We start from the raw sequence: 72,089 nt of genomic DNA on the forward strand, positions 1-72,089 counted from the left end.
TGTCAATATTTTATTCTGAGCTAATATGGCATTCAGAGTATCAATCTCAAGAACTCCTTTCTTCTGAGCTATCCCATTATTCACAGGATTCCTTTCAAAAGTGTACATGAATTGGTTATTTGCAACCATTTTAATGAGTTCTTGAGCTTCTGCAGGCGTCTTCTTCAGATGAAGAGATCCTCCAGCAGAGCTATCCAATGACATCTTGGATAGTTCAGACAGACCATCATAGAAAATACCTATGATGCTCCATTCAGAAAGCATGTCTGAAAGAACTGAAGATTGATAGTTTAGAAGTTATAGTAAATACTCGTTGCAAGTATAGTTACTAAACCAAGCAATCAACCTTTCTTGCAAACGTTTTGGTTGTCACAAGTAACAAACCCCTTTAAAATTGATAACCGAAGTATTCAAACCTCGGGTCATCTTCTCAAGGAATTGCAGGGAGGTGTTCTTATTATTGGTTATGAGTTGTAAATTGGGGTTTTGGATCAAGGTAAAAAGTATGTTGAATGACAAGTAAAATAAAATAATAATAACTGTAAAATAAACTCTTGGCAAGGTATAAGAACTGGAAGTCCTATCCTGGTTATCCTTATCAATTGTGATGAGAATGGATTTTTCTCCCACTTTGTTAACCTCTAACTATGAAAGTAAGTTAAGTGGACGAATTAATTCGAATCCTCAAGTCCTAGTCTTTCCTTGGAAAAAGTTAGAGTTATTGGATCTCGAAGTAATTCTTGAAAAATTCCAATTTTCAATCAACAATGAGTTTGATAACTCAAGAGTTACCAATGACTCAACCAAAGCCAAAAGGGAAAAATCCAAATTATTTATATAAATAAAAGAAAGCAATCATAAGTCTGAAATACCTCAAAATATATTAAATAGAAAATCAATCTAAACATAGAGAGTCATAAACAAAATTGAGAAAAGAAATAAAAGAATATTGAACCTGGGATTGAGAGTCATTCCTAAAACTAAGAGAAGTCCTAAATCCTAATCCTAAGAGAGAGGAGAGAACCTCTCTCTCTAAAAACTACATCTACTCCTAAAATTGTGAATGTGAAAGCTTGATTATGAATGGATGCATTTTCCCACTTTATATCCTCTAATCTGTGTTTTCTGGGCCGCAAACTGGGTCGGAAACAGCCCAGAAATTGCTGGAGAAGAAATCTGCCACGCTGGTTTTTCGTCACTGCGATGCATCCGTGTGGATCACGCGTTCGCGTCACCTAGCGTCAGAGAAACTATGGCATATTATATATCAAATCGAAGCCCCAGATGTTAGCTTTTCAACGCAACTGGAACCGCGTCGTTTGGACCTCTATAGCTAAAGTTACAGCCATTTGAGTGCGAGAGGGTCAGGCTGACAGCTTTGCAGTTCCTTCAACTTCTTGTATTCCTTCCACTTTTGCATGCTTCATTTCCATCCTCTGAGCCATTCCTGCCCTGTAATCTATGAAAACACTTAACACACATATCAAGGCATCTAATGGTAATAAGAGAGGATTAATATTAGAAAAGATAAGTCCAAAGAAATATGTTTTCAATTAAAGCACATAATTAGGAAGGCAAATGTAAAACCATGCAAATAGTATGAATAAGTGGGTAAAGAGTAGATAAAAACTACTCAATTGAGCATAAGATAAACCAAGTGGTTTATCAACCTCCCCACACTTAAACATTAGCATGTCCTCATGCTAAGCTCAAGAGAAGCTATAAAGATGAAGAGGAATGGTAGAATGTATGAAATGCAACCTATCTATATGAATGCAACTACATGCAGAATGTTTCTACCTACTTAGTTAAAAGTAAACAAACCCTTCAATAAGAAATATGAACTGGATTTCACTAATTCAAATCATGAAAATGAAGTACAAATAGACTTGCAAGAAGAAAATAGGTCATGAAAGCAGGGAACAAGGAATTGAGCATCGAACCCTCACTGGTAGTGTATACACTCTAATCACTCAAGTGTTTTAGGTTCGATTCTCTCAATTCTCCACTAACCTTTCTTTCTAAGGCTTGCTCTTCATCTAACAATCAACATAAATTTAATGCACAGATACACATATCAAGAGGTCTTTTAAGGGTTGTAATGGGGTTAGGGTCAAGGTAGGATTGTATTTGGCCAAGTGTACTAAAATCTGAATCCTTAATTAACTTAAACTTTCCACCTAACTTTAGACAATCCATGTAATTATAATACAATATCTAACCATCTATTAACCATGTTTTCCACATATTCATGCATTCTAATTTCAAGTACAGTACATATGCATTGTTTTCAACATTTACTTTGGGGCATTTTGTCCCCTTTTTCTTATTTGCTCTTTTTCCTTTTTTTTTTATATACATATTTTTTTCTTTTATTTTTCTCAATGCATATGATTAAATTATTGGATGCATGAATCATGTCCTAAACTATTTTTTTTCACATTTTCAGAAAAATCTAACATACTGAATTCTCAAACCAAATGTTTCCAAATTCACTTCCCCACACTTAATTTACGAGTACTCTCACTAGTCTAAGCTAACTAAGGATTCAAATTAAGGACATTATTGTTTTCCGTTTAGAGTTAATGATGTGCTAAAGTAAGGAACAAAGGGGTATAATAGACTCAACATTGGTTTGCAAAGAATAATGAAAAGGTAAGGCCATATGGGTATGTAAGCTCAGTGAAACAAAGGCCTCAATCATGTAAGTGTATGCATACATCAAACCATGGAAATATAGAATCAAGTAAGACAAAGATCACAATTTTAAAGAGAAAAACACACATCAAAAATAAATTATTGGTTGATAAAATGTAACCAATCAATTAGGCTCAAAAATCTCACGGGTTTCGTGTGTTCGAGCTCTAGACCATGTTCCAATATAATATTTCTTCAAACAAGTGTAACAAGAAATTTTATTAGTGAAATTCTCTTAAAAAAGTTTCTTGAAAAAGAAAATATTACTTCAACCAAGTGGTAAAATATACAAAAAAAAAAAAATCAAACAAACATGCAAATGCAACAACTAATCTACAAAAAAATTTAAACATTGGTGTTGAGACAAGAAAGTACTAACCCATGGAGATCGGTATCGACCTCCCCACACTTAAAGATTGCACCGTCCTCGGTGCATGTTGAGATTTGTAGGTGGACGGGTTGTTTCAACTGTTGCTTTTCTCGAAGGATTGTGCAGATGGACTTGTCTGTCTCCCCATGTAAACGTCTTCCGCTTCCCCCGGGTGGCCATCCTGAAAGAAAAAGGGAAGAAAGGTAACCCAGTAATAGAGATAAGAAAATAAATGAGGTATGGGTGGGTTAATGCCAAATGAAAAGGGTCTCATTTACATGGAAGCTTCAACATGTACGTGAGAAAATAATAGAAGTTATGGCATACCAGTGGTATAAAGTTTGCAACAATGGGGAAGAGAGTGGGTAATGAAAGACAATGTAAGTTCATGTCAATGCAAAAGGAATATCGGTATTATAAAAAGTAGCATTGATTTAAATAATATTCCCAATCTGAATAAAAGAAGTCATGAAGCACCAGGATAATTCAAGAGAAGATGCAACAGTTGAATAGGAAAATTTTAACACCAATGGTAAAACAATAAATTTAGAAAAGAAAAATAAAAATATGCACAAAATTAAAATGCAATGAATGAAATATGCAAATAAAATAAGTAAAATAAAATAAAAGATAAGAAGAATGAGAAGGGAAAGAAGGGAAGAAGAAGTAAGTAAGAAATGAGGGAGGAAAAATTACTATTGGGGGAGAAAAGATAAGATATTTGGTAAATTAGGATAAGCTGTGCGGCGCAAGCGACGCGGTCACGCAGCTAGCGCTTAAACTGATTGACGCGGTCGCGTCGGTCACGCGGTCGCGTGACACAGTTTATGCTACTGGCACGAGGGCAGCCTCGCGCCCGCACAACTCTCTGTTCAAAATCATATTAGTGCCAAATTTTAAGTGACGCGATCGCATGGGGCATGCGATCGCGTGAGTGGGCTTTAAAGGAATATGATGCGGTCGGGTGGGTCACACGGCCGCGCGGGAAGGATTATGCGTTCAGCACCAATCCAGCACCACTCTCGCATAACTTTCGGGTGTGCACCACTTTGACGTCGAAATCTTGGTCACGCGTCCGCGTGGGGCACGCGGTCGTGTGGGAGGCCATTATTCCCATATGACGCGGTCGCATCAGCGATGCGGTCGCGTGGGATGATTTGTGCCATTGGCACGCCTCCAGCCACGCTCTCGCATGACTTTCTGTTTGTTTTCTTTTCTTCCCATTGCACTGGTGACGCGGATGCGTCAGCGACGCTGCCGCGTCGCGTGCGTGCTTTTTTTTTAATGCAATATGCAGAATGCAATACTTAATGTGAATGCTATGAAAACTTCCAGGTTCAATGAAAATTAAAATAAAATAAAAACAAACAATATGAAATAAAATTGAAAAAGAAACGATCATACCATGGTGGGTTGTCTCCCACCTAGCACTTTTAGTTAGAGTCCTTAAATTGGACATTTGGTGAGCTCCCTGTTATAGTGGCTTATGCTTGTATTCATCCAGGAATCTCCACCAATGTTTGTGATTCCAATGGCCTCCGGGGTCCCAAACTAGGCGCAGAAAGCCTTCAAGTAAGTTAAAGCAAGTGACAAGGCCCCAAGAGTGTTGATTGTTAGAATGAATTCTGGGGTCCCAAATCTTGCTTTTGCACCCGTCTTCAAGTTGATTATCATGATTCCATCCGGGTGGTTCAGCTTTAGAATTCGCACTGAAGCGTCCAAACAACTTCCTAGACCCATTCAATTGAGCTTTACACCAACCTTTGTGTTTAAACTTTAAGCTTCCAACCATAATGAACCTTGCAGGATAGTTCTTACCACTGACCATCTTCCTCTTACTCTTAATGTTACAAAGAGCTCTAAGTTGACCATCCGTCTCCAGTAGCCCATATTCAAGTGGGATTAGAAATCTAAGGGGTATGAATTTTACCCACTTGAATGTTGTGAAGGATGATGGCAACTTAGGGGAGGGGTCTCCAATAACTTTGGCAGGGTGATTCCAAACTCCACTCCCTTGTGCTCTTTGACGACTTCCACCTCTTTGCAAGCTTCTTTAATTTAACCTCTTTCTCTTGGTAGCTTTCTTCCAATTCAATCTCTTCTTCATTACTTACCAAGGGCATGGGAGGCTGTGCTTCTTCTTCTTTAATCTCCATCTCTTGATCGACCTCTTCCAAGTTCTTAATCATGATATGCCTTGGAGGTTGTGCACCCTCCTCAACATCAATTTCAATCGCCTTGGAAGGAGGTTCATCATCTCCTAAGTCTGCAACCACTTCTTCTTCTTCGATAATTACAGCTTCCTCTACTTGTTCCAGTACAAAGTCATGCTCCGTACTGTCCACTGGAGTTTCTATATCTCCTTCATGCTACGTTCTTCATTAGATTGCCCACATGAAGTCATGGGAGCACTTTGAGTGTCCGAGCGTCGGGAACCTAATTGACTTATCGCTTGATTTAGTTGATATAGAGTTGCATGAAATTGATCCGCTGCTTCCTTGAGATGATCCCTTGATTCTTCCTTCACTAATTCTTCAACCACTCCTTCGACTCCAAGGGTTTTTACTACCTTCACCTTTAGGGCCTCCTCTAGCTCCTTATGAAGTATGGATTCGCGAAGATGATCCCTTCTCTCTTGTTCCATGTCAATAGCATCATTGAGATCATGTTGCTCTTGGATTGATGGATGTGGGTGCTCTTCCATGGATGGTGGTGATGGGATAGAGAGATCATTCTGTGGTTGACAAGGAAGTGCACTAGAGCTTGAGGGTTGATTGTTGAAGGTATTTGGTGGTCCGATTTGGGTGAAGAGAGCTTGTATAGTAGAGTTTAGATCGGCAAGTGCTTTCTCCATGGAGGTTTGGGGTGGATAGGAGGGTTCATTTGGTTCATAGGGTGGTTGGTATGGTGGATACGGGTTAGGGTCATATGGAGGTGAATGGTTGTAGGTGGCTTGTGAGTATGGTGGTTCAAAGCTGTGTTGAGGAGAGGGTTTATAGGCATATGGTGGTGGTTGTTGATAGTCCATTGGAGGTGGTTGTTGCCAAGAGGGTTGATCAAATCCTTGTGGCTCCTCCCATCTTTGATTGTTCCAACCTTGATGCCTGTTCTTATTGTAATTTCTTCTTCCTACAACATAATTGTAACCAGACTCATAGCCAAAGGGGTGAGAGTTCATAGTATCAAATAAAAATTAAAAATGAAAATAAAAACAATTTTAAATTTTTGAAATTTGAAATTTGAATTTTGAGATTTGAAATTTGAATTTTGAAATTTGATTTTTAAATTTTGAATTTTTTGAATTTAATAAGGAAAGAGAAAAACAATAAAATGACACCAAACTGAAAATTTTTAGATCAAAGCGAAGAAAACAACTAAGAACAACTTGAAGATCAAGATGAACACCAATAATAAATTTTTGAAAAAAATTTTAATAACTAAATGAAAACCAATAACCTCTTAATTTATGAAAAAGCAAAAAATAAAAAATAAAAACAAAAATAAAAATAAATAAACAAGAAAAAAGAAAATATTTACAATAACCAATAATAAGGTACACGTTTGCAATTCCCCGGCAACGGCGCCATTTTGAAAGAACTGAAGATTGATGGTTTAGAAGTTATAGTAAATATTCGTTGCAAGTATAGTTACTAAACCAAGCAATAAACCTTTCTTGCAAACGTTTTGGTTGTCACAAGTAACAAACCCCTTTAAAATTGATAACCGAAGTATTCAAACCTCGGGTCGTCTTCTCAAGGAATTGCAGGGAGGTGTTCTTATTATTGGTTATGAGTTGTAAATTGGGGTTTTGGATCAAGGTAAAAAGTATGTTGAATGACAAGTAAAATAAAATAATAATAACTGTAAAATAAACTCTTGGCAAGGTATAAGAACTGGAAGTCCTATCGTGGTTATCCTTATCAATTGTGATGAGAATGGATTTTTCTCCCACTTTGTTAACCTCTAACTATGAAGGTAAGTTAAGTGGACGAATTAATTCGAATCCTCAAGTCCCAGTCTTTCCTTGGGAAAAGTTAGAGTTATTGGATCTCGAAGTAATTCTTGAAGAATTCCAATTTTCAATCAACAATGAGTTTGATAACTCAAGAGTTACCAATGACTCAACCAAAGCCAAAAGGGAAAATCCAAATTATTTATATAAATAAAAGAAAGCAATCATAAGTCTGAAATACCTCAAAATATATTAAATAGAAAATCAATCTAAACATAGAGAGTCATAAACAAAATTGAGAAAAGAAATAAAAGAACATTGAACCTGGGATTGAGAGTCACTCCTAAAACTAAGAGAAGTCCTAAATCCTAATCCTAAGAGAGAGGAGAGAACCTCTCTCTCTAAAAACTACATCTACTCCTAAAATTGTGAATGTGAAAGCTTGATTATGAATAGATGTATTTCCCCACTTTATAGCCTCTAATCTATGTTTTCTGGGCCGCAAACTGGGTCGGAAATAGCCCAGAAATCGCTGGAGGAGAAATCTACCACGCTGGTTTTTCGTCACTGCGACGCGTCTGCGTGGATCACACGTTCGCGTCACCTAGCTTCATGGCAACTATGGCATATTATATATCAAATCGAAGCCCCGGACGTTAGCTTTCCAACGCAACTAAAACCGTGTCGTTTGGATCTCTGTAGCTAAAGTTACAGTCGTTTGAGTGCGAGAGGGTCAGGCTGATAGCTTTGCAGTTCCTTCAACTTCTTGTATTCCTTCCACTTTTGCATGCTTCCTTTCCATCCTCTGAGCCATTCCTGCCCTGTAATCTCTGAAAGAACTTAACACACATATCAAGGCATCTATTGGTAATAACAGAGGATTAATATTAGCAAAGATAAGTCCAAAGAAACATGTTTTCAATTAAAGCACATAATTAGGAAGGCAAATGTCAAACCATGCAAATAGTATGAATAAGTGGGTAAAGAGTAGATAAATTCTCACCATCTACTCTAACTTCTGATTGATTCATTCCATGGCAGGCTGTATATGATTAACGCCGGGTCAGTGGTCATCCAATCTGAACGGGGTTGAAGCTCTAGTAGTCCATTCTCTTGGTGATCCTACTCAAAGCGCCATAGACAAGGTCGGATCTTCCGGATCAGAGAACGCTGCTTCAATGGTTCTAGCCTATACCATAAAGGCCCTAATCGCCCCGCACATCGGCTGAACTAATGTCTCGAGAAGTCCCCAATGAAGCCGTGGATTAGCCGTCTATGAGATGTATAATCAAGCTTGTGGTTCAGTACTCTCCCGTCAAGGACTTGCAAGAATCCATGTGAATAGGAATGACGGTCAAGTTACACTCCCAATCCATTAGGACGAAGAACGAAGATACATCTTATAATAGAATCAAGCATAGATCAAAATAGAATAGTGATATTATTAATCCATAAGAATCAGCAGAGCTCCTAACCTTAACATAGGAGGTTAGTGACTCATACTATACAATAATGTTCGGAAGTAAAAGTGGCGGAAGAAGAAGATCCAAAGTTCGGGTAATCTCCTCCTATAAATACTAATCTGCTAACTAAGAGTTATAAAAATAAGATAAACTAGTCTTGTAGTACAAAAATGTACTTTTCGAGCCCACTTGGTGAGTGTTTGGGCTCAGCCAAAGGTGTCTCCACGTGCTAGGACCCCTTAGGGGCATTGAACGCTGGCTTGGGACTCCCTTTTGGGCGTTGGACGCCAGCTGCTCCCTTTTGGGCGTCCAACGCCAGGAATAGGGTAGGTGGCTGGTGTTGAACTCTAGTTTTGGGCATTCATTTCCAAAGCAAAGTATAAATTATTATCTATTTCTGGAAAGCCCTGGATGTTAGCTTTCCATATCCGTTGAGAGCGTGCCATTTGGACTTCTATAGCTGTAGAAATGCTCCTTCGAGTGCACGGAGGTCATATCCTGACAGCATCTGCAGTCCTTTCTCTGTCTCTGAATCAGACTTTGCCAAAACTCTCAATTTCAGCTAGAAAATACCTGAAATCACCATAAAACACAAAAACTCAAAGTAGAATCCAAAAATATGAATTTTGCACTAAAACCTAGGAAAACATAATAAAACTTAAATAAAACATAACAAAAACTAGATGAAAATGATGCCAAAAGCGTATAAAATATCCGCTCATCACTTCGCTTTCCATTGAGCATTCATAGATGAACTTGCGAATTTTGGTCGGTGTTCTTTTATTGAATTGGTTTTTCACTACCCCATGAGCTGCATTCTTGTCATCAAAATCGGGGAAGTCGTCGCCTATAACATGCAGGTTTGTCAGCTCAGAAATATGGGTACATTGGTAGGTGAAATACATATAATTATCAATAGGATAGAAATATGAAAATCAAACAAATTGGCAGAAAGAAGGCTACTTAATGTAAAAAGTAAAGACAAGCCGAAAAACAGATGAAAAGTGGGAACGCGTTTTTGTTTGTTGGGGGAGGGGGTGCTGGGGTGGGGGGGGAAAGGAAACGGGAAGGAGGGAGGTAAGGAGGCCACCGCCGATCTACCCAGCCCACCGGTGGCCCTACTTCGGCCTCTGCATCTGCCGTTGCCGTGGTGTGCGTCGCCGGGAAGGGGAGCTTGAGCTGCCGATCTACCCAGCCATGGAGTGAGTCGCCACCGTTCATGCATGCTCCTGCCACCGCCGATCTACCCAGCCGCTGTTCCTCACCGCCTCGCCGCCTCACCGCTGTTTTTGCTTCTTCTACTTTCTGCTTCTGTGCTTCTGCTTCTGCATCGTTTGCTTCTGCATCTTCTGCTTCGTCTTCTACTTTTTGCCTCTGCTTCTACTTGAGTGCTTCTGCTTCTACTTCTAATTTAATTTTAATTTGTTATTTACTGATTTTATCATTGTTGTATGTTGATTTATTGAATCTGAATTTGATTTATTGAATCTGATATTGATTTGTTGAATCTGGATTGGAATAATGGATTTGTTCATCATAATCCCTAATTTTTATTGTTGGTTTTGTTCTTGTTTTGATTTCTGAATTGCTGTTACTTTTTTTTTGTTTTTAGATTCATTATTTATTTATTTTTGGATTTCCTGAATTTCTGATTTTGAGTTGTGTGTTTTTTTGTTGAATCTGTATTTTTAATTTGTTAATGGAAGAAGAATTTGTTCTTCTAGAAGAAGAAGAATTTGTTTTTGGATTTCTTGAATTTCTGATTTTGAGTTGTGTGTTTTTTTTTTTTGTTGAATCTGTATTTTTAATTTGTTAATGAAAGAAGAATTTGTTCTTCTGGAAGAAGAACCAGAAGAAGAAGAACAAGAAGAATTAAATGGTGAAAAAAGGGTATTTTTGTCATTTAGAAAAAAATTTATTAAAAAGGAAGATTTTAAAATAAAATGTAACATTAAGGACGATTTTAAATCAAAAATTATATCAGGGACGGTTTCGATTCTGACCTTCAACGTTAGGGACCAAAACAATACTTATCCCTTAAAAATACTATTGTAAAATCAAAATCATAGAACAACAGAAGCAGAAGCACAACAAAATAAAATAATAGAAAAACAAAGGAAGAAGAACTAAAAAATAAAATCACTAACAGAAACATAAAGCAAAATTAAAAATAAAAAATATAAACACAGAATTATAAAAAATATATGCAGAAGCACAACAAAATAAAATCACTAACAGAATCATAAAAACAGAAATTGAATAACTAACTCGGAGGCTCCATTCTTGAGGACAACGCGTGGATGACAACGGCGCCTACTTGTGCGTGGAGGAGACGACGGCTACTGTGCGTGCAGGACGACGACGAACGAAGGGAGAAAAAGGGCCGCACCGAGGAGAGGGAAGCGCGATGAGGAAGAGATGGAGAGAAAGAAAGGACTACACCGAGAAGAGGGAAGCACAACAAGGAAGGGCCGCTGCGAGGGTGCTATCCGGCGAATCAGGGGCTGAAAATATTTTGACTTTGTGGAAGGTGGGAGGAGGAGATTTTAGCATTGTGGAGTATGGAGTGGTTGAGTACTCTAGTGTGGAGAATGGAGAGTGGAGAGAGTTAGGGAATAAGGACTTAGCGTTTTGAGTGGCGGCTAGGTAATCTACTAGGGGGTTTGTTCATTTATATTAAGTTCGGTTCGGTTAGGATTTTCACTAGCAGAACCAAAAGGTAAATCAAACCACAGAAAAATAGAAAAATATCATTTTTTATTTTTTCAGTTTTCGGTTTTTCGACTCAATTGGTTGATTTTGTTCGGTTGAATCGACTTTGAACTCCCTTATGATGCAGTACTTTTTTGCCCATATTGTTAGGTGTTACAACAGCACAACACATAGTGGGGTTATAATATGTAAACATCTGATAATCCATAAGAGAACATCCTACATTCTATTTAAGAAAGAAATCGAAAAATGAAAACCAAAGACCTATAGTATAACTGAAAGAGATATCCAAAATACAAACAAAAGAAACATCTAGAAGTATAATTAAAGAAACATCCAAACTCTAACGAAAGATCCACTCATACCAAAATAGAAACATCCACTAACTCACAAAAGAAACCTCCATTTATTGATAAAGAAACATTTACATGCTTAAAAAGAAAATCCAATAAATAAAAAAACATCTGATATGATATGCCTTTAAAATGCATCCATTTAAGAAATATCCACTAACACAAAAACAAACATCTAAAAACTATTTTAAATGTATACACAAACATCTATCATGCTTTAAAAGAAACATCTAGCAATTCAAGGAAAGAGAAAAACATCTCATATAAAGATTTCTACTTAGTTTTTGAATCCTGAAACAGAGAAGAAACATCCACTGAATTGGAAAAGAAACATCCACTAACCTTTGGAGTGGCAACATGGAGAAGATGCGGTTCGACGAGGCAACGGAGGTTATGGAGGAGGCACGGCTTGACGGAGGAAGAGGAAACGTGATGACGTAGCATGATGGTGGAGAAGGATGAGACGCGGCGCGATAGAAGAGATGGACGAGGTGACGCAATGTCCCAAGTCGCGACAGAAGAGGAGGCCGCGCGCCACAGCGGAGGAGGTGTATGGCTCTGCCTGACTTGTGTGTGCCATCTCTCGGCTAACAACGTTGCTATGGTGAACGGCATGCTCACGGCGGATGAAAGACGGTGCGAAGGCTCTTCCATGACAGCACTAAAGGAAGTGGTGGCGACACTGACGTGCTGTGGTACGGAGGCTGAAGGCGAGGAAGATGGCATGGTAGAGTAGGAGAGTGAGGCGACTGCGATGTTTCTTTTTTTGTTTTTTTACTTTAGTGTCAATTAGGGAATGCTGTATATCTATTTCTACTAAGTTATAAAAGTTTTCTTATATTTTTTTTTTAACCTCAATGTGTTGAATCCTCTTATTTGTAACCCATTCTTTTGTTCGAGTATGGCTTTATCCACACGCACATGCACACTAATAATTTGTGTACGATAATTTATACAAAATGTGTCTTCAAATATGTTCATAAAACAACTGAATTTAATTTGCATATGATGTTTATACCAAATACGTAAAAAATCGACTAACAAAAGAAGACCTTCAAATCACTAAGATGAATTGGATCCAAAACACAAATAACTTAGTGAAAACCCACCACATCGAAGTTAGCAATAATAGCTGGATCTCATCCCCTCATCCCTTGGTTACTTCCGATGATTTCAATCCAAGTAGCATAGGAAAAATAATTGTATCTCATCTATTCATTGAAAATATTTGCACCATATTTGTTTGTTCCACCAAAATCAAGTGTAATAACATCATAAAGTAAGAAAAAATTTTGCATTCACAATAAGTACCAAAATTAAATTCACACCATACCTTTCATATAGGATATTGTCGAAGAAACGATCCGTGAGAGACTAAGAGTTGAAAGGAGTTTTTGATTTCAATGGGACTATTACCAGGCGACATAAGCATGCTCTATCATATGATTTGCTCGTACATTCTTCATCAAAATAAGGTTTAGATGCTTCCATTGTTGGGTTCCTTAGCTTCAAGACAAACTATAATAATTCATCCCTGCTTCACCCATTTCTCTGAGATAGATTCCAAATTTGTGATTTGGGAGAGTACCCCTTTCGAAGGTTAGGGATAGTGCAATGGAAATGTTAGAGTTCAACCCAAAAGCAATTAAATTGGGGCTAAGTGAATTTTCAGGTTGTCTCTTTTAATTTAACAAATATAAAATAACACCTTTTCAACAACACAGAGACTATTTTTAAAAGGTTTATGATGCCAAGTCTAAGCATAATAATTCACCTGACCTTATAGCTAAATATCTAACTATTAACTAACACAACAAGAAATTATCAGAATAGTGACCGATTTAGCGACCGATTCTGGTGGTCGCTAAAACCTTGGTTGCTAATAAAAAAATAGTGACCAACTTCGATCACTAACCATTAGCGACCGATTTTTTAGCAAGGCCACCAAGCCATCACCAAAGAGTATCGGTCTCTAAATCGGTTACTAACATAACCGGTCGCTAACTGGTGACCTAATTTTTCGTCGCTAAATCGGTCGCTGAGTAAATCGGTCTCTAAATGGTGACCAAATTTTCTGTCGCTAAATTGGTTGCCATGAAATCGATCGCTAAATCGGTCGCCATTGCCTGATTTGAAAATCTAAAATTGGTCACTAAATTTGTCGCTAATTCCTGAACTAAAAATCTAAATCGGTCGTTGTTCTTGATTTTAATTATAGATTTTTACTAATTTTACATTTACCACCGTTAAAACTTAATTTTCAGATTTGTTTATGTGCATAATAACATAATAAAGTAATTTTCTAATTAGGAGTAGAACCATCTTGAAATGTAAGGGAAACTCGATCTGTCACTCCAATAAAAATAATATATCAACCAAACATTGGAAATACAAAAATTAATTTATCCAAACAAAATAGCACTAAATTGGTATGCCCATCATGTTCGAAGCTTGAAACTCATGTTTGTGAAATGTACGATCAGAATACAAGTATAATACTATAATATAACTTTGTTCATAATGTTGATGCCTTTGATTTGCTTAGGATGTAGGTATGATGTCCTTGTGAGCATGGCAATCTACTTGATCAAATTCATACTGAAATCCTAGAGTTTCTTAACCAAATTAGCATCAGTTCCATGGGAGGTTATTTTGGACAGATTGCTATCAGATAAGTATTTGCCACTAACTCCCTTCACTTGTGGGTGCAACGCTACATAGCATGTTGTTGTTGCTCCCTACATAGCAGGCAAAATCTCATATTCAACATAATGAATGTTTCAACTATCTTGTATGCTAAATAACCATATATATATGATGTTATGTGTTATACCTGTTGGACATTTTTAAGCATAAGTCTCCCAATTGCATTAACTATACTTGCATGAACAAAAAAATTGGATGGAAAATGAACCAAAAGCATACTTTATGAGTTCATAAAATAGTAGAATGTGGTAGTAGTTACCATATGCCACATCCATATGACGGAAAAGGTTGGTGGCAATGGTTTCCGGATGAAGAGAATTCGCAGTAATATCAGTCCCGTCTTCCTAATCATGATTTAGGAAGCTAAGAATTAACATTATGGAGTGATGGCATAAGAGAGTAAAAAAGCAACTAACTTTCCATCCAATTAAGTTTTAATGGTGATAAATGAATCCACTATGACAAAATATTCATAATCACTTTTCTAATAAATAGCCAAAATTGTATCATTCGGCTGCAAATTAACAACAAATTCAGCACACAACATTTTCACACATGGAAAATCTTAGCTAACATGAAAGTTTCTCAGCAAAGGAAATAAATTTTTCTACCTTTTTTGAAAATTCTCTAGTTAAACCCAAGAGAGGAAGAATTAATACTTTTCAGTTCCATGGATACCAATCTGCACTCTCAGTATATCATCTTCTTGAAACTCACTTAACCAAGCATAAGACAATATTCAAATACAAATAGATTCATAAGTATACAAAGAACTATTATTAAACAATAAGAAAAAAATGCAATAGGGAGAATAAGTTTTTACCTCTTGAGTCCAAATTACAATGTAACCCTTCTTAGATTTTCTATTACACTGTTCTTCCTGTTTCTTCATGTCTTTGATTTGTGTTTCAAAGGTATTTTTCTATTGAGGTGGCCCTCTTACTTGCATGTTAAAACCAAATACTCCATCTCTGTAAAATAATATAAAAGTTATTTTGGTTTGGGGATGAAAAAAATGAAAAAGGGAGAAAAAAAAGGAGGTAAAACCACTTCTTCTTTCTCTTTCATTGCCTCGGATACTAACTTTTCAAACACCCTCCTTTTGATCTCAGTCTCTATATTCTACAATGAGTTTATTGTTATTACTGCTACTACTAACTTTCTGTCACAGACAGACAGCATTCACAGTACATATTAATTAATTATTAATAGCGACCAAAATTAATTTTAGTCATCAATTAGGTTTAATAATTTTAGGTACAAATTAAATTTCACAGCATACACATTTATTCATGCCAGTCCATCCGGAAAATACAAAATCTCACTTGCAGATAGAAAGATAATAATAAACTCTCATAATAAGAGCATAGGTAGGTATTCATTTTGATTATTTTCTCCGACACATCTATTCAATAATGATACACATGATCTAATAAACTTGTTGAAAAAAAATTATGCTTAATAGCAGAAGAAAATGATGAAAAAAGAAGGCATATATAATTTCCAATGTTTATTTCTCTATATTTATATTTATAGTAGAGAATTAGATATGATATTTTGAATTGCAAACATTGTTTAGACACTAAATTATAGTTGATTACATGCTTTTATACCATATAAAGTTATAAACATTTAAATCTAAAAATGCGAGTTAACGAGTATAAAGCAAAGTATATTTGAAAACAACGACCTAATTATTTATTAATATATGGTACAAACATATATGTAGTAAAGAATTTGAGCAAGATAACATATTAAAATAAACAGAATTTTTAGCTCAAAGCTAAGTACTATATTCAACTAGTTTAATATACTGCAAAATCTTGATGGAAGCTAGTCATGAAGAGGAGTAATTTAGAAGTTGGTTAATGAAAATTTCGAAAGAGTTCCGATCTTTCACTCTCCTGAATGTGTTTAGGGAGACCTGACATGAAATGAAATTAGCCTCTTAACATTATATTTTCAAGTGAAAGACCTGTGAAACTAGCCTCATTAGAATTTCTGCATTTGCAGTTCTAGTTTCGTGAGCTCTATGCAAACTGTATATATACGTGGATAGAAGAAACATGCAAATCCTGAAATTACTAGTTGATACTTTTTCAATTGGTTATCTAGTGAATCCTTATGTCCAACATCAATCGTTATACTAAATCCACTCACTACACTAACCAAGTAAACTCGATCACATAACCACATAAGAGGAAAATCTCATTTGCAATGTAATCTCATCAAATCAAGATCTATTGGCTGGTGTTTGTAACATCATCAAATCCATCTTTGGATGGAAGAGCTCATAATCCTTTATGACTTGGAATAAGGGATGGAAAATTAGAAACTTAATTTAAAAAAAAACAGCATTGATATACAATTAAATTATTTTTTTAACTCTGACAACCCAAAACTCTAAACTTTTCTTTGAAAGATCAATATTACTACTTTGTTTTATTATGGAAAGGTGAAATTTTATAGATATTTCCAAGCAATCACAAGTTGAGAAACAGAATTTGAAAAGCTAAGTACTATATTAAAATAGACAGAATTTGAAAACAATGTTCTATAGCACATAAACTTAAGCCTAAAAAACAGTAAGAGCATATTCCATATACAGATTGTTCGACATAACCAGCTGTAATGAGATTTCAGGCGAACCAAATCGTCCTGCAAAATGAATGCAACAACAAAATACCTTCCTAAAGTTAAAAAATTTAAAATAAATAAATCTGATGCAGGCTATATATAGCCCTTGTATGAAAACTAGAAGTAAGCTTAGTTATGAAAAAAATTTACTGAATGCTGCAAAGCAATGGCTTCAGACTTAAGCAAGAACAGGCACAAGCACAGGATTCAAAAATGCTTAAGTTGTGAAACCTTACTAATCTAAGATTAGGTTTCCTTTCAATCTGAAATGAGTTTTACAACTTGATCTGGCGGGAACGAGAGAGAGGTAGGTAAGAGAAGAAGGGAAGAGGTAAACGAGAATGTGAGCGGCAACAAGAACCACTTCAAGGCTCTCACAAGCTTCATGAATTCACTTGTCATAACAAGAACAAAATCCATCACAAAATTTGGAGATCTGGCAAATTCAACGAAGCTTATCGCTAAAACCCCTAACCAGAGGGGAAAAAACTAAACCTAACAGAATGGATCAGAATCGGCAATTAGGAGGTTACCTGCTTGAAGACGACGAAGATGGCGCCAAGATCTCAACGACGAAGGCAACGACACCGAGACTGCAGAAGATGATGGTAACGAGACCTCAAGAGACGACGCTGAGACTGCAGAAGACGACGCCGACGGGACCTCAGGAGACAGCGGCGAGATACAGAAGACGACAGCGAAGAAGACGACAATGGCGTCGGAGATGTCAATGGTATCTGATTGGAGAAGATGAGAATGGTGTGGGTGAGTTAGGGTTATTATGGGTAATTCAGATAATATATTTTTTTTAATTAGTGACTGCTTTTGCGACCGATTAGTTTATAAAATCGGACCACAACTTTAGCGACCGAATTAGCAACCAATAATATTTTATTTTATTTACTTATCTATAGGTTGCAAAATCGTTCGCTAAATTAAAAAATAGCGACCAATTTTGTGACTAAGAGTCCCAAGGATATTTCTTCCTTTGTTTTGGTTGCTAATTCGGTCGCTAAATTAAAAAATAGCGACCGATTTTAGTGACCAAATTTATTCTGGTTTTATAAAATTTATTGGCCGCTAATTTGGTTGCTATTAGTGACCGATTCTGTTGGTCGCTAAAATCAGTCACTATCTTAACAATTAGCAACCGATTTAGCGACTAGTATCTTAGCGACCGATTTAGCAATCAAATAGTTGTTCACTCTTTCACTATCTTAACGTTACTTTGGTTTTCGTTGCTAATTCGGTCGCTAAATTAAAAGATAGCGACCGATTTTATTTTAGTTGTATTTAAAACTTATCGGTCGTTAATTCGGTTGCTATTAGCGACCAAATTTTAGTCGCTAAAATGGGTTGCTGAATATAATTGAGCGACTGATTTAGCGATCAACATTTTTTTAGTTCTAAAAATTTTATATCAGTCACTATAAACAACCAATTTTTTCGGTCACTAAAATCGATCGCTATACCATTATTATATGCGTAAGTTTTTTTTAATAAAAAGTTATTCTTGTCAAATTGAAAAGGCACTTCACACACAAACTTCTTGTACAAAACCAAATAGATAAATGCCATTATTATATAATAGATTTTTTCTAAGTTTTTTTGGTCAAATTGAAGAGGCATTTCACCCACACATTCTTGTACAAAATCAAGTAGATAAATACCATTATCATATAAGGAAGCTTTTTTTCTTAATAATTATTTTTTTGTCAAATTCAAGAGGCAATCTAATTAACTAAACAGAAATGATAAATCAAGTTTTAAAATATCTCTTTGCTTTATTTATATTGATTATTAACAACTCTTGGTATAAAAAAAGGACACAAACTAAGATCGAAACATTCTAGCTGTAGAGTCATTTTGAATATAATAATATTAAGCCGCATTTTGATCCTATATATATGTTGAGCTATCATAAACCTGGAACTGCAAGAGAGAAAAAAAAAATTAATATGGTTATTAGAAATGGTGTGAAGAAGGCATTAGTAGTGTTGATGATTGGAATATTTACTTATTCTGCCATTGCTGAATTTCGGACTCCATCTTATTGTATTTCAGCTAATGATGAGATAAAACTACAAGAATGTATAAAGAGATGTCAGAGAAGGTGGTATAAACGTGACTTCTTGGAGATGGTGGCATGCATGGGGGTATGTTGGCATGGCATGGATCCATGGCGTACGCGTGGTGATCCATATGGATGAAAAGTATTTCTTCCGCTATAGTACTACTTTAGTAATGGTAAGTTTTTGAATGACTTTGAGTTTTTGAGGGTGATACCAAGTTTATATAAAAAATGTTTGAGAAATGAGAGAATATTACATTTTGTATTTTTTAATTTTTACTGATAAATAAATTATTGTATACACAAAATAAAATTTAAATTCTAATACTTATTTAAAAAGATAAATGAGTTGATCACTTAACTAATTTAAATTAATTATTAAATTAAATATGATAATTTTAGATTATTATCTCCCATAATGGAATTTATATTATATCTTATTGAATGTTTGATGTAATAAATTCATCACTTTGTTTTGTGAATGTCGAAATATCAATGAGTCACTGAAAAATATATAAAGCACTCACTAATACGACATAAAAATTTAAAACCATAGTAGTTTAAGTAATATCCTTATAATACATGTGATAAATATATCAAAAAGTTTATTTTAGTTTCAAGTTTTATAGCACTAGATCTTATATTATGTTTCTATAGCCTAGTTATATATATATATATAATTCGAGCTTGAATTGCTAAGCTTTTACTATAACTAGTGTTAGCGATTATATTATTAACTTCGATTATATGGTTAAATTACAATAACTAGGGAGCTGATTTGTTTCTCCCACACTAGTTTGTGAGGAGCATATATATTCCAACAATTATTTTTTTTTTTAAAAAAGACAATATATTATATGCATTAGATTAATCAAACAGTTAAACTTAATTATTGATCTTTTAACATAATTATTTACTTATATTTTTTAATTCGATATATTTCCTTAAATGACCCTATTATTATTATTATTATTATTATTGTTGTTGTTATTGTTGTTATTATTGTTATTGTTGTTACCTGAAACGATGATTTGAACCTGAATGTGAGGTTCAGACTCCATATGAGACAGCGTCCGACTTGTTCTGGTATCGGAGGTGTCGACGTCCGAGTTTTTCGTGAGAAGGTGGAGGTGGTACCTGCAAGAGACTTCGATGCTTAGGTTAGCAAGGGTTTAAGGAAGAATATATGACGGGAGGGTGGAAGTCGGCCAATTTAAGAAATTATAATATAGGAACAGCGTTGCGAGTATAGCTCTCAACCAGCTGAAATCCGCTCCATCAATTTAGAAAGGTTGTCACAAAATTTTAGAATAAAAATACTGGGAGTATGAGTCCCAGGTCGTCTCCCAACGAGTTGACAAAGAGGTGCTAATTTATTAATCAGGAGTTTTCTGGGTAATTTTGAGTTTGGACAATGAGCAAATAAATAATTGTAAATTTAAGCAATGAAAATTAAAAGAGATTTATAATATTCTAAATAAAGGGCCTTGACTGAGGGAATAATTAATCGGAAGTTCTATCCTTGTTGGAATTCTCTCAAGTGTAGTGTAAAGAGGTTGTTATTTTCACTTAGTTAACCCTTACTAAATAAAGGAAAGTCAAGTGATTGAGCTAACTCTTATTCGCAAATCCTAGTCCTCTCCCTTGGGAAGGTCTAGCGTTAGTAAATACAGAATTAGCCAACAACTTCCAATTTAACTAATCACTTGAGCATTCCAACTCAAGTGTCTCCTTTTAATCAACCCCCATGTCAAGTTGAAAATCTACTATATTGACATGAGAAGTACTTGCACAGAATTAAAAAGGGAATAAAAGAAAGACATGATAGACAATAACTGCAATTTAATTAAAAATAAAAGTAATCCTTTGCATTAACAATCCATGAAAATAATCCAATTGTAACTCTAAACAAGAATTAAGAATATGAAATAAATAAAAGAGTAAGGAAACAAACTAGAATAGTATCTTCAACGGAGGTGATGACTCTTCAATATCCAAAAGCAAAAGCAATAAACTATAAAACTATGAATGTAAAAGAAAATTTAGAGGAAGAGTAATTTTCTCTCTAGATTCAGATCTAAAAACTAAAACTATGCTAATGAGAATCTGTGTTGAGTCTCTGCATGTTTCCTTGCTCTAGTCTGTGTTTCTGGGCTGAAAACTGGGTCAAAACTCGGCCCGAAATTGCCCCCAGCATTTTCTGTTATTTCTGCAGATCGCGCATGTCATGCATGCACGTCGCTGGTTGTTTTGGCGTGTCATGCGTACGGGTCAGTCACGCGTGCGCGTCTTTGTGCAAACTCCAATCCACGCGTACGCGTCAAGCACGCGCATGCGTCGCTGCAAATTTCTCCATATCGCGCGCTCGCGTGAGCCATGCGTGCGCGTCGATGCTCGCTGGTTATCTCCTTGGTTTCTTGTGTTCCTTCCATTTTTGCTAGCTTCCTCTCCATTCTCTAAGCCATTCCTGCCCTATAAAGCCTGAAACACTTAACACACGAATCACGGCATCGAATGTTTCCTTATTCGGATTCTAAGTGTCATGAATCCTACGTCCAATCTCCACCACAATCATGGTGGAATTTTCACTATAATCAACTGATTATATTCACCAAAACTATTGCATTACAACCTAATTCAACTAGTATCTACCACTAAGCTTTTTTCACCAAAGCTCAGCTTCCCAAGTACTGTCCCAACTTGGAAAGGGAACCTTAACAGATTTAAATTCACCACCAAGTGCTCTCCCAACTTGGCAAGGAGAACTAATCCTAGTTCAATAAATCAATTACTCAGAATTTTCGTGGCTCTTTCATGCATCACTCTTGCCTTTTTCAACTCACATATTCAACCTTTTCTCAATACAAAAGATGACACAAGATAGCCATAACAAAGAAAATCAGAAATTAAGCTCTAGTAGAAGAAAAAGAATTTAGCTCAAGTGTTGAGATGATGTTCTTGAATGTGCTCTCTTTTTCTTCCTTCAAATGTTGAAGTGAGGCCTCTCTTATAATATCAGCTTGCTCTTCTCATTTGCTCTTCATTGCCTCTTTTAATTCCATTCTACCAGCTACCCGTTGGAACTGTCTCTGCTGGCATGCAGTCATTTTTCATCTTGCTTCATTCTGCTCCACTATCATTGCTTGTCGAGGAACCATTTCACCACCTCTGTTGTCCTTGGAGTTGCTTTATTCTTTAGCATGTATTTCTTTCTCCCTCTGCTCCATTACCTTTGCTGTCCGAGGAACTGCACCACTACTTCTGCTCTCTTGCAAGTTTGTGTTTTGCTCTCCCATGTTCAGAGTTGTGCTTTACTGATGTCCTTGTAATGAGAGTGACCCCAACTGTCCTTGTTCTTGTCATGGTGTTACAGTTGTCCCATATTGTTAACAGATGTCCTTCTCTTTCTTTCTTTTGTTCGGTGCTTTCTTCTCTTGGCTCATGGGGATTGATTTGTTGTTCATTAGCACGTAATGGGCTAGAGTGTTGGAGTTGTAACAATTTGAGATGCTGAAGCAATACTAGAATGCGCCGAAGCAACATATAAATGGGCCTGCATCACTTAGCACACACATTAGACCAACTTTAGACTTTCACCCAAATAATGATTGTCATCATATATTAGCCCAAAATCAAACTAAGTTTAACACACCTTTTGGTGTAGTTCCACCTTTTTTGGTAATCCCTTTATCTTGAAAATTTGTTAGTATCTATCCTTTAGTGGAGATAGAGATAATAAGAGAGATTTGGAAAAATAATTACTTATTTAAATAATTAAAAATATATATTTTTTTGTCGTGTCCGACCTCTTAATTAAGAGGTCGGATAAATTAGGAGGACGGTCTTTTTGGATAGACCTTTTATCCTTTTTGAATCTGACTTTATTTTTTTACCACAGTATGAACAATTATTATTATTATTATTATTATTATTATTAAATCCTTATTGCGGCAACACAAGTAAAGCTAAAACAATAATAATAATAATAATTAAAAGAAATATTATTATTATTATTATTATTATTATTATTATTATTATTATTATTAAATCCTTATTGCGGCAACACAAGTAAAGCTAAAAGAATAATAATAATAATAATTAAAAGAAATATAAGTAAATAACTATTTTAAAAAGTTAAAATTAATTTTTTACTGTCTGATTAATCTAACACATATTATGTATTATATTATTTTTTTAATTAGGTGTAGGAGCATGTTACTCCCAAACTAGCGTGGGAGTAACAATAGAGGAACACACTATGAAGTATGAAATATAGAGAAATACACTCTTACGATGAATTCGCTAATGACTCAGATCTTGGATATAAAATATAGAGCAAACAATGAAATATAACTTTAAAAATTGATTTATAGAAAGGTAAATCGTGATTCCTCCATTATTAGTTGGGTTTGACTTCAACACCCTTAATTAAATTAATTAATTATTCTCACATTATATATATATATTGCGCTTTTGGGTTTTAAACTAACTAATTAATGCCTCACAAGAGTTGCAGAAATTATTTTTAATATGGAAAGAGAGATGGTGTTTTGGTTGAATATTGATATTTGAAGTGTATTACAGTAGTATGGAAATCATTCAACACGTCCCCCACGTGTTGCAACACGCCCCCCACGTGTTGGCTAAGAAGCTGCCACGTGTCCAACACGCCCCCCACGTGTTGGTCAGAATGCTGCCACGTATCCACCACGCCCCCCACGTGTTGCAACACGCCCCCCACGTGTTGGCTTCCCACCCAAAAAATCCACCCATCTGTAATTACACCAAATACTCCCATTTTCAACAAAAACACCAATTTTTTTTCCATACCAAAAAAAATTAGCCCAAGAGTTGCTCTTGGAAAACATTGGATAACATGTCACTACTAGAAATAACATTTTTTTTCGAGTGACATTTTTTGCTGGTGGAAATAGGAGGTTGTTGGCAAAAAAAAAAAAAAAAATCCTAACAAAAAAATGCCGCATGTTGTGTCACAAAGTGTTGCTGCAAAGGTTTTGCAACAATTTTTATTGTGATAATGAAGTTTTTTGCCAACAACTTTAGTCGTTAGCTTGATTCTCTATTTGCTTGCGAATTTAGATCCTCTAAATTTTGAATTTATTTTAGAGAATAAAGTGTGATTTTTTATTTTTAAATAATTTTTTTATATTTTTTTGTCATATCTATGAAATAAATGGTAAAAAGTTACACTTTATTCTCTAAAGTAAAATTTAAAATTTAGAGGATTTAAATCCATTACTTGTAATACTACTAGAAATTAGCATTTTCTGGGACAGATTTTGGATGAAGTTAAAATAAGGGTAAAACACTATAATAAGCCAAAGAGAATAAAATTTTACACAAATAAGCTAAATGGAAAACTCGTTCATGAATCCACCAATGCACATTACTATATAGTTCGAATCAGGTTTATTCGAACTCTATTCACACATAATTCGAATAATGTTGATTCGAATTATACACAAACGCGCACACACATTAATTCGAATCATGTTGATTCGAATTATACTCACACACGCTGCACATCGTAATTCGAATTGACCATATTCGAATTACTCATGATTTAATTCTACCCATTTTTTTATTAAAAAATTAATAATTGATTAAAAAAATTAATAATTTAAAAATTAAAAAATATATAATTTATTTCATGCATTAAAAAAACTAACAAAATATTTTATTCTATACAAAATAGTTTTAAAAAATGGCTTAAAAGATATTAGGAGTACTATAAAAATTTGTAATGTCCTAATAATTTAGGACATTAAAGAAATACTCTACATAGTCAATAATAATTTAGAAATTAAAAAAATATAGTTATAACAAGTATTTACCTAAATTACTAGAATATTACAAACTTTTATAGTACTCTTAACATTTTTAAGCTATTTTTTTAAATTATTTTGCATAGAAAATGGCTTAAAATGGCTTAAAATTCCCTTTGTTCTAGGCAAAACAATTTAAAAAAAATGGCTTAAAAATATGTTAGGAGTACTATAAAAATTTGTAATGTCCTAGTAATTTAGATAAATACCGGTTCTAACTATATTTTTTTTAATTTCTAAATTATTATTGACTTTGTAGAGTATTTCTTTAATGTCCTAAGTCATTAGGACATTACAAAATTTTATAGTACTCCTAACATTTTTTTAAGCCATTTTTTTAAATTATTTTGCCTAGAATAAAGGATATTTTAAGCCATTTTAAGTCATTTTAAGCCATTTTCTATACAAAACAATTTTAAAAAAAATAGCTTAAAAAATGTTAGGAGTACTATAAAAATTTGTAATATTCTAGTAATTTAGGTAAATACTGGTTATAACTATATTTTTTTTTAATTTCTAAATTATTATTGACTATGTAGAGTATTTCTTTAATGTCCTAAGTCATTAGGACATTACAAATTTTTATAGTACTCCTAACATCTTTTAAGCCATTTTTTAAAATTATTTTGTATAGAATAAAATATTTTTTGTGGTATAATTTAAATAAATTTATTTAAAAAATTTATAAAAAAATATTCATGAGCTATTAAAAATGCGCAAAAGAGTATTATATGAAATTCGAATTGATAGCTCATTAATATTTTAAAGAAGTCTCGTAATAAAATATTTTGTTAGCTTTTTTTTAATGCATGAAATAAAAAATATATTTTTTAATTTTTAAATTATTAATTTTTTAATCAATTATTAATTTTTTAATAAAAAATGGGCAGAATTAAATCATGAGTAATTCGAATCTGGTCAATTCGAATTACTATGTGCAGCGTGTGTTAGTGTAATTCGAATCAAGATTCGAATTAGTGTGTGTGCGTTTGTGTATAATTCGAATCAACATGATTCGAATTATGTGTGAATAGAGTTCGAATGAACCTAATTCGAACTATATAGTAATATGCATTAGTGGATTCATGAACCAGTTTTTCATTTGGCTTATTTGTGTAAAATTTCATTCTCTTTAGCTTATTATAGTGTTTTATCCTTAAAATAAATTTTAAATAAATTAGATATAATTTTTATTTTAGATAAAATTTAGACAAATTTTGTTCGTCCCAAAAATCTTTGTTGCTAAATTATATTTCGTTTAAAACTCTATTTTTTCAGATAATTTTATGATAAATTTTAAATAGACATTTATTTGTCAAATTTTTATTTATTATGATGCATTTTAGATGAATTTCAAACAAATTAATTAATATATAAATAATAAATTTCAAACAAAAAATACTTTAATTCAGACAAATCTTAAAAAATAATTTTTTTTTTATTAAATTTCAGACAGATTTAACTAACAATAATTTACATATTTTAAAAAAATTTCATACAAAATAAAAAAATTGTTCTCAGAAATTTCCTACATATCTAATTATTATTCAAACAATTTTTGGACAAAAAATTTAATAAAAACTTTATATAAACGGCAATTTCTATATATATATGTATATATTTGTAAAATAATAATTTTAATAAAAACTTTATATAAATGTTATCTTCAATATTAAAAGCAATTATAATATTTAAACAAATTCTTCATTCATGTCATCAATGACGTGATGTATATAAATATATAATAAAATCATAAAAAAAGTTATTTAAATTTAAATCAAATTCTAAGTAGTAAAAGACTTGGGACTCTATAAGAAACAAAATACTCATGTCCATAAATCTAATCAAACTAAAACAATGAAAACCTATTAATCTAAAACAAAAAAGAGCTTTAAAAGTCACTAATTATAAATAAACTAAAACTTAATAACTAGTTTACCTAAAGATTTTTTAATCTAATCAATAAACAAAAATACTTTAGACATTAATCACTAATAATGTTATTATCATCATCACTAAAGTCTGTTCTAAATTCAGTTTTTATAAATTTAAATAAAGTTAAAGGTAGTGGGAGATTTTATTGTTTATATAAAAATATGAAGTATTTTTTTTAGTAAAATCAATTTTTTTTTGTTAAACTTTTAGTTGATATTCTTGACATTTTAATTTGCGTTCAGCACCATCCAACTTAACTTCTTGCTTCTTTGCCTTTTCTTTCTGCATTTGAAGAGAGATATAAACCAAAAAAACTTAAACCAAAAGCAGCTCCCTTTTTTTTCTTCGACAAAACTTCATTTTAAATAGTGTAATCATCTAACATTTCTAGACTTCTATTAGATGCCTCAACAACTCCTTCATTATCAAAGAATAAAGTTACTTGAGAGAGTTTTATCTTTAGCTTTTTGAATTTACCCTACAAAATTAAACTAATCCATTTTAATTGCAACTAAATATACCATCAATAAATACTAACATATAGTGAAAATTATCTTTTTGAAAGAAAAAAGAAGAAGAACAAACTAGCACACATACAATGGCTCTCTCAGATTTTTCATCAATCCAATTTTTATTCTTTTTGATATGGCATTTGATATAAACCTCATTTAGAGAATATTTTACTCCTGTAGCTTTCTCTTATAATATTGTAATTTTAATTCACAAAAAGAAAAGAGAATAAAAAAGCTCTGTTCATAATAAGAACAAGTATTAAAATTAAACTATTTTTATGAATCTTATCATTCTGCAGGCGTGTTCACCCATAGATATGAAATCACCAGAGTGCATGGAACTACCAATATTTGAAGCTCAGTTCACAATATTTGCCACTAATCTGTTCTGAAAATGCAAATTTATAGTTCAATAATGCAATAGTTGATGCCAAACTGGTGTAGGAATATACTTTTAAGTACATAATTAGAGTCTTTTGAATAACTAACTCTCTCATGACTCATCAACTTTTTTAATCGAGCACTCTCTTTAATAAAATATTTGACGAATTCTTGTATTATGTTGAGCATCCCACATACAGTATTCTTATAAAAGAAAATATACATATACAAATGATTAAGTACTATGTATAATATCAAAATATGAAAAAAAAATGATAATAAATATTTACTTTAAATTTAATAAATCATAAATCTCGCATTTGAACATTGACATGTATTCATGTAGGGGCAACATTATGAATATTTACTTTTAAAGGCAGTTGTTATACAACCAACAGCAGTATATGAATTAAACTTATAAACAGGTCAAATAATGAGTAATTAAATATGCATTCACAATAAAAACAATAAAAAAAGTGATTGTTATACTTATTCATTTTTAAAAGGTATTATTTTTAAGAGGCCTTCTTAAGTAACAAATTCACTTTCTTGATTAAGAGATTTATTTTCTTAATGATTTTTATTTAATGAGTGAGCATGATGTAAATCTTGTTCAAAATTAAGAGTATGATGTATGATGGCTATAGAAAGATAAAATTTTCTTGGATTTTTGTGATGGCTTCGAAGATAGACACTACAAGAAACGTCGTTAAAATCGACGGCCAAATCAACGGCTTAGCCGTCGATAATATTGAAATTCGACGGCAAAATAAACGGCGCAGTTGGTCGCTATAAAGCTTGTCGATTTTTTAAAATGCTAATAAAATCGACGGCTTTCATGGCCGTCGATAATAATTTAATAAAATCGACGTTCGTTCCGTCTGTAATATGGGTGTGAGAATTTTACATTCCTAATAAAATCGACAACATTGCCGTCGATATTATTATTTAAAATCGACGTCTTATTTGTCGATAATTGATTCAATAAAATCGACAGCTTTTGTGTCGATATTTAACTCAATAAAATCAACAACACTTTTGTCTATAATATGTTTAATAAAATCGACGACAACGCCGTCGATATGTGATTGAATAAAATCGACACAGTTGCCGTCGATTTAATTGTTTAGATTTGTCTATTTTAACTTTTAAAAGCGACAACTTTGCCGTCGATTTTAATAGTTATATGTTTTAATTTTTCTTTTTCTATTTGAAAAATAATAAACCGTTAATACAAATAAACTTTTAAATATAAAAATAAAATTTATACAGAATATTAGATAACAAGACAAATAAACTTTTAAATATAAAAATAAAAATAATTCTTAAGAATGTGGTGTGTTTAATACCAAAAAAGAGGCTGAAAGCATTGCTAGCTATCCTATTAAAAATTGTTCATACAAATTGAAAAGGACGATATGAAATCAAGAGAAACAGAGGCACAAGGAGCTGCATGTAAGCAAGTAAATCAATAGAGAGTTGTTTGAATGAAAAATGACAATTGCATCAGACTAAAATCAATCAGTACCTTCATCTGTTCATCGTCGTAAGGGGTATCCGGGGCTGTAATTCTTGTAATCTCAGCAATGCAAGATGTAACCGAAATCTTAATATCCTCATCTGTGTGCCTTAGAAGTTCATCAGAAATCAATGCTTTCATGGAAGGTACAAGTGCTTCCTGAATTGGCTCACTTGGTAATTGATTGACTGTTGATAGTATCAGGTCCAGATTCTGAAAGTTACAGAGCCAAAAACCAATAATGAAATCAGTTTACATGGCAACGGAACACTTTTTGTGATAGTGTTGTCTAAATTTGTTCTGAACTTGGGAAAAAAATCATTGTGATCAATGACTATATTTCGAATTCGCATCATTACTCGAATCCACTTGGTTTTTCCAACTAGCATAAATTAAACCTTTGCTATTAAGCATCTACATAGATAAACACCCACTTTGGGTTAACCCATTACAGATTAACTCCATCAAATCCTAAGGGCAAATGCTAGTTAAATAAAAACCAATCATACTAATGATGATTTTCAATTTCTTTTGTAAACTATTAAGAATTTGCATGTACTAATCCTTTGGATGTTAGAACTCCCAAACACACACTCACACACAAAATGTTCAAATTGTGAGCAAGACATAGATAATTACAACAAAAACAAGAACTCACACCAGAAACTAAAATCCCAATCAACAAGCAATCATTCAGCTGAACAAGGAATCCATGATCAATTAAGAAAACAAAATAAAACTCATGACACAAAAACCAATCAGAAACAGAAACATATATAGATATTTCAAGAAAAGGGAAAAGAAGACGTTACATCAAGCACTTCAGGAAGCTCATCAATAGGAACATTGCATCTGAGAAGTTTCCTCTCGACATGTTTAAGGTTCTTCACAGTATCACTCTCACCCATATTTTCAGTCTCATTAGTGGATGCCATTCTCTTTGTGATCACAAAACACAAAGTCACTGAAAAACAGTAACTGGGATGGTCAAATTTATAGCCCTAAGCTATCAAATCAAATTAACACAGCTCAGGGGTTTGTAGCAAAGTGTTTGACATGCATCAATACACTTTATTGAACACAGATCCATCAATACACTTCATTGAGCCCCACTGTTAAAAATATTAAGCACAAACAGAACACAGATCCATCAATTTGAACCCCACTGTTAAAAATATTAAGCACAAACAGAACACAGATTCATCAATACACTTCATTGAGCAGAGACAAAAATAGTTAAATCATCTAACTTAGTCGATCATTCGCTGAAATTAAAAACAAGAGAAACCCAAAATGACATAAAGGTAGAAGCTTACTTCAAAATGACATAAAAAAATTGCACTTATATAAGATATATAGGAAAAGTCATAAGTATGCCCAAAAGAAAAAATGGAAAAACATAATCATTACATTGCCAGGATGAAATAAGCATGAAAAAATAAAATATATGAAAAAAGCAAAGACAAACCAGTTGTTTTCCTGCTCATAGTAGCATATACATTCATGTAATTAGTTTGCTTTGTAGGATAAGACTTATCATTGTTACTAATAATTGATTCACTGCACAAGCTAGTTATAATTAAAAATTGAATATGTTATGAAAAAAGACTTGCATGTAATTTTCTGAACCACTCATTGACTCAGAGTGTCTTTAATATAGATAAGCAAATATAGAGGTTCCATAATAGATAAGCTCTTTAGTATAATTAGATCAATCAAGACTTAACTTATGATATAGTATACCTTAACAAGAGCTATGTTAGCAGGGATGACATGATCAACACCAAGAGTCTTCAAAATCTGCACCTTTTCAGCTCCCCTGAAACCGAGTTATGCAAAACAATAAACATTCAACTCCAAAGGATACCTAGTAAATGGAAATATCAATTAAATGCAGAACAATTATATCAGTCATATTCAACCTTGCATTGAAACAAATTAGTACTACCTAGCAACAGCAATGACAATGGCACCACACGCTTTTCCAATTTGAACAGCTGCAAGTCCTACACCTCCTGTTGCACCCAAAACCACTAACACCTACAATTTTATCAACTTTTGAACCACTCCAAAGAGATATAAACATAACCAACAAATAAATAAATAAAAATTAACTACATATGACATACCTGACCAGAGGTTAAATTAGCTCTATGCACAAGTGCTACATGAGAAGTGCCAAATGCCACAGCAAATGCTCCAACAGCAACAAGATCACAACTTTCTGGCACACGAATCTAATTGGAAAAAAATAGAACAGGAGAAGCAAATTAGCATGAAGCAGAAGCTGAAAACAAGAGAAAATCGAATGGGGAAAGGGGAATTTAGGGTTTGGGGGATACCTGAAGAGCAGAGGGGTCATCGGCGTGGAGAGGATCAAGGGGAATTTAGGAATTTCCAAATGAAATTGAAGGGGATACCTGAGGAGCGACAGTGGCGGCGCGAGCAAACAGAGTGATGGCGGCACAACTGTGATGCCAGCAGAGGAGAATGAAGGTTGGTGTTTCTGAATTCTGATACGCTCGAATGCAGAAAAGGATAAAATTGTGTTTATGAACTTGGAGCAGGAAGTGGGCGTGGGGTTGGTGTATTTAGCAAAAAAAAATCGACGGTAAGTTTGTCGATTTTAATTTGAAAAAAAGCGACGCCTTTAGCATCTATTTTATATATTAAATCCACACCATTTATTTAATTTCAGAAAGCAATCTGGACCGTTCAAATTTATCGACGAAAAGGTTGTCGATATTTTAAATATTAAAATAGACGCTATATCCGTCAATTTTAAAAACAAAGTATATTCAACCCCCGGTTTGTCGACAATATGACGATAGTAAAGATAGATTTAATGTATCATTAAAAAATCGACGACCAAACTGTCGATTTTATTATTTTATTTTTAATTATTTTTTTTAAAAATATCGACAGCAAGCCGTCGAAAATTATCGACGAGAGAGATAGCCGTCGATTTTTTACGTCGATAAATACACTTTTTCTTGTAGTGAGATGAAGTACATAATGCTAAAGGCTTTTTCAGGAGTTTGTGATTTTATAAGTTTAGTAAATAAAAGCTTAGTTTTGTGAGTACTAATCACTTTTTTATTAATAAATTTTCATACTTTAATTGACAAATGCTTATTTTTGTTAGAACCTGATATCTAAAACAATATAGAAATTCATAAGATTAATAATACATATTTCATTTAATTTCACTAACATATACATGAGGTGAAATACTTAAAATAATAACAATGTAAAATACTACTTAGCTGGCAAAATAATCAATTAAGATGTAAAATAAATTGCTATTATACTTTAGTACTAATATATACATACATGAGCATTTTGAATCATTGATAGCAAGTTTCATAAATAATACTATATGTGCACATATGATAAAACTATAACCCACATGTTTACTTAATTATATGAGTGAGATTTTATAAAACTAGCAAATTAACTCTTTCTTTTTAAATAATATATATGTTGAAAATATAATGATTTTTTTGTTGTTTATTTCAACCATGTCCTGGTCAAGAACCTTACATCATAGCATGTATTCCAAATACATTTATAATCTGTGTGCGGGTGGGTGGAATACGTCAGCTTTCTAATACCTTGTATTACATACTTAATTTCCTATATATGAGTAGAATTTATTTTTAGTGTATTTTTTAAGAAAAATACTCACATGATAACATCTTTAAATTAAAGGGCTGGGCTATACATACAAGCTTACAAGTTTACAAGTTGGCCCAGCCCAAATAGAAACCACGCGCATAAAGAGAGATAACATGGCGCGTCGAAATCACGCGCTCAACACTACAACCGTTACGTATGGGAAACTCTTCCACTTCTTCCACTTCTTCCACTTCTCAAAACGCTTCGAAAACAAGGAAACCCTTCCATTTTCGAGCGAAAATCAAAGTTCAAAATATACAAATCGTTCTTCGAAACCTCCATCAAAACACCATCAAACTCTCCGTGACGAATCTGAAGAGAAAACAAAGCAACAATACTCAACGTAAGTTCATTAAGATTCCTGTATATTTTATTTTTCTTCTACGTCATTCTTCTAGGGTTTACTATTATTCTTGCTTCTTTGTTACACTGTTCTAAGTTCTACGTTGTTCTTCTAAGTTCTACGTCATTCTACGTTCTTGTTCTAAGTTCTCCTGCTATTGTTGTTGATTTTTGGGGGTTTATTCCGTAGATTGGGGGGTGTATACTGCTTGAACTTGTAATGTGGCTTGATATTGAAGCATGTTTGACTGATATCTGACTGATATATATGGATGTATCTGAATAATATCTATGGGTGTATCTCACTGTTATCAATGGGTGTATCTGATTCTTACATATGGGTGTATCTTACTGTTATCAATGGGTGTATCTGACTCATATATGCGTGTATCTTACTGATATCTCAATTAATTTGATATTGAAGCATGTTTGAGTGATACCTGACTGATATATATGGATTTATCTGAATCATATCTATGGGTGTATCTCACTGTTATCAATGAGTGTATCTGAATCATATCTATGGGTGTATCTTACTGTTATTAATGGGTGTATCTGAATCATATATATGGGTGTATCTTACTGATGTCTTTGGGTGTATTTTTTGTTTCAGAGAAAATGGCAGCAAGAAACCAAACAAAAGACCTTAAGTGTGCCACACATCTCCTGAGTGATAAGTTCAGAAACATGACTGAGGAGAAGAAGGCAATTGTGAGGGATCTCAGATTCGGTGGGTTGATGCACATCCCACCACTAAGGGTGGATCACCAACTCTTAAGGGAACTGGCAAACAACTTCAAACTTGGGGAGAACAGACTGAAGACAGGATATGGTTCTTTCCAAATAACACCAAAAACAATAGGTGATGCGCTTGGCATCAATGCAACAGGTAACTAGCTCAAAATTATAGGTGTATATTAAGTTGATGCTTGGGTGTATTTAAGGTTGATGCTTGGGTGTATTTGAACCGACTTTGATACTTTGTTGTTTTCCTTTTTGTAGGAAATCTGTTTCCTGAGAAAGTTGAGTATAAGCAACTCTCTGATGATGACAAAATAATTTTTAGAAGATTTCAGGGTAAGACCCTCAAAAGTCTTACCGATGAAATGATGGAAATCGGCGTTGGCAACGAAGAGGAACGCCTGATGTTCAAGAGGATATTCATCCTCTACATACAGATGGCGTTCCTTTTGCCAACGACGATAAACAAAATATCACCCGTGCACCTGACCCCAATTTTTAAGATGGACGGCATATCGGAGAGAAACTGGGGGGGGGGGCATGTTTTGACCTTCATGATCAAGGGCATCACAGACTACCAGGAGAAGAAGAAGAAGGCAATTGATGGCTGCCTCTTTGCCCTGATGATAATATACTTTCATCTTTCTGAAAACAAAGGCAAGAAGAGGGCTGAAAGACCACCAAAGCCTTGGATTGCCAACTGGACTAAGGAGCAGTTGGTGGAAAGAATGACTGCAGAAAGAGAGGAAATTTTGGTAAGTAAACATAATATGTTGCTTGTATTTTATTTACCTGAATGCTGCTAGCTAAAATATCTAATGTTTCAGGGGATTGTGAAGATGGCGGAGACAAGAGCAAGAGAAAAAATGAAAAAAAAAAGAAAAAAAACAAGAAATAAAAAAAACAAAAAAAAGGAAGGCGAGTCCAACATCGTCTTTGGAGACAGAAACAGCTACTGACAGTGACACTTCTACCTCTGAGTCTGAGACTCAAGAAGACTCAGAGGATTCAGGAAGAAAACACCCCAGCAAAAAGGGGAAAAAGTAAGTACCATACTTGGGTGTAATTTCTTTTTCGAGTTGGGTGTATTTTGTTGATCACGTTGGGTGTGTGTAGTTTATTAAGCTGGGTGTGTTCGTTTGCTGCGTTGGGTGTATATTGTATATTCAGTTGGGTGTATATTGTGAATTCATTCGGGTGTATTTTTAGTATGTTCTAAATAATGATTGTTTGCCTTCCAGAATGGACTCCAGAAAAAGAAAGCAGAGGCAAGAGGAGTCAGATTCTGATTCAGAATCTAAATCTAAACCAAGTGATGAGTAATGTCCTGAAATTATTACTCATTTCTTTTAGCTTCATTATAAAGATTTCGTGTATTAACTGAAGTGTCTATTATTAACTTATAGGAGCGAAGAATCATCACCTGCAGAGAAGGAGAAGAAAAAGAAAAAAACAAAAATAACACAAAAAAAGTAAGCACTTCTTTGCATAATATTCTGTGATAAAATTAATTTTTTATTTCTGATTGGTACTCTTTTTTTTTCCACCCAAAACACAACCAAAAAAGAAAAAAGTTGTTGTGGAGGATTCACCTCCTAAAGAAGATCAATACTTTGACGGGTACAGTACCTCGTAAGCTATATTACCGTCTATCATCGTAATTATTTTTGTTAACGTCTTCTTTTATGAATGTAGTGAGACATATGAAATATCAAGTGACGAACTAGATGAATGGCTAAGGGAAAATGTTGATAAATCTGCTGCAGAGGGGTATGTCTTGCTGGGCTGTGTATTTCAGATTTTGGTGTGTTTTGTTTGCTAATAATTGTTTCTTGTTTCCCAGGGAGAACCAAGCTGACCTACGATCGACAGAAGGTCGCTATGTGTCATCTGAAACGTAAGAAGCTTTATTATTTAATAAAATCTTGTTATCATGATTTGGGTGTATTTTGTGAAACCATTTGGGTGTATTTTGTGGATCAAGTTGGGTGTATGTTGTTTAATAAGTTGGGATATTAAGTTTGTTGTTCGGTTGGTTGTATTTTGTACATTCATTTGGGTGTATTTTATACCTGTATCTTATTTTGTCTGAATAACATGAGATCTGTTTTAGAATACCGGTTGTGAACTTGGGAAGTGATGGTCCTTCCTCTCAAGGGCGCACAGAACAGAGTAGTGTAAACCAGCCGTCACAGAGCATGTAATTTCTCATTCAAATAACCGTTACTTTTGTTCTTCTATTACCCTTCTACTTCTAATTCTGTATATATTTTTTTTAGAAAAAAAGCCCTTTATTATTTTATTCAAGAAAAAAAAGGCAGGAAAAAAAAAGCAAAAACTGCAAGTATGTAAGTTCTCAAAAAAACAAAGCCTGTCTTCTTTTTGAATTGTTCGGGTGTATTTTTTGAATTTCTTTGGGTGTATTTTAGGTTGAGTCCGACTGATTCGAATATGATGGTTGTGAGGGAACAGACACCGTCGGATGCGCTTGCAGTGTGAGTTTTCCAAGAATATTTCAACCTTATAAGCTTATTATTTTCAAAGGCGTTGTTAACCTTTCATTTTTCTTCTTATTTAGAGTCCCGATTCAGGTTTTTGTGCCGGCATCCCAAACAACCACTGAGACAGATTTTGAACCAACCCCTATGCTACAGATTGAAGGGACTACAGAAACGTAAGAAATAGTATTGAGTGTATATTTGTTTAGAGTTTGGGTGTATATTTGCTAACAGTTTGGGTGTATATTGTTCCTGATTAGTTTTTTTTACGCCTTGATTAATTTTTTGTAACTGTGCAGCACTCCTGAACCCCCCAAACAACTTCAAGAGACCACACCCACGCTTCCCCCAGCTCCAACTAAAATGTAAGTTCATCAGACTAAAATCAATCTTTGCTTATCATCCGTATATTCTTATTCTTATTCTTATTCTTATACATGATGACGCAGTCATCCAGACGCAGAAGACGCTGCTGCCCTGTTGATGATGGCACGGACAGCATCCTATGTTCCTAAAACAGATCTAGGGGTGCCATCATTCATCCTTGGATTGACTAATTCAAGCCAGGAGGGGGCGTCAACGCAGGAGACAGAAAGGGCAAAATCTCCAGAATCTGCAAATTTGATAGAACAATTGGACGATTTGGTCCAAAAAATAGCAAGCAGTGCGGCGAAGGGAAAAAACAAAAGTCCACAAATTCAGAGGGAGACTGGGGGAGAAAGTTCTGCAAAGTTTCAAACTCCTGGGGGATTATATCAGATTACGGATGATATGAAACAAAAGTGCTACATCTGGGGGACGAGACTGAAGGAAGATGCAGATGGTAATACTAACGAGTATGAGGAAATGTGCACTCTGATTGGCCAAGGAGAATACATTTTGATGAGAATGCACCTTGTATCCCTCCAGGCAAAAAGTGATATAGAATCTCAGGTAATATTAGAATAACATTAATGTTTTTACACCAAAGTCAATTGCAATGCTTATTAATGTAAAATTGATTTCGGCATATATTTCTAGATTGTATCTGCCATCTGCCTCATCCTCAACCAGAAAACTGAAAAGAGGTTTCAAGAACAAATATACTGTCTCCCCCCCCCCGATATTGTGGTAAGTGTTACTTCTACGAACTTTGAGTGTATTTTCTGTATTGATTTGGGTGTATTTTTTACGTTCAATTGGGTGTAAGTTTAGTATTTCATTTCTTGTTTCGCAATTCTTGCAGAGCATGGCACTTTCGGATCACCCAAAGGGGGAATTCGTATCATCGAAAACGAATAAGGAATTCAGGGTGGAAGCCTACCCGAGTTTCATTCCCTTCATAGATAGAAAAAAATTAACTTCGCATCTATATGTAAGTTTTTGTTTGCTAAATTTGTTAGTACGCTTATTTACTTATATGCCAAATAAAATAATGCACTGTTGAAATGTGGGAATCCTTTAGATTTTTGCTCCTGTTTGCCACTTGGGGCATTGGTGGTTATGGCTGATAAATACAACAACGCGGAAATGTCATATACTTGACCCGCTACACAAAAAAGCTCCAAGCGATGAGAGAAAGCAGGTTAATAAATTCACTGTAAGTTGCCTCTGTCTTCTTTACTTTAATATTTAGGTCTATTTCGTTAGTTGTGTTGAGTGTATATTGTCCATTCAGCTGGGTGTATCTTGTACATTTATTCGGGTGTATTACTGATTTGTTTTCCTATTTAAGGGATATGTATTTTCAAGATTGATAACATATGCCGGCGGGGAACCTCTGCAGAAAGGGGAGAACGAGAAGAAAATTAAATCATCATATGTTAAAATATCAGGCCAAAAAACAAGGTATAAATTTTTGAGTCTGAACATTAAACTTTCGTAAATGAGATTTGTAATTTATTTTCTTCGTTTTCAGCTATGACTGCGCTATCTACGTTATGAAGTGGATGGAGTTAATTGAGCCGGAAAACATCAAAAAGGGGAAGTATGAATGGGATAATTGGCCACAGGTAACTGTCTTTAGAACTATATAACTCTGTATTACTTTACTGAATTAATATTGCTGTTTAAACAGAATATACTTTTTAATTGTAGGAGGAGGTGGACCACTATAGAGTGGAGTATGCTTCCCGGATACTATTCAGTGAGATGAATAAAGAAAGAGATCGGGCAATTAGGGAGAGTAGTGCTATAAGGCTGTTGAAGCCATCCTCTGTATTATTGAGTCCGTTTAGTCAGATAAATTCTGCTGATATAGAAACTGCGTAATCCAACTGCTGGGTAGTTTGTAAATTGAACAAATGCTGTAAATATTTGCCATTTATCAACAACTTCTATTCCATGTATATTTTTTTGCATAGTTAAACTATCTGTGCTGTTAAACTGTCTGTGCTGTATTCAAAACCTGTATTACAGGTGGTAAAATATGAAGGAAAAAATCAAGGCATATATAAACGCAAATTATAAACTGTTACACCCAACGCAGGTCTAATAATACACCCAAGATTGCATAAAATATACACCCAAACTGTCTGTGCTGTATTCAAAATGTATGAATTATATGTAAGAAAAACATCAAATCAAATATACACCCAAAACCTGCGAATTTTTAGAACTTTTGTTCTATATGTAAATTGTCAATGAACAAAAATACACCCAAAAGAACAGTGATTTTACACCCATATTCTATAAAACTATACACCCAAAGAGTTATCCCCTGCTGCTGGTACACTGAACTGATAATTCATAACGTGTCCTTGATATTGGCTGGAATTTGAATGCGCTGCTGATGCGGCATCAAACAGGTTTATCTGAATATAACACTCACACATTAGCTAACCTATTAACGAGAAAAATAAACTCAATCGCCACAAATTTAAAGAAGATTACTTTTACCTCGCTTAAAACTTTCGTCTTCTTCTTCTTTGTGGCATTTGCGATATGTTTCTCCAGCTTTGAACCTAGCCTGTTTTTTGGACGTCCTCTTGTTCGAATCCTTGGCGGGCTTTGAAGCTCGTTAACGGATTCCAAGTTGGCGTCTTCGTGGGATAAAGAAGATGTCCCCTTCCTTTTGGCTTTTAATGCTTCCATCTCGGCCATGACGTTATCGTACGCACGGTGCAGAATTGCAGTCAGCTCCTCCGATTCGGAGGCAAATTCGCAAATATTTTGCGAACGAAAAACCAATTGGTCGAACCTCTTGCTTCTTGGCTCCATTAGTGGCTCGTCGTGGCTGCTCTTGATGTGTGTGTGTCGCCTCTTTACCTTTTTGCTCCATCGTTCCAATATGTATCTAGGGGACACTTGGCTTACTTGTTCGAAGCTTAACACGCTTAGTGCGTGACGGCACAGTATCCCTCTCGACTCGAATAATAAGCATTGGCATTTTACCTCGGCTCCAACTGAGTTGTAAGTAACCACGAACTTGTTGAATATTGAGCTGGAAACTTGTTCTCCGACTTCGTATACTGAATAGTCTAGAGCGGAATTCTTTAATCTGGTGATGCAATTCGCCTTTCCTCTGAATTGCGCTTGGACTTCCCTAAACTTTGCGTGAGTGTACGCCTCTTGAAACTGAGCTTCAATGGAGGATTTGGTTGCACACGGTATGACCGTATGAAAATCTGCAGCATCTGATTCTCTCTCTGCTTGCTCCCTGCTTCCGAGGCAATTATCGTATTGTTTGACGAACTGAATAAGCGAGCTGTTCCGGATGATATACTTGTTAAAAAATGAATGCATGCTCTCGCTCCTTTGTGTGCTTCTCATCCCTGCCCAGAAGTGGTGATCCAGATAGATAGGAACCCATATGTGACGGTCTTCGTACAGATCTGCATAATACACCCAAACACAGACTGTAAATACACCCGAGAGAACATGCAATATACACCTCTGCTGCAGATTTTAAAAAGACATTACCTGAAAGCCACTTGTTGTCCGCAAGACCAAAATTCAGCAGAAAATCATTCCAATTCCTATCGAATGAGTCTTTGCTATGAGAGTTCCAAACAACTTGGCTTATTTCTTGTTCGATATCGGCATGTCCCTTGTACCCATTTAATTTGCTTGGAATCTTCTTCATGATGTGCCAAATACACCAACGGTGAATTGTTGTTGGCATACAGGCCTCTAAAGCCCTTTTCATTGATGCGCACTGATCGGTGAGAAACCCTTTCGGAGCGTTTCCTCCCATGCAACGAAGCCAGCATTGAAATAACCATTTGAATGATTCAATTTCTTTGTTCTTCATCAAAGAGCATCCGAGAAGTGTTGACTGACCGTGGTGATTCACCCCGACAAAAGAACCACAGACCAAATTATACCTGAAATAAATTACCATGGTCCAGAATGCAAAATCATTAGTTACACCTTAACAAATGCTTCGCATACACCCAATGAAACAGCCAATATACACCTCTGATGCGGATTCGTAAAAATAAATTAATTTAGCATCATAAACAGGGACAGTTTGTTACCTGTTTGTATTGTAGGTGGTGTCGAATGAAATGACGTCTCCGAAATACTCAAAGGCGGCTCTGCTTCTTGCATTGGCCCAAAAAGCCAGCTTAATCGATTGATCCTCTTCGAGTTGGAGCTCAAAAAAGAAATTCGGATTCTTCTCTTTCATTCTTAACAAATATTTCCCGAATTCCTTTGCATCTTCTTGTTCGGAAACATTCCGCACTTCCCTCGTAATGTAATTCTTCACGTCCTTTTCGATAAAATTTAACTCGCGATGACCCCCGGCAGCCACAACAAATGATTGGTATGTTTTGCTTGGTCTGATACCGGCCTCCTCGTTATTCTCTATTGTACGACGAATGGACATGCTTAGTTCCCTGTGCTGTTTGAGCATCTCTGCTTTGCTTGGACAGCAGGGGTGTGAATGATCGAGCACAACCTTTGAAATAATCCAAGCACCGACATCCTTCAATGTGTGTATATAAATTCTTGCAGGACAGTTTAAACCGGCTGTAGGATTGGTCTTCTCGGTCGGAGATATTTTAGATTTCCATTTTCCCTCTCTGCTACATGTAATCAGTTGATTCTTAATCTCGTTTCCCTTCCTATTTGTGCACCGAACTCTTGTAGAGAAACCTGCAGCCTTGGCGCAGTTCCTGTAAAATTTTTCAGCATCTTCAAGGGTGGTAAAGGTCATTCCAACCTTCGGAACAAGCTCGTCATCAACAACCGAGAGAGGCTGCACAATACACCGTGTCAGAAACTGTGAATACACCCATAGATATGATTCAAATACACCCAATCATGCCTAATATGATACAGCCGAACCGCAACAACTCAACTACACAATGACCTTTAAAGCCATAAACTGTAAATACACAGGCTGCAGAATACACCATGTCAAAAACTAAAAACACACCCAATCATGTCTGATATAATACACCTGAACAACAACAACTCAATTAAAAATAACAAAACCAGTAGTGTAGATACACCCACACTTCTAGCAAAAATACACCCAAAAAAAGACCTGATCTACACCCGAGCGTCTGCTATAAATTCCAGGTAATTAATCACAACTAATACATTGAATCGACAGATTCATGTTAATGTGTTAGTTTCACAGTCAATGTTCAGCAATTTTTCAACTACACAATGCTATAAAAATTACTGAAAGAAAATTCATTATGTAAATCAAACCTCAGGAACTTCGTTAGATTCAAATTCATAATCTACTTCGCCTGGATTCAGCTGAGAATCTGAGGTGGAATGATCCATTATCTTCAAAACGAGTTCAAACTTTGATTTCAGAAAACAACAAATCAAAATAGAAAACGAAGCTCGAGTTGCAGAGAGAGAAAAAAGTAATGTAAACGAAGAACATACCAGTGAGAAAGGGAGAGGAAAAGAACGACGGAGAAGAACGAGGGAAGACGCGCGAGAAGAAGAACAACCAAATCTCAAAATAACAAAAACGAAGAAGGAAACAAATATTTTAAATTTGGTAGTTAGATATACGCAGGATCTTATATAGCGCGTGTAATCAACGTATGTGGAGCAGGGCGTATTTTCGTTTTATTGTTTAATGAGCTTGTAAAGCATACAAGCCCTAATGGCTTGTATGCAGAGCTTTTCCGTAAATTAAAATGATATTATAAATTTTTAGATGATTAATTAAATATATTTAATCAAACATATCAATTTATTTAATAGTCTATAATACTATTTCTATGTGAAGATGTCATCATGAAAATATTCACTTTTTTAATACTTCGTATTACGTACTCATCTTCTTATATAATGGTGGTATCTCTGGTGGCCATGTTTTTGATCGCTACAAATGACTATGAATTGATTAGCCAATAATATGTTGACAAGTTGAACATTTGTACGGAGTGCTAAATTGAGTTTAGAGATTAAGTATGATAAACTCATTTTTAATTATTCCATGGATGGCATTGAAAATAGATGCTGTACGACAGTACGAGGGGTATGAATGTCTTTGGAATCGGAGTTGGAGAACGGCCTCCAAACAGCGAGGGAAAAGAATCGACGGAGTGGCGAGGAGCCGAGGGGCATTACGGAGGAAGTAGATCCATGGGACAGCAGTGATAACGTTCAACCAGAGAGAAGGGGTTCCAGCAGGAGATGGCGGCGAAGTTCTATAAACAACCTCATCCAGAACAGAGATTTGGAATCTATGACAGCAGAAAAAAATAGCGGTTAGAGAGCGGAGATAAAAGCTAGACGGAAAACCCCAGGGATCATGCTCCAAGCAGTGGCGGATGGAATCCACGAGGAAGTGCAGAGGCGATCACCGCCGAGGTGGTTAGAAGATTTTCGTCGCGGCAGTGGCGCCCTTCAAAAGGCATGGCGGAGGTTATAGAACCAGAATGTGACGAAGCTCCGGTGATCACAACCTCAGGAAATCCTCACCAACCATGGAGCAGTGTGTAGGAATCATTCGAAGGGAGAAGAAGAAGAACTGGGTAGGTTAGATATTTTGTTTCGGGTCGGACCAACGGATTCAGTTGGATCCTGTCAATCAAATAAAACTATATTTACCTTTTTTTTTAACTAATTTACCGCTATTAAAAACCTTAAAACAAAAGTCAACTGAATTCCACTGTTCACATGTCAGTCACAAATTAGTTCAAGGGAGTTAGCTATTGTAGCCATCAAACAAGCATTGTTACCATAGACCGCATCGCGCCTGTAGAATTTGCCTCTAGTGTAACTCTTGAACTCTAAGATATAATACGCTACTTCTCTATTTTTTTACTGTCGTATAATTTTTTCATTAGTTCTAAAATTCCTTTAGTTTTAACAAAGATGTTCATCAATGTCATATTTTAAAAAGTAAATTATGACATACATCAAATATTGATAAAGAATAACTTAAACCAAAGAAAACTCACCAAGATTGGAAATATAACTAGCCATAAAAATAAAGAATATATAAGTCTTGTAAATACTCATCTCATGGGGATAACTTAAATAGCATCAGTTGGCAATAGACAATACAACATTCATTATAACATTCTTTTAAGTTTATCTCATTATGAAAGGAATACCTTTTTGTATGCAAAAAGTAAAAAATACTCTTATGGCTGGATATTGCCTTGAGATAAATTCTTGTTCTTTTGATAATTGCTAACAGTCTTAGTAGAACATTTGTGATGTTTTTTATAGCGAGTTAAGGTTACATACAAATACAAAGAAAATTAATCACATCTTTGTAATAAGAAAAATTAAAATTTAAAAGATAGTAGAACATTTTTTAAAATTTTTTGAATTTTTTGAATTTATGTGCGTAGAGCTTGTTATAGACTACTCCTGCTTTTCTAAAAAAAAGTCACACAAAGAATACAATCAATAGCACAAAAGTAACAAAAAAAAGGAGAATTATTATAATGCAATTGTAACAGAGAAAATTATTATTTACGAAAAGTTGAGACAACACACAGGACACACAAAGACATAAGATTTTTTATTATTTTAGGCGTCATGAGAAATAAACTAACTACTCATTCATATTTTATAATAAGCTAAGGTAAATTCTTTATTTTTGTTAACCACCACTGTGTGTATTAATGTTCATCACATATTTTTTTTAACTATAAGATATGATAAACCAGTCTAATTTATTGAAGTGATAATATACGAACTTCTCATTTATATATTTAATAATTTACTTATTATCTAATAATAAAGGGGATAATATAATATACTTACTTTTTTCAATAGTAAATTAAATTATGTGAGAAGTGTGATGCAATTTTTTTATTATAAAAGCATTTGTTAAGATATGCATCTTCATTTGTTTTTTTTTTTTTTGAAGAAATAAGCTCAACACATCAAGTGGAGCGAACAATAATAAAACGAACCAAAATAAACCATAAACTAAGCTATCCAACTCCAAGTAAGACTACTGTTTATTCCGTTGTCATTTCCGGCATTGCCATCAACAACAAAAAGGATCTCCACCTAACGACTCCTTATAGTTCATGAAGGACATATGGATGACCTCAACAACCCCTTTTCCTTTGTTCTGAAAAATCCGTCTATTCCTTTCTAGCCAGATGTTCCAGATAATCGCGCAAAAGCCCATCAACCACCTCTTACGCTCCTCCTTGCTAGCTGATATCTCAGTCCAACTTATAAAATGTTCCTTCAGCGTCCCCGGGCATGACCATTGCCTTCCAACAAATGCTAACCAAGCACACCAAACCTGCCAAGGAAAATCATAGCCAAGGAACAAGTGGTGAACATATTCAATACTCTTATTACAAAACACACATAGAATATCTTCCTGGTGGATAACTCCCAGCCGACTCAGCCTCTCCTTCGTATTGACCCTACCAGTCAATACAAACCAGACAAACAGTTCAACTCTTGGTGGAACTAAACCTTTCCAAATTGTCCTTGTAAAGTTGTAGCTTGTTATATCCTGTGGAAGGTTGTCCTCCTGTATTACCTGCATAAAAGATCTAGTAGAAAAGATCCCTTGTTTATCAAATTTTCATACAACTCGATCCTCACTACCATAATCCAGTTTGACCAGTCTTAAAGCATCATGCAACTGGTTCACTAAATCCAACTCCCATTGAAATAGCTCTCTCCTCCATTGGAAGTTCTATATCCACTCAGCCCCATCCCAAAACCCGCAATCCCCTATAAAAGATCCTCTTTGGTTTGAGACTGAGAAAAGCCTCGGAAACTGGACTTTCAGAGCACCACCACGCAGCCAGACATCCTCCCAGAATCGAGTCCCTCTTCCATCGCCAACCTCCATAGCCAACCCAGTAATTATCTTCTGTCTTACTTGCTGACTCGTAAACTGTAACTGGCAGATATCCTTCCAAGGGCCCCCATTGATAGGTAAAATCTGAGAGGACAGCAAGACATCTGGGTTCAGGTTATTACAAGCACAAACCACCTTCTTCCACAGTGGGCAATCCTCCTTCGAAAAGCGCCACCACCACTTAAAGAGAAGGGCTGTATTCCGCAGCATGGCATCCCCAACACCCAGCCCACCGAATTTTTTGGGTGCCTGCACCACCTTCCACCTTACCAACGCCATACCATTCCTACCATCCTTCTTACTCCATAGAAATCTTCTCTGTAAGGAAATAAGCTTCTCCGCAATAGCCTTTGGCATCTTATACAGACTCAAGTAATATACAGGGAGACTATTCAATACCGATTTGATGAGTACCAATTTACCGGCTTTATTAAGAACCTTGGCTTTCCATAGGCTGAGTTTTTCCTCCACTTTGTCAACAATCGGCTTCCAAGTCTTCACCAACCTTGGATTAGCTCCTAGCGGGATCCCCAAATATTTTACTGGAAGGGCGGCTACCTGGCACCCCAATACGCAGCACATACGTTGGACCCACTGAGCCTCACAATTAACAGGAATCAAGCTTGATTTCTCAAAGTTGATTCTTAACCCCGACATCAACTCAAAACAGCGAAGGATCCTCTTGTAGTTCTTCACGGTCTCTTCCTCTGGGGGGCAGAACAGTATGGTGTCATCTGCAAACTGAAGATGCAATAGTCCAATATGATCTCTACCAACCAGTAGCGGAGAAATTCGCCCGTTTCTAACCGCCTCCTCAAGCATTCTATGTAGGACATCAATAACAAGGACGAACAAGAAAGGAGACAGTGGATCACCTTGTCGTAGGCCCCTTTCCATCTTAAACGGCTGAGAGGGCGAACCGTTTATCAATACTGACATAGAGGCAGTACTTACACACTCCATGACCCACCCCCTCCACCTTCTTCCAAACCTCATTTTCTGTAAAACAAGATCCACGAAGCTCCACTTGACTCTATCATATGCCTTCTGGAAGTCTAACTTTATTATTGCCGCTTTCTTCTTTCTCTGTTTTAGCCATTGAACAGTTTTGCAAGCAATGAGTGCCCCGTCATGTATTTTCCGCCCCTTAACAAATGCACTCTGTGTCTCACCTACAAGCCGTGGCAATATTGTCCGCATTCTCCTGACCAGCATCTTTGATATGACTTTATACATACACCCGACCATACTAATAGGCCTTAGATCTTTGATTTCCTTTGCTCCAGTAAACTTAAGGGCCAACGCAACCCATTTGAGGTTAGCATCCGCTAGTAATCTGGAAGACTGGAAAAACTCCAACACCGCTCCCATGAATTCCGGACCAATTTCTTCCCAACACTTCTTTATAAAGTTCATGTTGTAGCCGTCACTACCAGGCGCCTTAAATGAGTCACAATCCCACACTGCTTCTCTAACCTCCTCAGATGTTGCTTGTAGCTCCAGGGCCATAGCATCATCCTCAGTGATTCTCTCCACCAGACCGTTTCTACTCTCTAAACCCCACGAATGGTGACTTCTCCTGATGATACAAGTCCTTGTAAAAGTCCCTAATCGCAAGCTTGATCCTAGCTTGATTCCTTATCATCCTTCCATTAATGACCAGTGCATCAACCCTGTTGTTCCTCCTTCTCGCCGAAGCTATGTTGTGGAAGTACCTTGTGTTTTTATCCATGTCTCTCGCATGTCTTGAGCGCGACATCTGCTTCCAATGTAACTCTTTCCTCACATACCATTTCTCATACCATGTCACAAGCGCTTTCCTTCTTGCATCTACCGTTTCATCATAAGCCCCGTCACCCACCCTGTCATCAATCTTCTTAATCTCTTCCTCTAACTTCAAAATTTTGTTGTCCATATCTCCAAAGTTGTCTTTATGCCATCTTCCTAACGGAACTGACAAAGCCTTCAGCTTGTCTGTGAACTGTACGTCACCTAGCCCTCTCCATTCTTCCTTTAGCATCCTCAGGAATCCTTCATGCGTAAACCACGAGTCCAGGCTCCTGAACGGTCTAGGACCACCTCTCAGTCTCTTATCTTCTACTATAATAGGACAATGGTCAGACAAGCCCCTTGGACCACCTCGTAATCGAGTCTCTGGGAACTCCTCCAACCATTCCAGACTCACCATGGCCCTGTCAATGCGGCTACAGGACCGTCCTCTGAACCACGTAAACTTGCGGTCAGTAATCGGCAAATCCACCAAGCCCATGTCTTGTATCCAGTTTTTGAACTCCTCCGCTGACACGGACAATCTATCAGTGCCTCTCCTTTCGTCACAATGAATAATCTCATTAAAGTCTCCTATGAGACAACAGGAAACCTGACATAGGCCAGCTATGTAGCTCAGCTCCTCCCACACAACGAGCTTCTCGTCTCTAAGATGAGCACCATAAACCAATATAAAAGCACAATTAAAGTTATTCTGCAACAAGACTCCTTCAACACACAACCATCTCTCATTCTTGTAACAATTCCTCATATCAAAAAACCCGTTATCCCACATTAGCAACAACCCGCCAGACGCACCAGTAGACTCAACATATTCCCAACCAACACAATCATTCCCCCATATTTTTGAGACATCAAACCTAGTCACTGACTGTCTTTTAGTCTCCACCAAGCTTAACATATTTAATCTATTTTTTCTCTTGAGATCCTTTACCATCCTCATCTTACCGTCACCCCTCAACCCCCTAACATTCCAAGAGCTAATAATCATTTTAAATAAATATTGCACACCTTTTTTTGTGTTTTGGGTCTGCTGCGTCTAGCTTTCGCCTTCTGCTTTGCCAGTCTTTTTTTCCGAGCAATTTCTTCATTCTGCTGTTGAAGAGCTGTCATAATATCCTCTTCTTCATCATATAGTTCCGCTCCTGACTCCTTTGCCAATTCCCAAGGCATTTTGTTTTCCAGCAGCTGCACATTTAGTCTTGACCTCTCATTATCACTGGCTTCATCAACATTTGCAAGCATTCTATCCTCCACACTATCCTCATCATCCCTGAAGCCAATTCGTTCCTATGAATCTGGTATAAGTGGGTCGCAAGTCGCTTCCGTTTCTGGCATTGTACCGTCCTCCTGCTGGACTCCATCACTGTCCTCAGAGTCATCATTGTTAGAGTGCTCATTATTCGGTTCAGCCTCTAGACAGTTGGCCCCTTGTGCACTATCTGCCATACCTTGAGCTCCGCTGCTTCCAACCTTCCACAACCTATCATCCTTGGCCGTGCCGGAATCAGCAACGAAATCACAGCCAACCCGTAAGAGGCTCGTCGACGTGATCGGCAGCTGATAAACCACTATTTTATGGTTTATCTTGTGCTCAATTGAGTGGTTTTCATCAACTCTTTACCCACTTTTTCATACTATTTGCATGGTTTTACATTTGCCTTCCTAATTATGTGCTTTGATTGAAAACATGTTTCTTTGGACTTATATTTGCTAATATTAATCCTCTCTTATTACCATTAGATGCCTTGATATGTGTGTTAAGTGTTTTCAGAGATTATAGGGCATGAATGGCTCAGAGGATGGAAAGGAAGCATGCAAAAGTGGAAGGAATACAATAAGTTGGAGAAATCGCTAAGCTGTCCAGCCTGACCTCTTCACACTCAAACGGCTATAACTTTAGCTACAGAGATCCAAATGAGGCGGTTTCAGTTGCGTTGGAAAGCTAACGTCCGGGGCTTCGATTTGATATATAATATGATATAGTTCCTCTGATGCTAGGTGACGCGACCGCGTGATCCATGCGGCCGCGTTGCAGTGACAGAAATCAGCGTGTTTGAATTCTTCTCCAGCAATTTCCGGGCTGTTTTCAACCCAGTTCGCGGCCCAGAAAATATAGATTAGAGGCTATAAAGTGGGGGATTGCATCCATTCATAGGGAGGCTCTCATATTCACAATTTTAGGGGTAGATGTAGTTTTTAGAGAGAGAGGTTCTCTCCTCTCTCTTAGGATTAGGATTTAGGACTTCTCTTAGTTTTAGGAGTGACTCTCAATCCCAGGTTCAATGTTCTTTTATTTATTTTTCCATGCATGTCTATGTCAGATTTAAGTTCTTTTGTTAATGCAATTTGAGGCATTTCAGTTTAATATTGCTTTCTTTTATTTACATGATTATTACTTCCCATCTGAAGGCATTTTTATTCCAGTAGATTTACTTTTCCCTTTTGGCTTTGGTTAAGAAATCAGTAACTCAGGAGTTATCCAATTCAACAGCATAATTGATAACTGTTATCTTTGCTAATTGAACTGAGCTTCAATAATCCCAACCTTTTCTTAGGAAATAAATAGGATCGAAGATCAAACTAATTAGTCCCTTGACTTTCCTTTACTTTAGTAAAGGTTGACTAAGTGGAATTAAGATTCAACTTTTATTGTTATTGATAAGAATAACTAAGTCTGGACTTCCAATTTCTTATACCTTGCCAAGAGATTTTATTATTACTATTTTATTTTACTTGTCATATAACATATTCCCACCTTACTTCCAAAACCCCAATTTACAATCTTCATAACCAATAATAAGAACATACTTCCCTGCAATTCCTTGAGAAGACGACCCGATGTTTGAATACTCGGTTATCAATTTCAAAGGGGTTTGTTACTTGTGACAACCAAAACATTTGTACGAAGGGATTTCTGTCGGTTTAGAGACTATATCTACAACGCAACTGTTTTTATGAAATTCTTTACTGGCAAAAATCCTAACGTCAAAATGGCGCCGTTGCCGGGGAATTGCAAACGTGTGCCTTGTTATTGGTTATTGTAAATATTTTATTTTTGCTTGTTTATTTGTTTTTATTTTTACTTTTTCTTAAGTTAAGAGGTTATTGGTTTTTATTTTAAAATTTTTATCTTATCTTATTTCAAAAATCAAATTTCAAAATTCAAATTTAAAAATTTTCAAATTTTAAATTTCAAAAAATTAAAATTCAAATTTCAAAAATTCAAAATTTCAAAATTTAATTTTCAAATTCAAAATTTACATAACCTTTTAATTTAAATTTATTTTTATTTTCGTTTTTAATTTTTATTTGTTACTATGAACTCTCACCCCTTTGGCTATGAGTCTGGTTACAATTATGTTGCAGGAAGAAGAAATTACAATGAGAACAGGCATCAAGGTTGGAACAATCAAAGATGGGAGGAGCCACAAGGATTTAATCAACCCTCATGGCAACAACCACCTCCAATGGACTATCAACAACCACCATCATATGCCTATGAACGTCCTCAACACAACTTGGGACCACCATACTCACAAGCCCTTTTCCACCACTCACCTTCATATGACCCTAACCCTCATCCACCATACCAACCACCTTATGAACCAAATGAACCCTCCTATCTACCCCAAACCTCCATGGAGAAAGCACTTGCCGATCTAAACTCTACTATACAAGCTCTCTTCACCCAAATCAGACCACCAAATACCTTCAACAATCAACCCTCAAGCTCTAGTGCACTTCCTTGTCAACCACAGAATAATCTCTCCATCCCATCACCACCATCCATGGAAGAGCACCCACATCCATCAATCCAAGAGCAAGATGATCCCAATTATGCTATTGGTATGGAACAGGAAAGAAGGAGTCATCTTCGCGAATCCATACTTCATAAAGAGCTAGAGGAGGCCCTACGGGTAAGGGTAGGAGAGACCCTTGAAGATGAAAGAATAGTTGAAAGGAGTTGTCATGGAAGGAAAAACATCGAGGATGAGTACGATTTTATACTTAAACAACTGGACAAAGCAGCAATTATTAAAAAGGAAGAAGTGGTTGCAGACTTAAGAGATGCTGTACCTCCATTGGAAAGTCCAGTCACAGAGCCTCCTTCCACGGTGTTTGATGTTGATGTTGAGAAGAGCGTACAACCTCCAAGGCAGATCATGGTTGAAGATTTTGCAGAGGTTGATCAAGACGTAGAAGATGTCAAAGAAGAGCACAAGGGAGTGGAGCTTGAAATTACCTTGCCAAAGTTGTTGGAAACCCCTCCCCCTAAGTTGCCATCATCCTTCACAACATTCAAGTGGGTAAAATTCATATCCCTTAGCTTTCTAATCCCACTTGAATATGAGCTACTGGAGACGGATGGTCAACTTAGAGCTCTTTGTGGCATTAAGAGTAAGAGGAAGATGGTCAGTGTAAGAATTGTCCTGCAAGGTTAATTATGGTTGGAAGCTTTAAGTTTAAACGCAAAGGTTGGTATAAAGCTCAATTGAATGGGTCTAGGAAGTTGTTTGGACACTTCAGTGAGAATTCAGATTGCTTGCCACCCAGATGGAATCATGATGATCAACAAAAAATGGGTGTAAAAGCAAGATTTGGGATCCTGGAATCTGCTGTGACATTTGTCACCCCGAGAGCCTAGGAATCTGTTTGAAGCTTCTTAAGGGCTTTACATGCTTAGTTTGGGACCCCGGAGGTTACTGAAAGTACAAACATTGGTGGGGATCCCTGGATCAGTACAAGCACAAGCCACCATAGCAGGAATCTCATCAAATGTCCAATTTAAGGACTATAACTAAAAGTGCTAGGTGGGAGACAACCCACCATGGTATGATCGTCCTTTTTCATTTTCATTTTTATTTATTTTTGAGTTTCGTTTTATTTTATTATATTGAACCTGGAGTTTTGCATCACATTCATATTAACACTGCATTCTGCATTTTTTTCAGATTATCAAAAAAAAAAAAAATGCCACGCGACGCGACCGCATCAGCGACGCGTCCGCGTTGCAAGGAGAGGGGAGAAAAAAAAAACGAACAGAGAGTCACGCTGGAGCGTGGCTGGAGGCGTGCCAGTGGCACAAATCGACCCACGCGACCGCGTCGCCGACGCGTCTGCGTCACATGGGAACTTTGGCCTCCCACACGACCGCGTCACCCACGCGGCCGCGTGACATGTAAATGGACGTCACAAGGGTGTATGGCCAAAAGTTGAGCTGAAATTGGGCTGGATCCGTGCTAGCAGCACAAGCCCTACCACGCGAACGCGTGCCCCACGCGGCCGCGTCGTTTTCAGAAAATGGCCATTCATGCGATCGCGTCAACCACGCGACCGCGTCACCCAGAATTTTGGCAAAAAGAGCTTCGAACAGAGAGTTGTGCGACCGCGAGGCTGCACTTGCGCCAATCGCACAAAACAGGCCACGCGATCGCGTAATCCACGCGTCCGCGTCACCTGACCTTATCGCGCACCACGCGACCGCGTCACTCACGCGTCCGCGTCACAAGCGGCGCACAGAATATCCAGATCAGCCAATTTTCTTATCTTTTCTTCTCTAATCCTTATTTTTCTTATCTTTTCTTATTTCTTTCTTCTTCCTTTCTTATTTTCTTTCACCTTCATTCTATTTTATTTGCATATTTCATTCATTGCATCTTAATTTTGTGCATATTTTTATTTTCTTTTCTAAATTAATTATTTTTCCTTTGGTGTTAAAATTTTCATATTTAACTGTTGCATCTTCCCTTGAATTATTTTTGGGTGCTTAGTGACTTGTTTTATTCTGGATAGGTTATATTATTTATATCAATGCCAATCTTTTATACCTGTATTACTTTTTGCATTGACATGAATTTACATTACCTCTCCTTACCCACACTCTCTTCCCTATTGTTGCAAATTTTTGCACTCTTGAATTGCCATGTGCTTCTGTTGTTTTCTCACTTACATGTTGAAGCTTCCATGTAAATGAGATCCTTATCATTTGGCATTAACCCATCCATACTTCTTTTATTTTCTTGTCTCTATTTCTGGGTTACTCTTCTTCCCTTTTTCTTTCAGGATGGCCACCCGGAAGGGAAGCGGAAGACGTACATGGGGAGACAGACAAGTCCATCTGCACAATCCTTAGAGAAAAGCAACAGTCGAAACAACCCGTCCACCTGCAAATCTCAGCATGCACTGAGGACGGTGCAATCTTTAAGTGTGGGGAGGTCGATACCGATCTCCTTGGGTTAGTACCTTCCTATCTCAAACACCAATGTTTTATTTTTTCTTGTTAGTTGTTGCATTTGCATATTTAATTGCATGTTTATTTGATTTTATGCATTTAGTTACTACTTGGTTGAAGTAATATTTTCTTTTTCAAGAAATTTTATAGCATTTCACTAACTTTAAAAAAAAATTTGTGTTAAACTTGTTTGAAGTTGTATTTGGAAAATGGTTTTTGAGCCAAAGAACACACAACCTGTGAGATTTGAGCTTATTTATATGGTTACATTATTTAACCATAAATATTTTATTCTTGTGTGTTTATTTCTCTATAATTGTGATCTTTACTTTGTTTCAGTCTATATGTCCAATATTTAATGTGTTACATGCTTGCATATGATTGAGGCCATTATTTGATTTTAGCTCACTTATCCCAAATAAGTCTATCCTTTACATCACCCTTGTTAGCCACCTTGAGCTTTTTAATCCCCATTTGTTCTATATTTTACCACATCACTAGCCTTAAGCAGAAAATAAATTAATTATCCCAATTGAATCTTTGGTTAGCTTAAGATATTGTGTTAATTAAGTGTGGGGAAACTGTGGGAACATGGGTTAATAAGGTAATATGTTATATTTGATAAAATATTTGGAATTTGGGTACCTACTCATGTGAGACTAGAAAAAAATTAAAAATCCATGTGCATTGATAAGTTATGTTTATTTTTCTATTAAAAAAAAGAGAAAAGAGAGAAAGAGAAAAAGAAAAGAAAAAGAGCAAATTAAATAAGGGGACAAAATTATCCCAATGTTATGATTAATGAAAAATCAATGCACATGTGATAAATTAAAAAGAAAAAAAGTTGATACATGAGTATGTGATACAAAAGTGAGAATCTTGGGTAGCTAGGCATGAATTAGGATTATATAGAGTATATGTATATTAGGTGAGAGCTTAGGTTAATTAAAGATTCAATTTATAAAGCTCACTTAGCCATATATATACCTTTACCCTTACCTTAGCCCCATTACAACCTTGAAAAGACCTCATGATGTTTGCATTGGTACATTAAATATTTGTTGATTGGTTAGATGAAGAACAAAGTTTAGAAAGTATGACTAGAGAAGAGTAGAGTGATTAACCCTATACACTTGAGAGATTAGAGTGCATATACACTTCCTGTAAGGGTTCAGTGCTTAATTCTATGTTCCCTGCTTTCATGGGCTATCTTCTTACAAGTTTACTTGTTTTTACTGTATAATTTTAATTAGTGAAATCTGATTTATGTTTGTCTTGGGGGAACTTATTTATTTTTAACCAAGTAGGTAGGAATATTTTTTTTGCATGTAGTTGCATTCATATAGATAGGTTGCATTTCATACATCCTACCATTCCTCTTCATCTTTATAGTTTTCTTAAACTTAGCATGAGGACATGCTAGTGTTTAAGTGTGGGGAGGTTGATAAACCACTATTTTATGGTTTATCTTGTGCTCAATTGAGTTGTTTTCATCAACTCTTTACCCACTTATTCATACTATTTGCATGGTTTTACATTTGCCTTCCTAATTATGTGCTTTGATTGAAAACATGTTTCTTTGGACTTATATTTGCTAATATTAATCCTCTCTTATTACCATTAGATGCCTTGATATGTGTGTTAAGTGTTTTCAGAGATTATAGGGCAGGAATGGCTCAGAGGATGGAAAGGAAGCATGCAAAAGTGGAAGGAATACAATAAGTTGGAGAAATTGCTAAGCTGTCCAGCCTGACCTCTTCGCACTCAAACGGCTATAACTTTAGCTACAGAGATCCAAATGAGGCGGTTTCAGTTGAGTTGAAAAGCTAACGTCTGGGGCTTCGATTTGATATATAATATGATATAGTTCTCCTGACTCTAGGTGACGCGACCGCGTGATCCATGCGGCCGCGTTGTAGTGACGGAAATCAGTGTGTTTGAATTCTTCTCCAGCGATTTCCGGGCTGTTTTCGACCCAGTTTGCAGCCCAGAAAACACAGATTAGAGGCTATAAAGTGGGGGATTGCATCCATTCATAGGGAGGCTCTCATATTCACAATTTTAGGGGTAGATGTAGTTTTTAGAGAGAGAGGTTCTCTCCTCTCTCTTAGGATTAGGATTTAGGACTTCTCTTAGTTTTAGGAGTGACTCTCAATCCCAGGTTCAATGTTCTTTTATTTATTTTTCCATGCATGTCTATGTCAGATTTAAGTTCTTTTGTTAATGCAATTTGAGGTATTTTAGTTTAATATTGCTTTCTTTTATTTACATGATTATTACTTCCCATCTGAAGGCATTTTTATTCCAATAGATTTACTTTTCCCTTTTGGCTTTGGTTAAGAAATCAGTAACTCAGGAGTTATCTAATTCAACAGCATAATTGATAACTGTTATCTTTGCTAATTGAACTGAGCTTCAATAATTCCAACCTTTTCTTAGGAAATAAATAGGATCGAAGATCAAACTAATTAGTCCCTTGACTTTCCTTTACTTTAGCAAAGGTTGACTAAGTGGAATTAAGATTCAACTTTCATTGTTATTGATAAGAATAACTAAGTCTGGACTTCCAATTTCTTATACCTTGCCAAGAGATTTTATTATTACTATTTTATTTTACTTGTCATATAACATATTCCCACCTTACTTCCAAAACCCCAATTTACAATCTTCATAACCAATAATAAGAACATTCTTCCCTGCAATTCCTTGAGAAGACGACCCGAGGTTTGAATACTCGGTTATCAATTTCAAAGGGGTTTGTTACTTGTGACAACCAAAACGTTTGTACGAAGGGATTTCTGTCGGTTTAGAGACTATATCTACAACGCGACTGTTTTTATGAAATCCTTTACTAGCAAAAATCCTAACGTCAGCAGCTCTCCACCACAGCCTTCTACCTGGGTTTCACGCCGCTGCTTCGGCCCTGCCCACCCCGGCGACTCCTTGGCCGTGCTGGAATCAGCAGCGAAATCATGGCCAACCCGTAAGAGGCTTGTCGGCGTGATCGGAAACTCTCCACCACAGCCTTCTACCTGGGTTCCACGCCGCTGCTTCGGCCCTGCCCACCCCGCCGACTCCTCGCGGCCTTCTGCTCCTGATCGTGTTCGCTGCCTGGGTCCGAAGCCTTCCACATCGCGCATCACGACCTGCGTTGCAGCGAGAGGGGCACCCCCCGCGCATCTTCCCTGCTGGGTTCTCATTGGATTACCCGGACACCTCCAACCCGGCCCATCATACGTCCCCATTCCTCCTTCGTGATGGGCTTCCTTGCTTCTTCGGTCTTCATGGCCCAATGAGAGATAGCAGCCTTTGTTTCCTTCTGTGTGCCCAATGGTAGGAATTAGTGGACCAGGCCTTATAACCTCCTTGGTCAGCCCATTTGGTTTGCAACAATAATACCATGACACAGTTGATTCAGAATCAATAGTACTCCCCTCATATCTCATTAAATCAGCCAATCCATCAATGCGAGGATTATGAGAATGAAACGTTACTATATTCATTTGATTTGGCCTTAAATGATCATAATTTCATTCGTTTAAAATTGTTTCTGAAAGTACCAATTTGTTTTTGTCTTCAACCTTCTCTCGCAGTCCCTCCATTATCACGTCTGCTGCCTGGTCTGTGCGAATCGTTGAATTTTTTGAACTATTCGATCCCATCGCTGCTGCACCACCTATATTCTTTTGTAGTTCACAACTGACTGCTTTATCGAACACCGTTCCTGCATGACAATTTGCCCCAAAAGTTTCACGTCCCACTTCTTTTACTAACACGTCAAAGTTACTTGTGCCAATTGTGATATGGACCCATTCGTTGATCACGTCCAGCACACAAGTGTCAATTTGTATACAGCCAACACTAAAAGACTGGCATGATTCGGTTGCTTCATCGCACCCAACCACCTCACCCCATTGGTTCCCTATTACCCTGAAAGTATCCACGGACCACGCATGCAGGGGAACTCCAAAGCATTCCAACCAAACCCTTCGAGTTTCACTCTTCTCCGACTCGTCCCATCTCCATACCCTATGGAACAGCTGTAGCAAATTATTCATTTTGAACGTGTAAGCCTTTTCTGCATTCAGCACACTGTCAAAGGTTAGCAGAGCTTTATATGCTCTCATCTCTCGCACCTGAGTAACTTGAGGAAAGCTTCTCTTAACCGATTCCTTCAGAGACCTATAGTCAATGGCTTTTGTCGTTCCACCTACTAAACTTCTCTGCAACCAGACCAAGTTTTCTTTCGCCATCACGACTTCCACCTTCTTCGTCCATCCATTCTTGTGTGGATCTTGTGTCGTCTTCTCCTTAGTTAAATCTTTAGTAGGGCCCTCCAAACTTCTCTGATTCTCTTTTCCTTCTGGTGGCTGCTGTCCTCATGGCTGCACGTTGTTTATTTCCTTAACAGCGACATTCTCCGATATTTAGCTTCCCCCACGAACACAATCTTACCTCTCAATCGCATACGATTCATATCTGTTATAGCCTTCAAGGCTCCTCCTTTCGTGGTATATCGTATGAACGCAAAGATGTACACGCCACCATTTTTTAATTTTCTTGATAAATATATGTCATTTATGCGTCCAGTTCAACCAAAAAGGTGGAAAAGCTCCCTCTTGGATATGTCTTCTGGAAGATTATCCACAAATATTGAAAATGACTCGTGCTCTAGTCGTTGATACTCTTCTCGATTCCAAACTCGAGGATCTTTCGCATGACCTATCGTTCTACCCCTCCCTGTGTTTCCCACCCTCGCTCGCGCTCTCTCTCTCTCTCTCTCTCTCTTTCTCTCTGGTGCACGAAATTGTGATCTCAGGCAACGGCGCTAGAAACTCTGTACGCACGTCTTAATAAATTGTTTTTCATTCACAACTTTGATACAACTAACCAGCAAGTGCACTGGGTCGTCCAAGTAATAAATCTTACGTGAGTAAGGGTCGATCTGATGACAAGTCATCCTAGCCTATTTTAACTAGTCTTTTTCTTTTGTTTTCATTAGAATTATGCACTTTCTTGAGCTACAAGCAGGCTAATTGAGTAGGTTTTTATGCTTCCCTTGATTAAATCAACCATATATGAATTCATGCCATTTCATGAGGTTTTATGCTATATTTGTTGCATATTATGAAAGAATGAATATCTCATGATTTTGAGCATAGCTTTGATGTGTTTGGTTAATTAATGATAGGTGAAGAAAGCTTGGAGAAAGGTTGAAGCAAGAAGGAATGGCTAGGAGTGAAGAGAGGACAATGGAATAAGTGAAATTGAACCAGGAAGCAAAAAGCTGGACCTAAAGTTAGCATCAAACTTTTGCACAAACTTTTGGTTGAAAAGTTAGCCCCAACGTTAGCCCCCTAACTTGGAGGCTAACGTTGGAACTTGAAAATTCTCCCCTGGGCTCCAAAAGTTAGCCCCAACGTTAGCCCCCTAACTTGGAGGCTAACGTTGGCACATGAATTTCTCCCCTGGGCACCAAAAGTTTGCGCCAACGTTAGCCCCCTAACTTTGAGGCTAACATTGGCACATGAATTTCTCCCCTGGGCACCAAAAGTTTGCGCCAACGTTAGCCCCCTAACTTGGAGGCTAACGTTGGCACATGAAAATTCAAGGGAGAGGAGTAAAAGTTTGCGCCAACGTTAGACCCCTAACTTGGAGGCTAACGTTGGCGCCACAAGCACACTAGGCAAGGCCAACGTTAGGGTCAAAGTTAGACCCCTAACGTTGGCACCAACGTTGGTATCAGTAAATTGTGCTAGCTGATATGAAAAGTTGGAGCCAAAGTTAGACCCCTAACTTTAGCTCCAACTTTTGGTCCAACTTTTGCAAAACTCAAACCCGGTTCAATTGGTTCACTTTGGTTCTTCTTCAAACTTCAAGAGCAATCAACCAAGGCCTCTTTCAACCCAATTCCACCAAGAGCAAAGGCCCAACTCAAGGCTTGAAGATCATTGGAAGAAAGTGTATAAATAGGATAGAATTCAAGTTCTTCAGGAGCTTTCCCTTTGAATTTTCAGAATAGTTTTCGGAGAGCTTTGGATATTGAGTGATCTTTAATTTCTTTGTCTTGGGGAAGGAGAATTCACTTCTCTTCCTCTCAGTTTTATTGCTTTCAATTTCAATTACAATTGTCTTGGATCTTGGGTTGGAGAATTGAAGAAATTCTGTTTCAATCTCATCCTTGGATCTCTCTGTTTCTTTACTGCTAATTGAATTTAATTTCTGTTAATTGCTCTTCATCTACTTTCTTTGCAATTTACAATTCCCTTGCAATTGTTCTTATTGGATCTACGAAGGCATTGAGATCTAGACTTAGTTTTCTAGTCTCTGGGTCCTGAGATCCAAATCTCCAATTTACATTCTGTTTCTTGCTTTCCATGTTCATTTACTTTTCTGCTATAAGATCCGATTCAATCCCAATTCCCTTTGACTCTTCTGTTTGATGCAATTTAACTTTTCCTTGTTTAATTTCTGCAAATTCACATCCCAATCCCCTTTATATTTCAAGCAATTTACATTCCTTGCACTTTAAGATTCCGCAATTTACATTTCTTGCACTCTAAGTTTCTGCCATTTAATTTCTTGTTCTTTACGTTTCAGCAATTTATTTCTTGTTCTCTTTACTTCAATGCAATTTAATTCTGCAAGTCACAAAACCATCATCCAAATCTTGATTCGCTTGACTAAATCAACCACTAAATTAAAATTGCTCAATCCTTCAATCCCTGTGGGATCGACCTCACTCCCGTGAGTTTTTATTACTTGATGCGACCCGGTGCACTTGCCGGTTAGATTTGTGTGTTTTGGGAGAAATTTATTTTTCACCAAAATAACTCATCAAGTTTTTGGCGCCGTTGCCGGGGATTGATTAGATTGACAATGATTAAGTGAGGTGGTGATCTAGATCAAGCACTTTTTCTTAATTTCGATTAACCCACTAACTGTTTGATTTTTTGCTTAAACTAACTAACACTTCAATCTAGCAGTAAATTGAAGTGTCACTAGTTTTGTATTTCTCATGCTCTGCTTGTATGTCAGGTACAAGAAGAACCATACCCAATTTTCATGAACAAGACGAAAGGACTCTCAGGAGGTTAAGAAGAGCTGAAAGAGGGAAAAATATTGTTGGAGAAGAGGAATCAGATGAAGAATTCCAAGAGATGGAGGAACATTTGACCAATCCACCAGGTGGAGAAGACAACAACAATGGCAACCCACCCCAGAGGAGAGTTTTGGCTTCCTATACCTTTGCAAATCCTAGACATTGTGGGAGCAGCATCTTGGCTCCAAATGTCAATGCTAACAATTTTGAACTCAAGCCACAACTCATCACCTTGGTTCAGAACAATTGCTCTTTTGGTGGAGGACCACTTGAGGACCCACACCAATATTTATCCACTTTCTTGAGGATATGCAACACTGTCAAAACTAATGGAGTGCCCCCTGACAGTTACAAGCTGATGCTATTCCCATTTTCTCTCAGGGACAAGGCCACTCAATGGTTGGAATCCTTTCCAAGGGACAACATCAACAACTGGGATGATTTGGTAACCAAATTCCTTGCAAAATTTTATCCACCTCAGAGGATTATAAGGTTAAAGGCTGAGGTACAAACATTTACACAAATGGAGGTGATGAGCGGATAATTTATACGCTTTTTGACATTGTTTTTAGTATGTTTTTAGTAGGATCTAGTTACTTTTAGGGATGTTTTCATTAGTTTTTATGTTAAATTCACATTTCTGGACTTTACTATGAGTTTGTGTGTTTTTCTGTGATTTCAAGTATTTTCTGGCTGAAATTGAGGGACTTGAGCAGAAATCAGATTCAGAGGTTGAAAAAGGACTGCTGATGCTGTTGGATTCTGACCTCCCTGCACTCAAAGTGAATTTTCTGGAGCCACAGAACTCGAAATGGCGCGCTTCTAATTGCGTTGGAAAGTAGACATCCAGGGCTTTCCAGAAATATATAATAGCCCTTACTTTGGCCAAGAATTGACGACGTAAACTGGCGTTCAATGCCAGCCTTCTGCCCAAATCTGGCGTCCAGCGCCAGAAAAGGATCCAAAACTAGAGTTGAACGCCCAAACTGGCACAGAAACTGGCGTTCAACTCCACAAATGGCCTCTGCACGTGCAATACTCAAGCTCAGCCCAAACACATACCAAGTGGGCCCCGGAAGTGGATTTATACATCAAATACTTACTCATGTAAACCCTAGTGACTAGTTTATTATAAATAGGACCTCTTACTATTGTATTAGATCATCTTTGGTCTCAGTTTTGTTCCATTGTTCATCTTAGGAGACTATTGATCACGTTTAGGGGGCTGGCCATCCCGGCCATGCCTGGACCTTCACTTATGTATTTTCATACGGTAGAGTTTCTGCACTCCATAGATTAAGGTGTGGAGCTTTGCTGTTCCTCAAAGATTAATGCAAGTACTACTGTTTTCTATTCAATTCTTCTTATTTCGCTTCTAAGATATCCATTCGCACCCAAGAACGTGATGAAGGTGATGATTATGTGTGACGCTCATCACCATCTCCCCTACGAACACGTGCCTGACAAACACCTCCGTTCTACATGAAATAAAGCTAGAATGAGTATCTCTTAGATCTCCTAACCAGAATCTTCGTGGCGTAAGCTAGAATGATGGCGGCATTCAAGAGAATCCGGAAGGTCTAAACCTTGTCTGTGGTATTCTGAGTAGGATTCAATGATTGAATGACTGTGACAAGCTTCAAACTCGCGATTGTTGGACGTTAGTGACAGACGCAAAAGGAGGGTGAATCCTATTCCAGCATGATCGGGAACCGACAGATGAATAGCCGTGCCGTGACAGGGTGCGTGAGCATATTATTCACTGAGAGGAAGGGATGTAGCCACTGACAACGGTGATGCCCTTGCATAAAGCCAGCCATGGAAAGGAGTAAGACTGACTGGATGAAGATAGCAGGAAAGCAGAGGTTCAGAGGAACGAAAAGCATCTCCATTCGCTTATCTGAAATTCCTACCAATGATTTACATAAGTACCTCTATCCCTATTTTATTATTTATTATTCGAAAACTCCATATTTATTTTATATCCGCCTGACTGAGATTTGCAAGGTGACCATAGCTTGCTTCATACCAACAATCTCCGTGGGATTCGACCCTTACTCACGTAAGGTATTACTTGGACGACCCAGTGCACTTGCTGGTTAGTTGTATCGAAGTTGTGACAGACTGTAAAACTAGATCAGAGTATCTGGCCTAAGAAGCCATTACCAGAGATCACAATTTCGTGCATCAAGTTTTTGGCGCCGTTGCCGGGGATTGTTTGAGTTTTCGGCAAGCTTTTGGTCCGGTAACATCAGCGCCAGATTCCCTTTTGATCCGGCAACATCACCAAGTTTTTGGCGCCGTTGCCGGGGATTGTTTGAGTTTGGACAACTGACGGCTCATCTTGTTGCTCAGATTAGGTAATTTTCTTTTTATTTTATTTTCAAAAATTTTTCAAAAATATTTCTAAAATTTTCTCATCTGTTTTCGAAAAAAAAAATGTGTTTTCAAAAATAAATTATTCTATGACTTCAGAATTTTTAAGAATGAATTCTAGTGTTTCATGAAGCATGTTGAAGCCTGGCTGGCTGTAAGCCATGTCTAACTTTTTGGACTGGGGTTTCAACTTGCCATCACAAATGAAGAGATTCTCACACATTGAGTTGCTCTATACATGAAAAGTATCCATACCTGCTAAAGCTTGGCTGGCCATTGGCCATGTCTAGTGTTTTGGACTGGAGCTTTCATTGAAAGCTTGGCTAGCTAGTGAGCCATGTCTAATTCTTAGACTGAAGCTTTAGACTAACATGGCAAGATTCCTGGAATTCATATTAAAAATTTTGGAATCCTTATTTTTCTTTTTCAAGACTATTTTCGAAAAATATAAAATAAAAATCCAAAAAAAATTAGAAAATCATAAAAATAAAAAATATTGTGTTTCTTGTTTGAGTCTTGAGTCACATTATAAGTTTGGTGTCACTTGCATATGCATCTAGCATTTTTCGAAAATTTCATGCATTCATAGTGTTCTTCATGATCTTCAAGTTGTTCTTGGTAAGTCTTCTTGTTTGATCTTGATGATTTTTTGTTTTGTGTCTTTTCATGTTTATCATATGCATTCTTGAATTCTTAGTGCGTAAGCATTGAAGAATTCTAAGTTTGGTGTCTTGCATGTTTTCTTTGCATTAAAAATTTTTCAAAAATATGTTCTTGATGTTCATCATGACATTCAAAGTGTTCTTGGTGTTCATCTTGACATTCATAGCATTCTTGCATGCATCACATGTTTTGATCTAAAAATTTCATGCATTGCATTTTTTTTGCGTTTTTCTCTCTCATCATAAAAATTCAAAAATCAAAAAAATATCTTTCCCTTTTTCTCTCATCAAATTCGAAAATTTGAGTTGACTTTTTCAAAAATTTTTAAAATCAAATTGTTTCTCATGAGTCAAATCAAATTTTCAATTTGAAAATCTTATCTTTTTCAAAATCTTTTTCAAAAATCAAATCTTTTTCAAAATTGTTAGTTATTTTCGAAAATTCCAAAAAATATTTTCAAAAATATTTTTCTTATTTTTTTCACAAATTTTCGAAAATAACATAATCAATTAATGTTTTGATCCAAAAATTTGAAGTTTGTTACTTGCTTGTTAAGAAAGATTCAAACTTTGAGTTCTAGAATCATATCTTGTGATTTCTTATGAATCAAGTCATTAATTGTGATTTTAAAAATCAAATCTTTTTCAAAAACTAATTTTATCATATCTTTTCAAAAATATCTTCTTATCTTATCTTTTTCAAAATATGATTTCAAAATATCTTTTCTAACTTCCTAACTTCTTATCTTTTCAAAATTTGTTTCAACTAACTAACTAACTTTTTGGTTGTTTCTCAACTTTTTCAAAACTACCTAACTAACTCTCTCTCTCTCTAATTTTCGAAAATATCTTCCCTCTTTTTCAAAAATTTCTTTTTAATTAACTAATTATTTTTATTTTTATTTTTTAATTTCAAAAATTTTCGAAAAAAAAAATACTAACAATTTTCAAAAACTATTTTCAAAAATCACTAACTCCTTTTCAAAAATAATTTTCGAAAATTCCCTCCTTCTCCCCCATCCTATTCTATTTATTCATTCATATCCTAACATCTCATCTCACATCTCTTCCATCGGTACAGTTGTGTTTCTTCCATTATATTACATTCTTTGTCTCCCCCTCTTCTTCTACTCACACAGGGATCCCTATACTGTGGTATAAAGGATCTCTATTATTATTATTATTTTTCTGTGCCTTCTTCTTTGTCATATGAGCAGGAGCAAGGATAAGAACATTCTTGTGGAAGCAGATCCAGAACCTGAAAGAACTCTGAAGAGAAAATTAAGAGAAGCTAAAATACAACAATCCAGAGATAACCTTTCAGAAATTTTCGAACAGGAAAAAGAGATGGCAGCCGAAAATAATAATAATGTAAGGAAGATGCTTGGTGACTTTACTGCACCTAATTCCAATTTACATGGAAGAAGCATCTCCATTCCTGCCATTGGAGCAAACAACTTTGAGCTGAAACCTCAATTAGTTTCTCTGATGCAGCAGAACTGCAAGTTTCATGGACTTCCATCTGAAGATCCTTTTCAGTTCTTAACTGAATTCTTGCAGATATGTGATACTGTTAAGACTAATGGAGTAGATCCTGAAGTCTACAGGCTCATGCTTTTCCCCTTTGCTGTAAGAGACAGAGCTAGATTATGGTTGGATTCTCAACCCAAAGACAGCCTGAACTCTTGGGATAAGCTGGTCACGGCTTTCTTAGCCAAGTACTTTCCTCCTCAAAAGCTGAGCAAGCTTAGAGATGATGTTCAAACCTTCAGACAGAAAGAAGGTGAATCCCTCTATGAAGCTTGGGAAAGATACAAACAGTTGACCAAAAAGTGTCCTTCTGACATGCTTTCAGAATGGACCATCCTGGATATATTCTATGATGGTTTATCTGAGCTATCGAAAATGTCACTGGACACCTCTGCAGGTGGATCCATTCACCTAAAGAAAACGCCTGCAGAAGCTCAAGAACTCATTGACATGGTTGCTAATAACCAGTTCATGTACACTTCTGAAAGGAATCCTGTGAGTAATGGGACGCCTATGAAGAAGGGAGTTCTTGAAGTTGATACTCTGAATGCCATATTGGCTCAGAATAAAATATTGACTCAGCAAGTCAATATGATCTCTCAGAGTCTGCATGGAATGCAAGCTGCATCCAATAGTACTCAAGAGGCTTCTCCTGAAGAAGAAGCCTATGATCCTGAGAACCCTGCAATAGCAGAGGTAAATTACTTAGGTGAACCTTATGGAAACACCTATAACTCAACATGGAGAAATCATCCAAATTTCTCATGGAAGGATCAAAAGCCTCAACAAGGCTTTAATAATGGTGGAAGAAACAGGTTTAGCAATGGCAAACCTTTTCCATCATCAACTCAGCAACAGACAGAGAACTCTGAACAAAATGCTTCTAATTTAGCAAATCTAGTCTCTGATCTATCTAAGGCCACTGTAAGTTTCATGAATGAAACAAGGTCTTCCATTAGAAATCTGGAAGCACAAGTGGGCCAGCTGAGTAAAAGGATCACTGAAATCCCTCCTAGTACTCTCCCAAGCAATACAGAAGAAAATCCAAAAGGAGAGTGCAAGGCCATTGACATAAGCGCCATGGCCGAACCTGTGAGGAGAGGAGAGGACGTGAATCCCAAGGAGGAAGACCCCCTGAGACGTCCAGTGGTCAATAAGGAGCTTCCCTCTGAGGAACCAAAGGACTCTGAGGCTCATCTAGAGACCATAGAGATCCCATTGAACCTCCTTATGCCCTTCATGAGCTCTGATGAGTATTCCTCTTCTGAAGAGAATGAGGATGTTACTGAAGAGCAAACTGCCAAGTTTCTTGGTGCAATCATGAAGCTAAATGCCAAATCATTTGGCATTGATACTTGGGAAGTTGAACCTCCCTTGTTCATCAATGAACTAAGTGATCTGGATCAACTGACATTGCCTCAGAAGAGACAGGATCCTGGAAAGTTCATAATACGTTGTACCATAGGCACCATGATCTTTAAGGCTCTGTGTGACCTTGGTTCAGGAATAAACCTCATGCCCCTCTCTGTAATAGAGAAACTGGAAATCTATGGGGTGCAAGCTGCTAAAATCTCACTAGGGATGGCAGACAACTCAAGAAAACAGGCTTATGGACAAGTAGAAGATGTATTAGTAAAGGTTGAGGGCCTTTACATACTTACTGATTTCATAGTCCTGGATACTGGAAAGGAAGATGATGAATCCATCATCCTAGGAAGACCTTTCCTGGCCACAGCAAGAGCTGTGATTGATGTTGACAGAGGTGAAATAGTCCTTCAATGGAATGAGAACTCCCTTGTATTCAAAACTCAAGGATCTCCCTCTGCAACCATGGAGAGGAAGCTTGAAAAGCTTCTCTCAAAGCAGAGTCAACCAGAGCCCCCACAGTCAAACTCTAAGTTTGGTGTTGGGAGGCCACAACCAAACTCTAAGTTTGGTGTTGAACTCCCATATCCAAACTCTAAGTTTGGTGTTGGAGAGTCTCAACAAAGCTCTGCACATCTGTGAGGCTCCATGAGAGCCCACTGTCAAGCTATTGACATTAAAGAAGCGCTTGTTGGGAGGCAACCCAATGTTTATCTAATTCTTATTTTTATTATTTTTCATGTTTTCTTAGGTTCATGATCATGTGGAGTCACAAAATAAATAGAAAAATTGAAAACGGAATAAAAAACAGCAGAAGAAAAATCACACCCTGGAGGAGCATCTGTCTGGCGTTCAGCGCCAGAACAGAGCATAGTTCTGGCGCTGAACGCCCAGAATGGGAGCATCCTGGCGCTGAACGCCCAGAACAAGCATGGTTCTGGCGTTCAACGCCAGAAATGGCAGCAAAGGGGCGTTGAACGCCCAAAATGGGCACCAACCTGGCGCTGAACGCCCAGAGTTGTGTGCAAGGGCATTTTGCATGCCTAAATTGGTGCAGGGATGTAAATGCCTTGACACCTCAGGATCTGTGGACCCCACAGGATCATCTCAGGATCTGTGGACCCCACAGGATCCCCACCTACCTCATCATCTCTCTTTCCATTCATGATCATCCCTTCTTTTTTCCCATTTACCACTCACATCCATACACCCACCACCTTAAAAAATTCAACATCTCTCTCCCACCCAATCCCACCCATATGGCCGAATACACACTCCCATCCATCTCCTCCATATCTTCTTCTTATTCTTCTATTCTTTCTTCTTTTGCTCGAGGGCGAGCAACATTCTAAGTTTGGTGTGGTAAAAGCATAGCTTTTTTGTTTTTTCCATAACCATTGATGGCACCTAAGGCCAGAGAAACCTCTAGAAAGAGGAAAGGGAAAATAAAAAGCTTCCATCAAGGGTCTATAGCTCAGTGGTAGAACATTTGACTGCAAATCAAGAGATCCCTGAGATACCTCAGGGGATACATTTTCTTCCACACAATTATTGGAAGCAACTAAAGGGTGGAACATCAAGAGCACTCCATCATCCTTCATGAAATCAGAGAAGATCTAAAAGCAATGAAGGAGGAGCAGCAAAGACAAGGAAGAGACATAGAAGAGCTCAAGGACATCATTAAGGTGGATTCATTCCTTGTTCTTAATTCTTCTGCTTTTCGTTTTCTATGTTATGTGCTTATCTATGTTTGTGTCTTCATTACATGATCATTAGTAGTAGTAACTATGTCTTAAAGTTATGAATGTCCTATGAATCCATCACCTCTCTTAAATGAAAAATGTTTTAATTCAAAAGAACAAGAAGTACATGAGTTTCGAATTTATCCTTGAACTTAGCTTAATTATATTGATGTGGTGACAATGCTTCTTGTTTTCTGAATGTATGCTTGAACAGTGCATATATCTTTTGAAGTTGTTGTTTAAGAATGTTAAATATGTTGGCTCTTGAAAGAATGATGATTAGGAGACATGTTATTTGATAATCTGAAAAATCATAAAAATGATTCTTGAAGCAAGAAAAAGCAGCAAAGAACAAAGCTTGCAGAAAAAAAAAAGGGGCGAAAAAAATATATATATAGAAAAAAAAAAAAAGCAGAAAAAGCCAAAAGCTCTTAAAACCAAAAGGCAAGGGCAAATAAAAAGGATCCCAAGGCTTTGAGCATCAGTAGATAGGAGGGCCTAAAGGAATAAAATCCTGGTCTAAGCGGCTAAACCAAGCTGTCCCTAACCATGTGCTTGTGGCGTGTAGGTCTCAAGTGAAAACTTGAGACTGAGCGGTTAAAGTCAAGGTCCAAAGCAAAAGAAAAGTGTGCTTAAGAACCCTGGACACCTCTAATTGGGGACTCTAGCAAAGCTGAGTCACAATCTGAAAAGGTTCACCCAATTATGTGTCTGTGGCATTTATGTATCCGGTAGTAATACTGGAAAACAAAGTGCTTAGGGCCACGGCCAAGACTCATAAAGAAGCTGTGTTCAAGAATCATCATACTGAACTAGGAGAGTCAATAACACTATTCGAAATCTGAAGTTCCTATAGATGCCAATCATTCTAAACCTCAATGGATAAAGTGAGATGCCAAAACTATTCAAGAGGCAAAAAGCTATAAATCCCGCTCATTTGATTGAAGCTATGTTTCATTGATAGTTTGGAATTTATAGTATATTCTCTTCTTTTTATCCTATTTGATTTTCCGTTGCTTGGGGACAAGCAACAATTTAAGTTTGGTGTTGTGATGAGCGGATAATTTATACGCTTTTTGACATTGTTTTTAGTATGTTTTTAGTAGGATCTAGTTACTTTTAGGGATGTTTTCATTAGTTTTTATGTTAAATTCACATTTCTGGACTTTACTATAAGTTTGTGTGTTTTTCTGTGATTTCAGGTATTTTCTGGCTGAAATTGAGGGACTTGAGCAGAAATCAGATTCAGAGGTTGAAAAAGGACTGCTGATGCTGTTGGATTCTGACCTCCCTGCACTCAAAGTGGATTTTCTGGAGCTACTGAACTCGAAATGGCGCGCTTCCATTTGCGTTGGAAAGTAGACATCCAGGGCTTTTTAGCAATATATAATAGTCCATACTTTGGCCAAGAATTGATGACGTAAACTGGCGTTCAACGCCAGCCTTCTGCCCAAATCTGGCGTCCAGCGCCAGAAAAGGATCCAAAACTAGAGTTGAACGCCCAAACTGGCACAGAAACTGGCGTTCAACTCCACAAATGGCCTCTGCACGTGCAACACTCAAGCTCAGCCCAAACACACACCAAGTGGGCCCCGGAAGTGGATTTATACATCAAATACTTACTCATGTAAACCCTAGTGACTAGTTTATTATAAATAGGACCTCTTACTATTGTATTAGATCATCTTTGGTCTCAGTTTTGTTCCATTGTTCATCTTAGGAGACTATTGATCACGTTTAGGGGGCTGGCCATCCCGGCCATGCCTGGACCTTCACTTATGTATTTTCATACGGTAGAATTTCTGCACTCCATAGATTAAGGTGTGGAGCTCTGCTGTTCCTCAAAGATTAATGCAAGTACTACTGTTTTCTATTCAATTCTTCTTATTTCGCTTCTAAGATATCCATTCGCACCCAAGAACGTGATGAAGGTGATGATTATGTGTGACGCTCATCACCATCTCCCCTACGAACACGTGCCTGACAAACACCTCCGTTCTACATGAAATAAAGCTAGAATGAGTATCTCTTAGATCTCCTAACCAGAATCTTCGTGGCGTAAGCTAGAATGATGGCGGCATTCAAGAGAATCCGGAAGGTCTAAACCTTGTCTGTGGTATTCTGAGTAGGATTCAATGATTGAATGACTATGACAAGCTTCAAACTCGCGATTGTTGGGCGTTAGTGACAGACACAAAAGGAGGGTGAATCCTATTCCAGCATGATCGGGAACCGACAGATGAATAGCCGTGCTGTGACAGGGTGCGTGAGCATATTATTCACTGAGAGGAGGGGATGTAGCCACCGACAACGGTGATGCCCTTGCATAAAGCCAGCCATGGAAAGGAGTAAGACTGACTGGATGAAGATAGCAGGAAAGCAGAGGTTCAGAGGAACGTAAAGCATCTCCATTCGCTTATCTGAAATTCCTACCAATGATTTACATAAGTACCTCTATCCCTATTTTATTATTTATTATTCGAAAACTCCATAATTATTTTATATCCGCCTGACTGAGATTTGCAAGGTGACCATAGCTTGCTTCATACCAACAATCTCCATGGGATTCGACCCTTACTCACGTAAGGTATTACTTGGACGACCCAGTGCACTTGCTGGTTAGTTGTATCGAAGTTGTGACAGACTGTAAAACTAGATCAGAGTATCTGGCCTAAGAAGCCATTACCAGAGATCACAATTTCGTGCATCAGGAGGCCGAACCCATCTATGAGGCATGGGAGAGGTACAAGGCTCTGATCAGGAAATGTCCCCCTGCTATGTTTAATGAGTGGGAGAAGCTTCAAAATTTCTATGAAGGCTTAACACTGAAATCCCAGGAAGCTTTGGATCATTCAGCTGGAGGTTCCTTGCAACTCATGAAAACTGCAGAAGAAGCTCAAGAACTCATTGATATGGTGTCCAACAACCAATATTTCTTTTCTCACCAAAGAGGCCGCCAACCATCACAAAGGAGAGGAGTAATGGAGCTAGAAGGAGTGGATTCAATCCTAGCTCAAAACAAGATGATGCAGCAGCAAATCCAACAACAATTTGAGCAAATGGCCAAGAGGATTGATAGTCTCCAAGTTGCAGCAGTGAACACTAGCCAACCATCAACCACTTGGGGACAGAGTGAAGAAACTCAAGAAGAACAACAACAAGAGCAAGTACAGTTTATGCACAACCAAGGACCAAATGAAGTGTATTGTGATACATACAATCCATCCTGGAAGAACCACCCAAACCTCAGATGGGGAGATAACCATACCCAAAACCAACAACCATGGCAGAGGAATTCAAACCAACACAACCCAAGAAGCAACCAAAATCACAACCAGCAGCAGACTAACCAAAACCCCTATAGAAAACCTCAAAACAACCACCCCAACCTCAACCAATACCAATCTAATAACCAACTCACCAACCAAAACACCTACCATCCACCACCCACATCTCATAACCCACCTCAAGTATCACCTGAAGCCCAAAGAATCACTCACTTGGAGGCCATGATAGACAAAATGTTGAAACATCAGGAAATGGTAACCAAGAATCAGGAAGCTTCCCTGAAGAGCCTAGAGAGACAGATGGGGCAACTCTCCAAGCAAGTATCTATTGAGAGGCCTTCA

At 36.7% G+C, this 72,089-nt stretch overlaps 5 protein-coding genes and 1 non-coding gene across 6 annotated transcripts; 2 read left to right on the forward strand and 4 right to left on the reverse strand.

Moving 5' to 3' along the window:
• Window positions 1-14,153: 14,153 nt before the first annotated feature.
• LOC107604771 (short-chain dehydrogenase TIC 32, chloroplastic-like) lies at window positions 14,154-15,145 on the reverse strand. Its single transcript, XM_021119670.2, has 4 exons — window positions 15,077-15,145; window positions 14,513-14,597; window positions 14,381-14,421; window positions 14,154-14,285 (listed from the first exon to the last, which is right to left on the reverse strand). Exons 1-4 carry the CDS (start codon window positions 15,143-15,145, stop codon window positions 14,154-14,156), a joined length of 327 nt encoding a protein of 108 aa, XP_020975329.1.
• A 7,294-nt stretch (window positions 15,146-22,439) lies between these two features.
• On the reverse strand, window positions 22,440-30,648 carry LOC107628043 (sister chromatid cohesion protein PDS5 homolog C-like). The gene is made up of 4 exons (XM_088503327.1): window positions 30,623-30,648; window positions 29,967-30,118; window positions 29,164-29,367; window positions 22,440-22,514 (listed from the first exon to the last, which is right to left on the reverse strand). Exons 1-4 carry the CDS (start codon window positions 30,639-30,641, stop codon window positions 22,440-22,442), a joined length of 450 nt encoding a protein of 149 aa, XP_088359453.1. The 5' UTR covers window positions 30,642-30,648.
• A 2,340-nt stretch (window positions 30,649-32,988) lies between these two features.
• Window positions 32,989-34,874, forward strand: LOC148576069 (uncharacterized). The gene is made up of 4 exons (XM_088502671.1): window positions 32,989-33,175; window positions 33,782-34,063; window positions 34,177-34,670; window positions 34,743-34,874. Exons 1-4 carry the CDS (start codon window positions 32,989-32,991, stop codon window positions 34,872-34,874), a joined length of 1,095 nt encoding a protein of 364 aa, XP_088358797.1.
• An 813-nt stretch (window positions 34,875-35,687) lies between these two features.
• LOC110269133 (uncharacterized) lies at window positions 35,688-38,663 on the forward strand. Its single transcript, XM_088503343.1, has 12 exons — window positions 35,688-35,812; window positions 36,029-36,115; window positions 36,345-36,410; window positions 36,494-36,589; window positions 36,713-36,778; window positions 36,863-37,346; window positions 37,434-37,523; window positions 37,639-37,767; window positions 37,858-37,992; window positions 38,128-38,240; window positions 38,311-38,404; window positions 38,490-38,663. Exons 1-12 carry the CDS (start codon window positions 35,688-35,690, stop codon window positions 38,661-38,663), a joined length of 1,659 nt encoding a protein of 552 aa, XP_088359469.1.
• An 8,543-nt stretch (window positions 38,664-47,206) lies between these two features.
• On the reverse strand, window positions 47,207-48,391 carry LOC107604792 (uncharacterized). Its single transcript, XM_016306486.1, has one exon. It carries the CDS (start codon window positions 48,389-48,391, stop codon window positions 47,207-47,209), a length of 1,185 nt encoding a protein of 394 aa, XP_016161972.1.
• Window positions 48,392-65,566: 17,175 nt separating this feature from the next.
• LOC148576070 (small nucleolar RNA R71) lies at window positions 65,567-65,674 on the reverse strand. The gene has a single exon (XR_015904601.1). It is a non-coding gene; the product is annotated as a small nucleolar RNA R71 (small nucleolar RNA).
• Window positions 65,675-72,089: the final 6,415 nt, after the last annotated feature.

The sequence above is a fragment of the Arachis ipaensis genome, chromosome B1, assembly GCF_059453495.1.
Source record: "Arachis ipaensis isolate K30076 ecotype BB chromosome B1, ASM5945349v1, whole genome shotgun sequence".
NCBI lineage: Eukaryota > Viridiplantae > Streptophyta > Magnoliopsida > Fabales > Fabaceae > Arachis > Arachis ipaensis.

What these genes read in the sequence shown, in the direction of transcription:
- LOC148576069 (XM_088502671.1), top strand. Translation starts at nt 32,989, where the DNA reads ATGGGAAACTCTTCCACTTCTTCCACTTCTTCCACTTCTCAAAACGCT. An exon ending in ACAAAGCAACAATACTCAAC is followed by an intron (nt 33,176 to 33,781) that starts GTAAGTTCATTA and finishes GTGTATTTTTTG; the next exon opens with TTTCAGAGAAAATGGCAGCA. An exon ending in CAGAAAGAGAGGAAATTTTG is followed by an intron (nt 34,671 to 34,742) that starts GTAAGTAAACAT and finishes CTAATGTTTCAG; the next exon opens with GGGATTGTGAAGATGGCGGA.
- LOC107604771 (XM_021119670.2), bottom strand. Translation starts at nt 15,145, where the DNA reads ATGAAGAAACAGGAAGAACAGTGTAATAGAAAATCTAAGAAGGGTTAC. An exon ending in TCATATGGATGTGGCATATG is followed by an intron (nt 14,422 to 14,512) that starts GTAACTACTACC and finishes ATGCAAGTATAG; the next exon opens with TTAATGCAATTGGGAGACTT. An exon ending in TGCTTAAAAATGTCCAACAG is followed by an intron (nt 14,286 to 14,380) that starts GTATAACACATA and finishes CCTGCTATGTAG; the next exon opens with GGAGCAACAACAACATGCTA.
- LOC107604792 (XM_016306486.1), bottom strand. Translation starts at nt 48,391, where the DNA reads ATGAGGATGGTAAAGGATCTCAAGAGAAAAAATAGATTAAATATGTTA.
- LOC110269133 (XM_088503343.1), top strand. Translation starts at nt 35,688, where the DNA reads ATGTCTTGCTGGGCTGTGTATTTCAGATTTTGGTGTGTTTTGTTTGCT. An exon ending in ATTGAAGGGACTACAGAAAC is followed by an intron (nt 36,590 to 36,712) that starts GTAAGAAATAGT and finishes GTAACTGTGCAG; the next exon opens with CACTCCTGAACCCCCCAAAC. An exon ending in AATTAACTTCGCATCTATAT is followed by an intron (nt 37,768 to 37,857) that starts GTAAGTTTTTGT and finishes GGAATCCTTTAG; the next exon opens with ATTTTTGCTCCTGTTTGCCA.
- LOC107628043 (XM_088503327.1), bottom strand. An exon ending in AGCTTCCTGAAGTGCTTGAT is followed by an intron (nt 29,368 to 29,966) that starts GTAACGTCTTCT and finishes TGTAACTTTCAG; the next exon opens with AATCTGGACCTGATACTATC. An exon ending in ACGACGATGAACAGATGAAG is followed by an intron (nt 22,515 to 29,163) that starts GTACTGATTGAT and finishes TAAGTGATGCAG; the next exon opens with GCCCATTTATATGTTGCTTC.